The 72089-nt window shown below is 39.1% G+C and overlaps 2 protein-coding genes and 1 pseudogene across 6 annotated transcripts in view; 1 reads left to right on the top strand and 2 right to left on the bottom strand.

The window, feature by feature from the left end:
• Nucleotides 1-18335: 18335 nt before the first annotated feature.
• Nucleotides 18336-61965, top strand: NOC3L (NOC3 like DNA replication regulator). Of its 2 annotated transcripts, XM_069099273.1 has the most exons (21): nt 18336-20881; nt 22260-22467; nt 25503-25626; nt 26171-26328; nt 26408-26464; nt 30398-30528; nt 31659-31820; nt 34847-34940; nt 36110-36285; nt 37897-38025; nt 39825-39956; nt 40875-40955; nt 41216-41316; nt 49696-49768; nt 49849-49912; nt 49996-50067; nt 52742-52923; nt 53117-53245; nt 54730-54827; nt 61196-61280; nt 61598-61965. In XM_069099273.1, the coding sequence occupies exons 1-21, from the start codon at nt 20873-20875 to the stop codon at nt 61730-61732; spliced, it is 2400 nt and encodes a 799-aa protein (XP_068955374.1). In that variant the 5' UTR covers nt 18336-20872; the 3' UTR covers nt 61733-61965. The 2 variants fall into 2 exon arrangements, 1 of the variants encoding a protein (XP_068955374.1); XR_011170403.1 differs by lacking the exon at nt 54730-54827 and having other exon boundaries at nt 18337-20881; nt 61598-61735.
• LOC138169632 (small ribosomal subunit protein uS5 pseudogene) lies at nt 45775-46755 on the bottom strand (annotated as a pseudogene).
• A 3716-nt stretch (nt 61966-65681) lies between the features above and the next one.
• PLCE1 (phospholipase C epsilon 1) overlaps nt 65682-72089 on the bottom strand; it is a 372466-nt gene continuing 366058 nt past the window's right edge. For all 4 annotated transcript variants that reach the window (XM_069099269.1, XM_069099271.1, XM_069099270.1 and 1 more), the window contains exon 33: nt 65682-69602. The gene's annotated coding sequence lies outside the window, so the exon portion shown is untranslated. The remainder of the gene's footprint in view (nt 69603-72089) is intronic.

Genomic DNA, 72089 nt, shown 5'->3' with positions numbered 1-72089 from the left:
TCCTCTGGTATTGCCGCTACCCTGACGCAGACCTCCATCACCTCACACTTACAACTTTTTCAATAGCTTTATTCATTTGGATCCATGCCTCAAATTTCTCCCCACTCCAGTTCATTTTCCACTCAGTTGTCAAACTGATTTTCCTAAATTACAAGTCTCATATGTATCTTCCATGCAATTCTCCTATTTAATGAGATCCAGGAACTCCCTTTTTAACTTCAGGATCAAATAAAAAATCCTCTGTTTGGCATTCAAGGTTCTTCATAAACTGGCCTTTTTAGTCTTTTTACAATCTTTTTACTCGCCACATTCTTGTCAGGTCCTAATGCCTTCTTAAATGTTCTTATTGTCTTTTCAACTCCTCTCTTGTAGCATTCTGCACTACTTCCAATGACTAAAATAATAGGCTCTTTTTGGTCACTAATTCATCTTTCCCTTACGATATATAATTCCTGAAATCCAACTATCTGTAGTCATGCAACTAAGAGTTCATATTTAAACTTCTAGTCTCCTAATAGTTATTTGATTTTCCCCACTGTGAGTTTCCACTTCACAAACTCTAAGAACAGTCACATGCAAATGAGCTAAGGGACCACAAAATCCTCTGGCCTCAGTTACTTCTCTGCCCTCAAAGAGTTCATCTCTTTATCTGGCCATCGATTAGTCTGTCCTCAAACTAAAATGGGAAAATTGTTTCTTCTCACATGGATTTATATCTGTTTCTCATGTAAGAAAGTTCTTTTCCTGCCATTAGCAGTCAGACTGTTCATATAGGAAAGAAGCAATACTTTTCATTGATACCATCTTTTGGAGATTAAGTGAAAAAATTAGAGCAATTAGGTGGTGCAGTGAATAAAGAGCTAGGCCCAGAGTCAGGAAGATTCATCTTCATAAAATCAAATTTGGCCTCAGATAATTACTATGTGACTCTAGGCAAGTCATTTGACCCTGTTTGCCTCAGTTCCTCATCTGTAAAATGAGCTGGAGAGGGGAATGGCAAACTACTCCAGTATCTTTGCCAAGAAAACCCCAAATCATGAAGAATTGGACACTACTGAAATAACTGAAAAACAATGATGAAAAATAAAATTTTAAAGAGACAGAAATAAGCTTTACAATAGACACACCCTGGCCCTGGCAGGGAAAAAGAAGGAACGTGAAGAGGAGAATAAGAACACCATCATAGTAGTTCTTAGAAAAAAACAGACAGCTATAGACTCTCCTTAATTAGCCATGAGTGACTTATGTATGGGTGAGCATGCCTTCTCCACCGTGCTAGCAGCAGTGATAGCAAAGTAGCTGCCCCTCTAGAGCTTTGCTTGACTCTCTCTTCTCTCACCTCAATGCAGAAGAGCTTTATTTTCTCTCAAGCTTATCCCTCTATTCTTACCTCCCATGAGATTTTTAGCCCACCCTTTCTTCTGAAAGGAGAAATAAAAACCACATTTCTTCTTTTAACATGGTTACAGCCTTGTAATTCCCAGGGATGAAGTAAAGAAGCAGCCAGAATCCCCTGTCCTCCCAAAAATATTGTGTTCAATGACCTGCTATGTTCAGATTAGCATTTTTAGCTCCCATGTTATGATACTGACTCAGTCAACTTGTCCACTAAAACTCCCAGGTCTTTTTTCACAGGACTGTCACAAATCCATACCTTCATATGTTATATTTGTGAACTTGAATTGTTATTATTATTATTATTAACTATAACATTCATATAATTCTTTAAGGTTTGCAAAACTCTTTACCTATGTTATCTCATTTGATCTTCACAACAACCTGAGTTAGATACTATTATTCCCATTTTACAGATGAGGAAACTGAGGTCTAGCAGGGGAGATTTGCATTGAATCACATAACCAGAAAATGTTTGAGATACGATTTGAACTCAGGATTTCTTTACTTCAAGTTCAGCACTCTGCTCACTATACCACCAGCTGCCTCATAACTTGGGTTTTTTATTGTTGTAGGACTTATATTTATCTCTATTATTAATTTTTCATACTAGACTAAATTATTAAATTTCATTTTACTAGATTGATTATAGGATCAAAGCTCTGTGATGTGACACTGACCAATTCCTTGGATCATGAACAGTGTGCTCTGACTGATGCCAGCCCACATGGAAGAGGCTTCTGGGGGAGCTGGCTTCTGGAAAGATGAGATGCTGCTTAATGGAAGGGTCCTGCTTCCCAATTAAAAGCATGCCTCCTCTCACTCCAAAAGAGCCAGGCAGGAAAAATTAAAATGCCTTCTCAGTCCTTGCTCAGCAGCCAAATGAAAGGCTCAACTTCTTCAAGTGATAATGGGACCAGAAACAGCCAATATACCTGAATTGGGTATATTGAATTGGGGAGCAGGGTCCTCCCATTACATGTCATTAAGCCTCTCCAGAAGCTGCTTCTCCTCTTGCATGTGGGTTGGCAGGTGGTAGAGCTTAAATTGCATATGCATAGGCTCCCTTGGTCAGACCCCTGTTACACTTGGGAGGGTCATTTAGTTAAACCACCTCATTTTTAATATAGAGATGCTGAGTTCCTTTCAACTCTTTGTCATATTCAGAATGTAATATGCATGCTACCCATGCCCTCATCCAAATGACTGATAAAATGTTAAACAGAAAAGAGCTGAAATCAGAGCCCCTGCTAGATACCTCCTTTTAAGATTAGCTTCAAGTCATTACTCTATGTGTCCAATCAATTACCCTGTTTGAAATCTAACTACACTACAATCTTGGCCTCCTGCTGAAATCATGGTCTTCCTTCAAAGTCTAGCTCATGTGTCATCTACCTCATTAAACCCTTCCTGGTCCCTCCCCAATTTAGTTTTCCTCTTCTTCAATGTTTCTTTTGAACTTTATCTTGACAACTAATGTGCCTCATTCCATTCTTTCTTTATTATACTTACATGTTTATATGCTATTTTATCCCATTAAATTGCAAGCTCCCTAAACTCAAAAACGAAGCCATTTTTCATCTTTGTGTTTACAGCACCTAGCTTGCTGCCTAATATAGTATTGCCTTAAATAAATATTTATAGGGCTTAGAAATTAAGTTGATTTGATCACTCAGCAGTCATTTATTAAAGGTTTACTATGTACACTGAACTATTTTAGACTCTAGGAGAAATTAAAAATAATTAAAACATATTCATCAGACTTTTTTTTTTAACAATTGCCTTAAGTTTCACTTCCTAGTGCTGCCTCTTCTTTCTCCCTGGGGACAAACAAGAATTTGCCTGTTCTCTCTCCTTTTTTTTTAATTCCTCTTTCTAGATCATCCACATCACTGAGGAAGTAAGACTTGCTGCTTTGTTCAAAATTAAAATGCCTACTTTGTTCTCCATCAAAAATGCACGTTTTGAAGTCACTCAAAGCATTCTTCTCCTCTCTCATGAAATAGGAAAATGACACAGAGCTAGGAGGGATAGTTAACAAGTTGGGTGACAGAGTTAGGGTCCAAAGGATAGAATTTAATGAGGGTAAGTTCACAGTCCTACACTTAAATTCAAGACATAAACTATGGAAGTGAAGAGCATGTTCTGTGACAACCATCCCAACTCTTGTTCATGCTGGCCATCCAGGTTCCTAAAGTTAGGCTCTAGAGTGAACCCTGAGCAGTCAGGTTCTAGAGTTGGTTTTGAGGGGCTATGGAGTGTCTTCCCAATGCAGTAGCTCATGAACCTCAGAAGTGTTTCCTCACCATGACTGTCAGCTGAAATCAATTAGCTAGATTTAATTTGCTTTTATAGAGAGAGATTGACTAAGGTCATATACCTAAAATAGTTGGTATAGAATATCCCCCCAAAGTCTCTGACATGCTCCTCTAGAAGAATGTTCAGAGTCCAGGGAAAGTGGACTCAAGGTTAGAGAGTCCATGTGGCAAAGGAGTAACTCACAGCTCCTAGCAGTCTGTTTAATGGAATCCTTAAGGTGTTCTCTCCTTAGGTATGATGGAGCTTTTCTGCTGGGTCTTTTGTAGAACTTTGAATCTGAATTCATTCTGCCAGCAGCTAATGCAGACAGTGCTATCAACTTTCAAGTATAACAGGGGTCTGGCCAAAGGAGTCCTTGTTTCAGCATGTGTAGCTTTTGCTCTGCCTCCTGCCAGCCCATGTACAAGAGGGGAACCAGCTTCTGGAAAGGCTTAATGATGTGTAATGGAAGGTCCCTCCTCCCCATTTCAGTGCATGAACAGCTTTGTTGGCTGTTTCTGGTCCCTCTACCACATGAAGAAGAGGAATGTTTCAGCAAACAAACAGTGCATATCCTTTGATGCAGTAATACTACTACTAAGTATGTATACTAAAGAGATAACAAAAAAGGGGAAAAGGACCTACATGTACAAAAATATTTATTTATAGCAGCTCTTTTTCATGGTGGCAAAATATTGGAAATTGAGGAAATGCCCATCAATTGGGGAATGGCAGAACAAGTGGTATATGAATGTAATGGAATACTATTGTGCAATAAGAAATAATGAGCAGGCAGATTTCAGAAAAATCTGGAAAGACTTATATGAACTGATGGAAAGTGAAATGAACAGAACCAGAATCAGCAACATTGTGTGATGATCAACTATGAGTGATTTAGCTCTTCTCAGCAACACAATGGTCTGACAATTACAAAGGATTCATGATGGAAAATATTATCCATATCCAGATATAGAATGATGGATGTACTCTGATATAACATAGATTAAAAATACTTTTTTCACTTTATTTTTTCCTAGTGTCTTCTTTCACAACTGTGAATAAAATGGAAATATGTTTTACATGATTATACATATATAACCTATATCAAATTTTAGGAATTTTAGGAAAAGGGGAGGGGAGAGAGGGAAAAAAAATTAGAACTCAAAATCTGGTAAATACGAATGCTAAAAATTGTCTTTACATATAATTGGGGGGAAATTTTTTTTAAACTATTAAAAAAAAAAGAAGAGGAACCTTTCAATTGGCTGCTGAGCCAGGACTGAGAATCCATTCAAAAGGTATTGACTAATTAGGGATGCTGCAAGGATTTGGGTGGGTGTATAGGAAGTCCCAAGTCCTTTGGAATCTTAAATATTTGCAAGGTTCTCCTCTGATAAAGGGGGGTGGAGGAAGAGTCTGAGACCAAGGTCCAGGCCTCTGCTCCTCTTCCCTCTCCCCCCAACTGATTCCTTCTCATGAATTTAATTTTTTTGTTTGTTTTTGTTTTGGGGGGGGCAAGGCATCGGGATTAAGTGACTTGCCCAGTTAAGTGTCAAGTGTCTGGTCTGAGGTCCAATTTGAACTCAGATCCTCCTGACTCCAGGGCTGGTGCTCTATCCACTATAATCTCCTAGCTGCCCCTCTTCTCATGAATTTAGATGGAATGCTATGTCCTCTCTATTTGCTTGAATTCTCTCCCCTGAACTGGCTTGATATTTTATAAATGGTCTATATGGTATGACCAAGTACTTAAAATCTCAAGAAAGGTAAGGCATTATAAATATAAGAAAGAAAAATCATTTATTAAGTGATTACTATGTGCCCAGTAATGTGTTAGGCCCTGGGGATAGAAACAACAAAACAAGACAGCCTTTACCCTCAAAGAGTTGTCTTAAAGGAGGCATTATATACAGTTGTGGGAAACTTAGTGCTTTTCCTTCAGTTATAGCAACAAGGCAAATGGGGATGTATTTCTTTAGTGTCATTTCCATTTATGATATTGGACTATTTGACAGTGCCAAGGACTTTGGTGGTGAGAACTTTCTTTTGGGGGTCTTCAGTAGCTGTAGCTACTGTCATTGAACCTGAGGCAGTTACTGGGTTTGTACTCTACGTGGTTCATACTCCCAGAAGCAGGGGTCTTAACTTGGTGTTCACTGGTCCCTTAAGTGGATAGATTTCTGGCACTCCATGGACTTGACTGGGAAAAAATCCTATCTTTATTTTCATTAACCCTAGCTAAAATTCAGCATTTCCTTTAATTATCCATGTAGACAACACATTCTGAAAATGGGTCCATAGGTTTCAGCAGACTGCTAAAGGAGTCCATGACATACTGTAATGGAAATGCAAATTTAAAGATCTTCCCTGCCCCTAGGCTAAAGTGCACCTGAAGCCTGGGGTGGGAGGCTTGTTTTTCAGTAGATACTTTTTGATTGGCCAGTGGGTCCAAAAGGTTGTTACATTCTCTGAGCCAGGAGAAGGCTATATAAGCCCTGATGTGAGGCTTTGTTTGGGGGGCTCACTTTGAGAAGTGTTCTGTGATTTGATCTGTATTCTGGGAAGCCGTTGTCCAGGCCCCCCCCCCACTTTGAAAAACCCAGATGTGGAAACCCAGATGTTGACTGGGTATGGATGTAATGGTTGGACAGTTTGGAAATCTGTCTACTTGATCTGTTTCTGTCTTGATAATTCTGCCTGTATACTTTGAAGTTCGGGGTGCTGACCTTTTTTCCTGAACAAGGTAAACGATATATGTCTGACTGATTAAAGTAAGCTTGTTAACCCATTTTGAGTTGCTTTCCTTTATCAAAGCAGATCCAAGAACCTGTATGGGCAGCCACCCTGAGGACCCTGGGATGCTTGTTGCTACACATACAAAAGGGCAAAGAACTCATCTTAAAGGATGGCTGTTGGGAAGGTGAACTGGAAGCAGGGCTGGTACCTAGGGAGTCCTACTTTTCCCAGGGCTTGTGGATGCAGGGTCCTAGGTTGCCTCCACTGGGGTTTGAAGAGGGTGGTGGCACTGGTTTGACCTTCTTTGTACATACTGTCTCCTGTCTTTCTGCCTTATCATTTCAGTGCCAGGGAAAGATCCAAGGATGATGAGGGCTCAAAAAAAAAAAAGGCCATTGAATTTGGCAGTTTGGAGGTCAATGATGAATCTGGAGATGTTTTCAACAGAATAGTAGAGATGAAAACCAGCCTGCAGGAAGAAGTCAGCAGATGTTGAGGATGTAAAGGCAGGAAGTATTGATAACCCTTCCCACAAGTTTGGTACCGAAGGGAAAAAAGAGGAATTGTGTTTAATTTTAACACTTTGTTCATGTAAGCTTAGCCTGATTGTTCATCACAGCTTATTGTTCGAATAGCATGATTGTCCACTCATTTCTTCAATACTTTCCACATCTGTGATTTTATCAGTGAGTATAATCTCTCCTCCAAAGAAAACTATAATAACTTTATGACTTAGTAAATGATTTTCAACTTATTGAGAATGGAAACTTCTTCTCCCTACAGCTAGTCTGGTGGTAAACCTCTCTAAGCTTAGCTAGGCTGATCCTCTAATGACAGAAATAGTCTTGTCACCAGATCCGTCCTTGAAACCTGTCTATTTTGGTAGTTTGCTATTTGGTGCTTGCTCCACTGGCATAGTTATTGAGAATTCAGGGCCACCCATTGCACAATGAGATAACTGTATTGTTGAATACCACCACTCTAGGTCGTGGACAGATCCAGCAACCTCTTGCACTGGGACTATGTGTGTGAGGTGCTGGAAGGATTAGTTCTAACTTCTTGTCCTTTGGTGGACTGCTGGTGCTGGATACCCCAGAGGCTAGTCAGCAGGAAGCAGAATTGCAAGGGATAGCTGAACCAGATGTCTGTTGTCTTCACTGGCCTTCTTGACCTCTGCCAGTTTGTAATCTTACTCCTGATAGGGTATTCTCTGCCTGCTTTCTTTCTTTCTCCCCTGGTCTCCCTCACTGAACCTGTTCCTGGGCATTATACCTGTTCCTTTCTATAGTGTTAGGGGGTCCTAGGTTGATGTTGGATTGCCTTCCCTAAGTCAGTTTTTGGACCAGGCTTAGCTTGGTCCAACAGATATCTTGGGACTCTTAAAAACATGGTGGTGATAGTAATGGTAATAGGAGGTTGGTTTGGCTAGGTCACAGGATAATTTTAGCCAAGGCTGAGGTTTATTAATGGTACCAATGGAGAGCATACCTAAGAATATTAGGGAACCACTGGAGAGAGCCTGTAATCTGCTGCTCTAAGTTCCCATTTAAGTAAATATTTATTGAGAAATCTGTCTTTCCTCTACCTGTTATCCCTTCTCCCTGGAAGGATAAACGTTCTGCATGCAAATAAATTTATTGTTTTGTAATGTAGCACTGTGGGCCCTCTCACATGTAGGCACCCAGAAATCTACCCTTGGTTCAGGGTGCTTTAAAGATAAGCATACATTCTAAGCCATAGCTTAAAAGACCCTACCAATGTGTTTCTTTTACCAATCAATCAAAAGGCACATTAGTTCAAAGCAAGAGACTTAACAGCAAATCAAGACAAATGACTAGAAAAATTCTTCCCAATGCAGTAGGAACACTAGTGGCGAACAGGGTACAGGGAATATTCGTGGCCAGGAAACATACATGGAGCAGACAGGATGAAGAAGCATGGCTACGGAATGTGGATAGAAAGGCAAATGAATGGGGAATGTTTACCAGGGAACAGGCATAGAAGGGCATACAAATAAAAAATGTGCCATAAATATCTATTGGACACAACTCATGCCACTCAGGCTACAGAGCTGCCCATATCCTCTGGTGATACCATCATGCTATTGGCCATTTGCTGTATTATATGGCTTCTTCACTGAGCTGTTGCTATAACTACAAGAATTTTAACTCCGAAAATTCATAGCCTCATGTATTTCAGCTCCTTTAAGATACAGACTCCAGTAAACTACATGCATCCATTCTGATATCCAGAAAAATCCTTAGGCACTTAATTAAGTCTTATGAACTCCATTTTTTCCCTGAGTCTGATAGTCTAAGCTTTAACTTTGAGAAAATTCCTTTCAAATCCTTTCTATTCCCATGATGCCAATCATTGCCATAAAATCATAGATGTTGATGTAGAAGTCTGAAAAAGACTGGTGACATCCATCCTAATGGGGAACCCTACTCCCTAGCAACCAATTGATCTATTTCCTTTAGTATACAAAATGAGATAATGTATGTAAAACAATTTATAAACCTTAAAGCACAATGCAAATATCTGCTATTACAGTAAAATAAAAACTCAAAGGACATAAGTATCTGTCCATAACTTTCAAAAATTAGATTCTTGTATCCTAAGATTCTTTATTATAGTAAAATTTCTCAACTTGATCATGTGTTAGTCTCCAGTAATTACTGAGGAGTGCCAATGGAAAATAAGGGAGAATAGACAAAGCAGAGGGCCTAGGAGCACAATCTTTGACAGAAGGATCCCTCCCACTAATTATTTTTGCCCTTGGCTGGGTGGCAATGTAAAGTGAACCCATATTCCAGTGGTGGCTAGTAAAAGGAACTCTTCTATACTGGGGTAAACCTCTGTAACATCCCCATCTGCTCTCCTTGTCCTTCCTCCAATAGATGAACTTTTGTCTTATATTGCATCCTTCCAGGTTTGGATTATCTGTGAGCACTAGAAACATAAAGGCCATCCAAATAGGACTTGGCAGTATGTATGTGGGAGCTCATGAAAGGATAGATCCCCAAATTTGCACTCAGAGAAGGTACAGAATTTGAAAGGACCAGAATTTTTCTGTCAGGTAAGGTAGAAGAAAAGAAGGGGATCTGATCTAAGAAATCCAACAACCTAAACTTTGCAGTTTTAATCTCATATTCTCTTCCTCGGTTTAGTCTTGTCCCTCAAGTGTAATTCTCAATAGCTTTGGTGAAGAGAATTTTAGAACAGTAATCCCTTGTTTCTCAGCACATTCTTCTATTGAGAGCTCCTAGCAGAGTCTGGTACACAGGCATTTGGAACAACACTGAAGATTTGCTGCTATCAAAAGGACTATAAGAATGCCTTTCCTCTACCTATATATAGCTAAATGTGTAAACAAGAAACACTCTGCATGCATCTTTTGTTTCCCTTCCCTCAGGAGAATATTTAGTAGGTAGAAAGGGAAGGAGACAGGGTTGAGCAATCTTTAAAATATAAATACAGAAAGACAGGCAAGTAGGGAGGTAGATAGACAGATAAACTTGGTTTTTATTCAAGACCCTTTGCAACAAATAGCAAATCCTCTTATTGAAATACAACATCCTCACTTACCCACTTCCAGTTTATCTATTGCTAGCAAGAAATAGCTAAATCTTTCAGTCTGTTTCCTTTTCTGGACCAGATGGCCTCTTTACTCCTTGGGGGCCGGACTAGATGGTCTCTAAGGTTCCTGCTAGTGTGCACCCCACACTTACATTGAGTAAATTTAGAAAAACAAAATTTTTTTTAAAAGCTAAAAAAATTGCTACAGTCCAGCAAAACAAATTTCCATGTTTACCATGTCTGAAAACGTACGTTTCTGTATTTTAAGTTCATCTCTTCAGTAGGAAATGAGTGGACTGTTTCATCTTCCTTATTTTGGACTTGTGGTTTATCATTGCATTGATCATAACTCTAAAGGCTGAAGTTGTTTTACTCTATAGTGTTTTTTTTTATCATTGTTGTTCATTCAGAGAGCTTTTCCCAACTTCCTCTGAAATTATCCATTTCATCATTTCTTGTAGCACGATAATATTCAATTACATTTATGTACCATGATTTGTTTAGCCATCTATCAATAGAAGGATAATCCCTTACTTTCCAATTTTTGACTACTGTGAAAAGATCCACTCTAATGATTTTTGTACATGTGGATCTTTTTCTCTTTCTTTAGTTTCTTTGGGGGAAGAGGTATATAGATCTTGTAGCAGTACTCGAGCATGCCAAAGAATATGTACGTTTTAATAACTTTGGGTGCATGGTTCCAAATTGCTTTCCAGAATGGCCAAACCATTTCAGAAGTGCACTAACAGTTACTAGTGTACTTGTTTTTCCAGTCTCTCCAACATTTGTCATTTTCCTTTTTTGTCATTCTAGTACATATAGGAGAAGCCTCGAAATTGCATTTAATTTGCATTGAATCATTAGTGATTTAAAGCATTTTTTTCATGTGGTTATCTTCAACTTTTTTGTTTGAAATCTACCTGTTTGTACCCTTTGACTATTTGTCCATTGGGGAAAGCCTGTTTTGGTTATTTATTGTAAAGAACAATACTATACACATTTTTGTACATATCTATCTTTTCTTATTGTCAATAACTTCCTTGAGGGTATAGTCCAAGTAAACCTTTCCATATCATGGACCCCTTTAGTAGTTTGGTGAAGTCAATGGACCCTTTCTCAGAATAAAGTTCTAAAATGCCTATAACTCCATATATTTTATATAGGATTACAAAAGAGCCCAATTATATTGAAATATAGTTATCAAAAAAATTTTTTTTAACATACCCAAGGTTAAGAACACCTCTAGGAGAGAAATCTCTGAGTAACTTTTCTGGTAGAGTTCCAATATTTTTAAAAAATGAATTTCCTTTGCTATCTTTTTATATAGCTTACATTTTTTTTTTTTTGCTTTTTGGGGTTAAGTGACTTGCCCAAGGTCACACGACTAGTTTTTTTTGTGTGTGTTAAGCATCTGAGGCTGGATCCGAACCCAGGTCCTTCTAATTCAAGGGCCAATGCTCTATTCACTGTGCTACCTAGCTGCCCCCTATAGCCTTCATTTCCCACTGTATCCCTTCCCTCCTCTCTCCCAAGAAGCCTTATCTTATTTTCAAGAAAAGTGTAGAAAAAAGTTCAGAAAATGTAGTCAATATATTTTTAAAAATATGACCTTATATGCATTGTTCCAACCCCTTGGCCCTCTCATATGTCCTCTTTGGGGCCAATTACAACATGCTTGGTTGTTGTAATTTCACAGCATTCAGTTTAGATTGTTTTGTTACTCTTTCCATTTACACTCTGTAGCTATTTTGTGTGTTGTTTTCCTGATTCTGCTTGCTTTCCTTTGAATCAGTTATACTTTCCAATCTTTTCAGTACTTAAGGCCCAGTAGTATTCATATACCACAACTTCTTTGGCCTTTCTCCAGCTGATGGATATCTACTTTGTTTCCAAATCTTTTGCTACTACCACAAAGGGATGCTACAAATATTTTGGTGTATATAAGCCTTTCATTTGTCATTTGTCTTATTGGAGCATCTGTGGAATCTCTAGGTCAAAGTAGGGAAAGGGAGGGAAAAAAAGGGAAGGGAAGGGAAAGAATTTATTAAGCACCTGTTATGTGCCAGGTACTTTATAATTACTATCTCATTTGATCCTCACAACAACCCTGGGAGGTAGGTGCTATTAGGATCCTCATTTTACAATTGAAGAAACTGAGGCAGAAGTTAGGTGACTTAGCCAGGGTCACATAGCTAGTGTCTGAAGTAAGATTTGAACTTATATCTTCTTGACTCCAACCTCAGTGTTCTTCTTACTGCAGCTCTTAGCAGGTATGGACATTTTAGTTACTTTATTTACATATGTAATTCCAGGCTATCATTTAAAAAAAAGAGAGAGATGAAAAGCTGGTAGGAAAGGAGTGAACACTTTGGTCTCCCCAGCTCTAAAGACGTAGGCAGTCAATAGGGAGAATCCCTTTACTCATGTGGAAGGGCACACAGCAGGCTCCATGTTGGATAAACTGGTCATGTTCAAAGGCCAAATTACACATAATTCCATATTATTTTCCAGAACAGCTGGACCCTTTCACAGTTCCACCAACAGTGAATTAGCCTGTCTGTCCATAGCCCCTCCAACAAAGAATTTTCCTATCCTTACTGGCTCAATGGTTATATTCATTGTTTTTAAATTTTGTATGATGAGGCAACAAAAAAGCTAGTGTAAAGGGGCAGGGCCAAGATGGTGGAGTAAAAGCAGAAATTTGCTTAAGCTACCGCACCAATCACTTCCAATACCTGTAAAATATGCCTCTAAACAAATTTTAGAGCTACAGAACCCACAAAGTGACAGACAGAAACAAATCTTCCACTGAAGGCAGCCTGGCAGGTCGACAGAAAGGGTCTATCACACAGGGCTGGGGGCTGAGCAGTCCTGCTTGAGCCGGGCAGGCCCAAACCTGGGGCAGCCCCTACCAGTGGCACAGACTGGCCAGAGCAGACTTCAGGAGAGTGAATCACCAGCAACTGTGATGGTTTCCAGATTTCTCAACCCATAAAAGCCAAAGAGAAAGTAAGAGGTCAATAAGGAATTCTGTTGGAACTGGGTAAGAGAAGAGCAGAGTCTGGCCCCTGCCCCCTGGGGTGAGAGGTGGTGGAGACTAGGCGGCTGAAGCTGCTGCCATGTGGCTGCCTCCAGAGCTCCTGCCTGCAGATCATAGAGGGACCAAGCAACCATTTAGAGGGTAATCACTTTTGCTTTGATCTGCTTGGATCTGGATCACAGTCTTGGGTAGTGGTTCTGGGGTGAGGAATGCCAGTGCACCAGAGCTTGTGGTGGCTGTAGAGAAGGCACCCTCCTCATAGTTCTGACATTTGTGAAAACCCCAGCAATTTGGGACACAGCTCTCTCCACTATGGAAGCAGATTTCTACTATGGCAAAGAGCTCAAAAGTCAAGTAACTGGCTGACAAGATGAGCAAGCAGAGGAAGCACAATCAGACCACAGAATCCTTTTTTGGGGACAAAAAGGATCAAAACATGGAACCAGAAGAAGACAATGTAGTCAAAACTCCTGCATCAAAAGCTTCCAAGAAAAATATGAATTGATTACAGGCCATGGAGGAGCTCAAGAAGGATTTTGAAAATCAAGTAAAGAGAAGTGGAGGAAAAATTGGGAAGAGAAATGAGAATGATGCAAGAAAATCATGAAAAGCGAGTCAACAGCCTGCTAAAGGAGACCCAAAAATACACTGAAGAAAATAACACCTTAAAAAATAGACTAACTCGAGTGGGTCAGAGCCAAGATAGCAGCATAGAAGCAGGAAAACTCTGTGCACTCCCCCCATAAACACCTCAAATACCTATAAAATATGACTCTAAACAAACTTTAGAGCTACAGAACCCACAAAGTAACAGAGAGAAACAAATCTCCCACTGAAGGTGGCCTGGCAGGTGGACAGGAAGGGTCCATTTCAGCACACTGAGAGCAGAGCTCAGCCCCATGTAAGCCCATGGTTTTAGCCTCAGGGTAGCCCAAACATCTGGAGGGACTTTGGGAGAGTGGATCACCAGCAACTGTAGCTATTTCCAGAATTATCAACCTATAAATGCCAAAGACAAAGTGACAGGTCAGTGTAGACTTTGGGAACAAGGGGTCGGGGAGTGAGGTCTGGCCTCTGCCCCTGCAGGGAGAAGTGGCTGAGGGCGGTGGCCACCTCAGCATGGCTCCTTCAGAGCTCTTATCCTGAAGACTGTAGGGGGACCATGTGACCACTTTGAGTGGTAACTGCTCTTGCTTTAACCTGATTGGATCTGGATTGCTGTCTGGGGTAGAGGTCCTGGGGTATGTGACCAGGTGCCAGAGTCTGTGGAGGCTTCAGAGAGGGCACCCAACTAATAGCTCTGGCAGCTGCAAAAAACCCAGCTATTTGGGACAAAATTCTCCTCTCTGGAAGCAGAGTTCTACTGTAGCAAAAAGCTCAAAAGTCAAGTAATTGAGTGGCAAAATGAGCAAGCAAAGGCAGCAAAGCAAGCACAGAAATCCGACTTTAGATTCCTTTTTGGGGACAAAAAGGATCAAAGCATGGAATGGCAGGAAGACAATAATGTCAAAACTCCTGCACCAAAAGCTTCCAAGAAAAATATGAATTGGTTACAGGCCATAGAGGAGCTTAAGAAAGGTTTTGAAAACCAAATAAGAGAAGTAAAGGAAAAATTGGGAAGAGAAATGAGAATGATGCAAGAAAATCATGAAAAGAGAGTCAACAGCCTGACTGAAGAAAATTATACCTTAAAAAATAGACTAACTCAAATGGCAAAAGAGGCTCAAAAAAGCAATGAGAAGAATGCCTTAAAAAGCCAAATTTGTCAGATGGAAAAAGAATCTCAAAAGCTCATTGAAGAGAATCATTCCTTCAGAATTAGATTGGGGCAAATGGAAGCTAATGATATAAGAAACCAAGATACCATAAAACAAATCCAAACAAATGAAAAAATAGAAGGCAATGTGAAATATCTCATTGGAAAAATTACTGACCTGGAAAATAGATCTAGGAGAGAGAATTTAAAAATTATTGGACTACCCGAAAGTCATGATCACAAAAAGAACCTAGAAATCATCCCTCAAGAAATTCTCAAGGAAAACTGCCCTGTTTTAGAGCCAGCGGGCAAAATAGAGGTTGAAAGAATGCACTGATCATCTCTTGAAAAAGATCCCAAAAAGAAAACTCCTAGGAATATTATAGCCAGGTTCCGGAGTTCCCAGATGAAGGAGAAAATATTACAAGCAGCCAAGAAGAAACAATTTGAATATTGTGGAAACACAATCAGGATAACACAGGATCTGGCAGCCTCTACATTGAGGGATCAAATAGCTTGGAATATGATGTTCTGGAGGTCAAAGGAGCTTGGATTAAAACCAAGAATCACCTATCCAGCAAAACTGAGTATCATGTTTCGGGGGAAAATATGGTCATTCAGTGAAATAGAGAACTTTCAAGCATTCTTGATAAAAAAAAAACAGAGTTGAATAGAAAATCTGACATTCAAATACAAGAAGCAAGAGAAGCATGAGAAGGTAAACAGGAAAAAGAAATCATAAGGAACTTATTAAAGCTGAACTATCTACATTCCTACATGGAAAAACAATTGTAACTCCTGAGACTTTTCTCAGTATGAGGATAATTGAAGGGAAGATATATGTATATATGTATACATACATATATATGTATGTATAGGAGGGTTTATGTGTGTATAAATACATATGTGAGTGTGTGTATATATGTGTACATGTGTACTCAGACAGAGGGCACGGGATGAGTTGAATATAAAAGGACATCTAAAAAATAAAATTAAGAGATGAGAGAAGAGTATAATGGGAAAAGGATGTAAAGCCAAGTACAAGCAGCTTTCCAGAGGCCTCCTGCTGTGAACAGCTTTCAAGGTTCTGATTACATAGTAGAGTGAACACTCTATTTATTCAATAATAAATCAAAGTAAAACATTCACAGAAAATCAAAATACAGCATTCACAACAGCTTATCACTAAAATGACCACATAGTTTTCACCACAGTGGTCACAAAGTTTTCAACAAAGTACAGTCATTTAGTCAATCATTCAGTCAACTCAACTCAGGAGAGATAATTTAATCATCCTTAAGAATTTTCACTATTGTATGGGACACAAAGTACAATAGTCAAAATTCTCCACTTAAGAAGCACACTAAGTTAACTCAATCAGTCACTTATTCAGTCATCAGAAAATACACAAGCCCTTCACCCCTAGGTCACTAGTAAATTACAATTTCTCAAGTTAGCACACAGTATCCAAGTAAAATCTTCTTTTAGCTTGACCTGGGGTGGTCTCTCAGATTCCCTGGATTCCCTTTCATGGTCCCAGATCCTACCTGGATACACTAAACTGTCATCTGGCTTTAAAGGCAGACAGTTTCCAGGTCCTTGTCCAACTCTCCACATACTTCCTGTTCCGTGCTGAAGCTCACAGCATCCAGTCTACCTTAAATCCTTCACAGTCTCTGTTTCTGGGAAGTCAAGGCTTAACAAAGCCACAAACAGGTTCATGCAAAGTACCAGCATCACAGTCATGCTTTCTCAGTCTTCAGTAGCTCCAGCTGGCCCTTGGACATCTTCGTCAGCTCCTCAGCAGAAGCTCGAGCTGGTTCCCAGAATCAAAATCACTTCACCCAGGTTCCCAAAATCAAAATCATTCTATCCAGCCTTGATGGGGGAAAGGGGGGGGGGGGGTAGCTTTCCTCTTCAGCCTTCCTGGTGGCAGCAGTTTCTGCCTCCACAATGCTTGCTCCAGAAAGATCTGTCTGATCCAGCAGGGACTTCTTATACACACACAGACACAGGGCATTAGCTCCTTCTTGTTTCAGCCAACCCCTTCCTGTTACATCAGCAACAGGAGTTCATACCTTCTGTTTCTTTAACAGAGGTCTGATTAGCTACTAAGTACCTCTCAGTTTAGCAATACAAAAGGAACTTCAAATTTCATTACTATTACAAAGAAGAAAGGGGAGAGATGGAATAGGGTAAATTATCTCATATAAAAGAGGCAAGAGGAAACTTATAATGGAGAAGAAGAGCAGGAAGGTGAAAGGGAATGAATGGGTCAACCTTACTCTCATTGAATTTGGCTTAAGGAGGGAATAACATGCACACTCAATTGGGTATCTTACCCTATAGGAAAGTAGGGGGGGAAAGGGATAAGAAGGGAGGGAAGATTGAGGGAGAGGGTAGTTAGAAGCACACACTTTTGAAAAGGGACAGGGTCAAAGTAGAAAATACAATAAGTAGGTGGCAAAAGAGGATGGAGGTAAATATAGTTAGTCTTTCACAATATATCTACTATGGAAACATTTTCTGTAACTACACATGTACAACCTATATTGAATTGCTTGTCTTCCCAGTGCGGGTGGGTGAGGAGGGAAGAAAGGAAAGAATCTGGAAATCAAAGTTTTATTATTATTTATTTTTTTTTTTTGTGGTGGTAAATTTTTTAATTTTTTAAATTAAATTTTATGTTTATTTTTAGTTTACATCATTCATTTCCAAGGGTTTTTGAGTTACAAATTTTCTCCCAGTCTTTCTCCTACCCACCACCCCAAAACAGTGATCCCACTGTATACCCCCTCCCCTAATCTACTCTCTCCTATATCCTCTCCCATCTCCCCACCGACTTTCAAGTAGGGCAAGATGGATCTCTATACTCCAGTGCCTGTATATCTTATTTCCCAGTTGCATGTTAAAAAAAATAATAATATATTTTTTTAAACATTTGGAAATCAAAGTTTTTAAAAAAATGTTAAAAATTTTGTTTACATGCAACTGGGAAATAAGATTTATAGGCACTGGGGTATAGAAATCCATCTTGCCCTACTAGAAAGTTGGGGGGGATGGCTTTAACTCTTTCTTTAAATTCATGTCTGATTAATGGAGGCAGTATGTACAGATTTTAAAAATAGACCCCAGGTTAAAGAGGACCCACTAGTTTCCAAAGCAGCCCATTCCACTTTGGGATAGCTCTAATAGTTTGGAAGTCTTTCCTTATACCTAGTGTTCTCCCAAGACAAATATGTTTAACCTCTCATCCACAAGACGGTCGTTTTGTCGATCAGCTGCATTTATTAAGCAACTACTATTTGCCAAGTTCTGTGTTAAGTGCTAGGGATACAAAAACAAAAAGAGGGTTCCTTCTCTCAAGGAGCACACATTCTAATGGGGGTGACAATGTTCAAAGAGTTGCTATATAACTGGAGCCACAAACAATACTGTTTGTTGTGGGATGCTCTCCTCATTGGTAGAGATCACTGCCCCTAGTCTACACGAGGGCCAGGGACAAATATGGGGCAATGAAGAAAAGTTCTTCCTCTCTCCTTCTCCCCTTGGCAGGAATTAAAGTCTTTGGAGACAGGTGAAGGGAAAAGAAGCTAGAGAGGTTTACTCTGCCTCTCCTTAAGCCACAGACACCCTCATGCTACCTATAGGTGACATTGCTATGCAATATAGTTTGTGGAAGGTAACCATGAGGGTAGGCACTGGCCCTGGGAGGATTCAGAAAAACCTTCTAGCAGATTTATCTTTCTTCCATTAATATATAAGCTACTTGAGGGAAGTGCCCATCAGGCTTGCTTGTTTGTATTTCCAGACCAATACTTAATAAGACTTCACCTATTTAATAACTCTACCTAAAACTTCCCTTATCCTCCCAGCTTGTAACATCATTTCCCTGATACTTAACTAATATTTTGTTTTTCATCTAGGGTTAACTGGGTATTCCAAAAGTCTTAATGCAGTTTTTATGGAAGGAAGAATTCTTTGGCTATTTTATTTAAAGCTATTAAGGTTTAAAACTGCACTGAAGGGGCGGCCAGGTAGCACAGCAAGTAAGAGCACCGGCTCCAGTGTTGAGAAGACCTGGAGATCGAATCCTGGGCTCAGACACTTAGCATCCACCCAGAAACACCTGGCCGTGTAACCTTGAGCAAGTTACTTAACCCCGACTGCTTAAAAATATATATATATATAAAAAAAAAACTGCAATGAAGATGAGGTCTATGAGTGACATAAAAATGAAGAGGTTAAGGGTGCTCGAGACCCCAAAATACTAACATGCCGGGTCCTGCAGAATGAATTTGACTCAAATCTTCTCTTAGCCAAAGAAAAGCAAAGTTTATTAAAAGTTTGCTTGTACTGGACACAGAGCAAGTCTGTGCTAGAAAATTCTATGGTGCTCTCGCACCATGTGGAGACAAGATGGGGGTCTTATATATAGAAGGTTGTGGGAGGAATCTAGGGGTGGTCTAGAGGAGGAGTTAATGAAGTAAATGAGTGATTAAGGGTGGGAAGCTGCAGGATGCTACCTGGAGACTATAGACAATGGTGGGCTAGGCTAATACAGAGGTCTGGGCCCAACCACAATGTAAGGCTTAATAGGCCTCATGCAAATGCCTCATCACATGGGACAATTTAGTCAGAGCTCAAGGGGGTTCCCAGAGCCTGCACCTCATCACTAGGACTTCTGGGACACTGTATTTGTTATACCAGTGATCTGTGTTTTATTCCCCTAACTAAAATCTAAGCTCTATGAATGCAGGGATTCCCCCTTCCACTCTGAACCGTGTTTTCCACACAGTTCCTTAACTTTTTTTTGTGTTACAAAAACCCCTTTGGAAGTCTGGTGGAGCTTATACACCTTTTCTCAAAAAAAGTTTTTAAATGCACAACCTAAAATGTAGTTGTGGTTCAGTCTGTCAGACTCTTCATTGACCCCATTTGGGTTTTTCCTGGCAAAGACACTGGAGGGGTTTGCTATTCCCTTCTCCAGGTCATTTTACAGATGAGGAAACTGAGGCAGACAGGGTGAAGTGACATGCCCAGGGTCACACAGCTTGTCAGTGTCTGAGGCTAGACTGAACTCAAGAGGGTGAGCCTTCCTGACTTTGGGCCTGGGGCTCTAGCCATTGTGCCACCTACCTGCCTGTAACATAAAATACACAGATTAAAAAGAAAACTACATTGAAATCCCACCCCCCACTGAAACCCTGAAATTGAAGAGTCCGTTATGTTAACATACAGAAATGGATTACACGGAAGTGCCTGTGGACGGGACGTTTCCGCATTCCGGTTTAAGCACTTCCTGAAGTCCCCAGGCCCGGGTGACGCGCCACCCCCTCCGCCTTCGAGCCCTCCCAGGGTCTTACTACTGGGCCGGGGCTGCTCAAACCACTGATGCCGCAGCTGAAGCGCACGCTGGGAGGCGATGGAAGCGCTTCCCAAGCCCGGGCGAAGTCCCGAGGACGCGCTCCTCACGCACTGGGCTCGGGCACTCAGACGGCGACATCCCGGAGCCCCTCATGCTCTACCACCTTCCGTTGTTCAGCTGTGGGGAGAAGGGGTGAAGGCTCGCTCGCTTCTCCCACCTCACGGACAAAGTCACAATCATCAGATAGTGGAGGAGTGACTGTGGGGAGGCGGGCCCCTCCTCTGGGGCCGCCCCGCCCCCCCGGGACCTTAGCAATGGAAGTCACGGTATTTCCGGGATGTCCTGGCCGAGGAGGATTCCCTGTTGCCCAAGCGCATGCGCTGCACCTTCGCGTTTCCACCCTTCCCCCTCCGCCAATCCCACGGCCTCTATGCTAGCCGCCATCTGTAGGGTGCGCATGTCCCCCTCAGTTGCGGAAGTGGGCGCCTCATCCTTTACGCCATTTCTGGTTGTGGGCGTGGCCCCGGGAAGGAAGTACCGCGTTGTGACCTGAGGTCGCGCCGGCGAATCTTCCGGTTTTCAGATGGCATTCTCTCTTGCGATCCCACGTGTGTTTTCTGGGTACTAGAATCCTTCTCTACGGTACCCACAAAAGAGCCCAGAGAGGCTGCGGCGCGCGGCGCTGCGGAGAGGCCTAAGGATGAAGGCGGTAAGTACAAGAGCACGAGCTCGGGCCCTGGCGCGGCTTCCGGAGCTTACCAAGATGGGAGGAGGCCAGGCCAGGTCTGTCCGAGCGAACCTACGCGAGGAGGAGTACCGGCCTGGAGCCTTGGGGCTGGGGCGCAGGCAGGGTCTGGGAGTCATTGGTTTTCTCATCTGTAAAGTGGCGGTAAGGAGCGCAGCCCCTCTCGCGTCACAGACTTGTACCCCCAGTACGTGTTTATTAAGCTCCTACTTTGTGCCAGGCACTGTGAAACAAGCGTTTACTAGGCTCCTGCTACATGCCAGGTACTGACAGCGTGCTCAGCTCTGGAGATACAGGAAGCAAGCGTGCCAGGGGCTGAGAGAAGAGCTTTACAAATGTTGCCTTTCTGATTCAGACCGCAGCCCTGGGAGGGATGTTGCTGCGTCTGCAGGCCCAGTTCTCTATCCACTGGGACGCCCAGCTGCTTCTGGGCTTGGGGGGAGCAGCGGTATGACAGGGCAGGTTGCACTTCTAAGGACACTCATTTTTTCTGCTGAGTGGAGGATTGATAAGAGACTTGAGGGAGGAGGACACATCTAGCAGACCCGAGGTGATGTGTAAGTTGGAAAATGAATTTAAATGGCATTTGTTAGGATAGTAATCAGTAATTGGTTCCTAAGTATTAGAACATGGCCGCCATTAGGTGGCTTATTGATTAGAGCACCTGTACTCAGGGGGATCTGAGTTCAAATCCAGTCTCAAACACTTAACACTGACTAGCCTGTGACTGGTAAAGTCAACCCCAGTTGCCCTGCCTTCCCCCTCCAAAAAGAAAAAAAGAAAGGTAAGTATTAGAACATGAAAAGCTAAACAGTGTTTTGCCATGTGCATCATGTTTAAGACAAGGGAGAAAGATAAAAGAGGGGAAAGGGCTGTAGATTTACTGAGTGATCTCTAAGTATTTTTGGTGCTATTCCAAGGCACTTAATCCCTTCCCAAATTGTATTTGCATAGTCCTATAAGGTTTGCAAAAATTCCTGTTATCCATTCCCTCATTTGATCCTTCCAACAACTCTGAAAGGAAGCTGCTATTATTATCTCTTATTTTATAAATGAGGAAGCTCAGGCCCATTGAAGTTATGTGATTTGCTTAGGATCACACAACTAGTAAATGCTTGAAGATGACTCCCTGTTCTTCCCAATACACCATACTATTCCATAGCTATACTGTTTTCCTCTACCTCTTTTGTATGAAAACCATAGATATTGGGTGTTTAAAAGAGAACCACTCTGATGAAAACCATTACTTAATTAAAAAAACCCCCCAGAAAATTCCAGCTTTAAAAATGAAATCTTCTTTAAGTAAACTTGAGCATGTAGTAATCATTCTTTTGTTTTCTAGCGAAAAAGCAAAAAACGGGCCCCGAGCTTTAGGAAACTTCTGAAAACTAGTAAAGTCAAACTTGACAACAAGTTAAAAAATAAACAATATAAACAGCAAAGTACTGCCAAGAAATACCGAAAAGAACAAAGGAAACTTAGACAAGCTGTGAAAGATGTTGTATCCAAGAAACCTGTTCCATTGGAGGATGGAAAGCAAATACTTAGAGGTAAGTATAGTAATAATAAAATCACGTGCTAATTTATTGTAAGGTGTTCCAAATGGGTTGGTGGTATGAACAGTTCTTAGAGTACATAGTCCAATATATGCATGTGTATATGTATGTTACACATATTTGTATAGTTATATCTACTGCAGATGTATTCTTTATTGTGTTCTCAGACTACTATATTCACTTAAATTTGTTTTGCTGTCAGTTTTTCTGCCTGACAATAAGGATGTGACTACTACTTCCCATCTCCTTTCAATTTTGGTCACCAGTGTTCTTTTCCAAGGATTGGAAAAGATTGGAAGCAAGGGAGATAGCAGTAGCAGGGCCTGAAAACAATGGATATGAATAGAAGTGTGGGATTAAAAGGTTAACAAAAGGGGTAGTTAGGGGGCATAGTGAATAGAGCACCAGCCCTGGAGTCAGGAGAACCTCAGTTCTAATCCAGACTCCCAATACTTAAACACTTACTAGTTGTGTGACCTTGGGCAAGTCACTTAACTCCAAATGCCCTCCTTTCCCCCTCCAAAAAGCAAAAAAAAAACCCAAAACAACTTAACAAAAAACAATCACAATGGCAACATGTCCTATTTAAGTTTTTTTATGTTCCACCATTCCCCCCTCTTCCCAGATACTCTCAGGGCTCCTAAACACAAATGCACAATCCTTGTGTAAATTTTTACTTTTCAAATACTGTAATTACACAACGAAAATATTCTTTCAGGCTTCCAGGGTCTAGGTGAAATAGCACTAGGAAACACAAAGAAATAAACTTAAAGCTAATTTATACCTAAGAAGTTATTTCTGAGTGAATTGTCCTGTATACTTTTATGTTCTTCAGTAATTCTGTGAGTCTCATCATCATCAGTCTGGATAATTCCTTCAGAGATGTAAATTGTAACTCATCTCTCCTTTCTCATTCATCCTATGACATTCTTTTTCATGTTTTACTGTAAGCCCTCCATAGGGCTCTACCCAGTCTGCCTGGGCCTTCTTTTAGGTTTCCTGACACTGTGGGTGCTACTAGAGCACACAGTTATCTTTTGTTCTTGCCATATGATAGACCTCTTTCCTTTTCTTCTAATCTCTCAGATATCTTTTTGTGCCACTTCTGCGCAGTTTTTTTATTGGTAATATGCTGCGGTTGGCTCATGACCACAACATGCCTCTTTATTGCTCTTGGGATGACCTGCACCTTCAATTCTCTGATGATTGTGGTGTTCCATGACTTCCAGACCTATGTTATTAGTATAATATTGACAAAGAGGTGGTTTAGGGAGACATTTGGGGTCATTAAAAGCACTCTGCAGTTTACCAAATATAGTCCAACCTCCTATTCATTTTTGGGCTCAGCTTTTGTCTGCCTGCAGTCTGTCCTCATTAAGTGTGTTGATGAGACAACTCTATAAGCTGTCTATCCAGCTGCACATAATATTCTGAATAATAGTGTGACTGAACTCTTGAGTTAATTTAGGAAGGTTTGCAATGTTCTAAAGCAAGGATGGGGAGCCTCCTTGAGGCCTCACGTGGCCCTCTAGGTCCTCAGGTGCAGTCCTTTGACTGAATCCAGACTTCACAGTTAAGTTTGGGTTTAGTCAAAGGGCTGCACTTGAGGACCAAGAGGGCCATGGGTAGCCTCGAGGCTGCAGGGAACCTGCAATCCCCCACCAGTGTTCTAAAGTTTTTAGCAGTCATCTCAAAGTAATCTGAAAATACGAACATCTGAAAACCTTGCCATCTATATAAAGTATTCCTTGTTGGCCTGTGTGTTGGACTTCTTCCATTACTGTATCAGATCTCTGAGGAATTGTCTGCTTGTTTTGTGCCTCCTTGTTTTTAGCAATTGTGTAGTTGTCAAAGTTGTATTTGATGTATGTTGCAAGTATACTCACATGATTTTAATAATCAGTGGAATATAGCTTCTTCCAGGAGAGTTTTTAAGGTGGTGTTTTGCTTTATGGAATCAAATGCTTTTTATTGTTAAACAATAAACAGTGGTACCTTGTATTCTCTGTACTTTTAAGTCAGTTGTGTATATTTAACGATGTTTTCTGTGGAATATCAATTGTTAAACCTACCTGTTGCTTGTATTTTCAAGAATGTTCTGAATACATGTGTATATTAGTCTTATAAGGGAGCTTATAGACATGGGAAAGTCAGCATATGGTTAAGTAGTTATGGATACTTTTTGATCATTTTGTTTATGTTGGAAAGAAGTTCCATGATTTTTCTAAGCATTTGTTAACTTTTAAATCCCTTGAAAATCAATTTCCCAGAATCCTCAGAATGGTTACCTCCAGGATGACATCGCTTCCTATATATTTGGGATCCTTTTCTCATTTGTTTTCTCTATTTGTGTTTATGCTTCCTTGAGCATCATGTTGGGGTCACAATGGGAGAGTCATCATTTCCAGTTCCTTTGTCCTTCCTTGATGGTGAAAAGAATTGGTTCTAAAAGTTCCTGTGTCATTAGTCAAGGCTTGGCATATGAATACAATTGGTGGTGGTTCTGCTGCTACTCATACAGATAACATTGTTTTAGTGGTTTTGGCAGTCTCTTCCATTTTTCATCTGTCTTCCTAGTCTGATCCTTAAATACCCTTGGGGCCTCCACTGTCTTCAGGTCATCAGTGATCATTAAGTGCCTGCTCTATGCTGGGTGCTGGGCTAAGTGAGGGAGCTCCCAGGCTAAGTTCCTGTCTGAAGGCTAAACTGTCATTTTCATTGTATTTCTTGCCAAACTTTTAAAGCTTGTTTTCCTTCCCACTACCTGTAACTTTTTTTATACATTTTCCATTGTCATCCTGTGCAGAATTCTTCTAATGGTGTTGTCATCCTACTTTACATTCTTTATATGATAGAGAATTAAATAAGAGGAAAGTAGAGAAATGAAAATTTTGATCAAATATCTATATATTTTCCCACCCATAGGGCAGACTGTGGATTTAGTCAGAAAATTTTTATTCTAGTCGCAAAATTGCAAAGAGCTTTATCTCCACAGTAACTAATTTCTGCTTCTGATACCTTTGAGGTAGCTCAAAGAACAGAGGAGGAAGAAGAAGAAGCCCTTCCTTTGGACATGATGGATGAAGACGACTTGCAGTTACTGAAAGATTTAGGTCAAATGCCATCGTTTTTAACTAGAGATCTTTCTTCTAGGTAAGTATTTCTTTTGGAATGTTCAGAGCATTGTAATACAGAAAAAAAATGGGATTATTTATGAGCCTAGAAGGACAAAATATATAGCGTTGTGTATAGTAGTTGTGAAAATAGCCGCATCTAAATTTAATTGCTAAAGGTAACTAAAGCACAATAAACTGAATTTTGCTTAGTGCACACTTATGTTCAATTGGAATGGGCAGATTCGAGAGTGGAAATGGGGTAAGGGAGGGGTAGAATGCCCTTTTTAGGTCGGGTCAAGGAAGTGATGGAGCAGGACAGGCAGAAGGAGAACAAGTGGAGGCATGGAAAAGAGCTGGACATAATGCCAGGGAATTTGGGGTGCTGTCCCACACTTTGATTGAGGTCTCAGTATTTAGTACATGATTGCCTAGGACTGAAAATTTGATTCAAAACAGGAAAAGTCAAGGGCAGACTTTGTGCTTAGGAATATTTAATAATTAACATCAGTGGTATCTTATTTTTCCCTTACTAAAAGAAAAGAACTATTTCCTTTTAACATGTGATATTTGCCAAAATGCAGTGAGCCTGTTCATGTCAAGAAACGGAAGCAGGAGAGCATAATAGACAAATACGAGAAAGTACCAAGACGACTACAAACTGAGCCAGAAAAAGAAGTGATTCACCTACTTCCCATCAAAGATAAGTGTGGTATTATTCCACAGACCAGAGAGAAGCCAGGTAAACTAACAATTGAACAATTGAGTATCAATTGCTTTTGATAAGATGGAGTTACTAACAATCTATTTTTAATATGCAGTTGTCAATATTAACACAAATGAAGAGGAAGAGCAAGAAGAAATGGCATTTGAGGAAGGTAATGGAATGACTTTTTGTATTTAGTTGATTGAAACACATTTCAAGTGCCAGCAGGAAGTATCACAGTGAGTTTTAAAATTTGTTACAATCTGGAACGAGTCACTATTTCAGGAGTGTTAGTCATTGCAAGGCTTGAAACAGTTTTCATCAATTTAAAATGTCTAATTATTTAAACATCTTGAACTTTTTCACTTTTTGCTCTTGGTCTTCCAGGGCTAGATAAAACTCATTTTTGAGTCTGCATCTGTCAGACTTTCTGGAAATGTCATTTTTGTTTGTTTTTTAACCTGGAGGGAGAACTACAAATGAAGTTTAGGAATTGCATAGTTTGTGTATTCCTTTTTGACCTTAAAATGATTGTTGTGGATACTACAAAGTTTAAGAATTTCAGTTCCTCTTAAAGGAATAATTTTTTGTATGTGCCCATTTCAGAAAATAGAATATTGGGTTTTAGCTCTCTCCAAACTCTGTGCCCACTTTTGGATCATGATCTGTGTCACGTCCCCTAACTGAGGGTATGCCCTAAAGCTCTGTCTTGGGCCCTTTTTTCTCTTTTTCTCTGCATTCTCCGTTATTTTCATAATACCATCATTTGTTCAGCCATTCTACAATTGATGGGCACAACCCCTTTAGTTTCCAGTTCTTTGCCACTACAAAAATTTGTGCCATATGGGCACAAGAAACTATATGGGTCTTTTTCCTCTTTCTTTGATCTCTTTGGAGAATAGGCTTCCTCAGACTATGCCTAGCTCTGTTACTGGGTCATGCATTTAACCTCGCTTAATCTCCTTTTTTTCCATCTGTGAAATGTGAATAATGGCACTTTCTATATGGTGTTGTGAAGATCAAATGAGATTTGTAAAATTCCTTGCAAAACCTTTAAGTGCTATGTAAATGCTAGCTATTGTTATTGTAAATATAAACTGGCTTTTAAAGCCCTTCACAAGCTGGCCTCCTCCTTATTTTCCAGCCTTATTAGATATTATTTTCATACATGCTGTAGTTCAGACAAAATATCTTTCTGTTCCTCACAGAGAGAAAGGCAGCTTGATGGTGCAGTGGATAGAGTGCTGGACCTGGATTCAGGAACACATCGTTCTGAGTTCAAATCTGGCCTTAGACACTTATTGTGTGACCCTGGACAAGTCACTTCACCCTGTATACCTCAGTTTCCTCATCTGTAAAATGAGCTGGAGAAGGAAATGGCAAACCACTCCAGTATCTTTGCCAAGAAACCTCAAATTGGGTCACAGAGTCAGACACAAGTAAAATAACTGAACAACAACAATCCTCACACACAGCACTGCCATGTCTTGTCCACATGCTTTTGTACTGGCTATTTCCCATATCTGGAATGGATTCCCTTTGTACCCTCTTGCTTCTTAGAGTTCTCTAGTTTCTTTCAAGGCTCGGCTCAAGCACTGGCACCTTCATGAAGTTTTTCCTGATTTACCCTATCCCCAGCAGCTAGTGGCTTCCCCCTCCCAGTGCTTTTGTATCTGTTTTGTATATGTTATATATGTGCCTGTTTTCTCCCCTGTGCAGAGAGGCTGTAAAGTTCTTCGAGGCCAGGAGTTGTTCCAGGTTTTTTTGTCTTTATATACCTTGCTCTTAGCTCACAGCCTGGCATGTAGATGCATTGCTGAGCTGGTGAAGGTTTAACAGCCAACTCTGGAAAAAACAAAACCAAAAATTTATGTATACAAGTATGTGTCTATATAACTTTATTTTAACTCTTTCCATAAAGGATGTATAGCATTCAGTTTACAAATAATAGTAATATACAGTATGCTTTATTATACATTCTTTAGAGCCATTTCTTGCCAAATACTGTAATTTATTTTATTATTATTATTTTTGGAGACATTCAGGGTTAAGTGACTTGCCCAGGGTCTCACAGCTAGTAAGTGTCTAAGGCCGCATTTGATCTCAGGTCCTCTTGACTTCAGGTCCAATGCTTTATCCACTGCACCACTTAGCTGCCCCTTGTTATTTATTTTTGCCGAATTTTTGTATATATAACTAGCCTGTGTTTACATTTCAGTCATTATTTGACTAATAGAGTTGCATCCCAGTCATTATTTGACTAATAGAGTTGCATTCCAGTCTGCTCTTTCCAAATAAATTTTTTTGTCTTTACATATAAATAGGTGATGTACTGTTAAAACTTTCTCACTCTCCTATGAATTATATTCATTAAATTCAAACCTCTTTCAGCTTTAACACAATTGCAATAGTGCAATCTTTTTACCTTTTTGTATAGTTGCAAGGATTGAAACATTTTTGATTCTATATTATTTACAAAATTCTGAAAAACATTCAAATCATTTGTTTTGAATTTCTACTTATATGCTACAATTTTTTTAAACCAGTTATCAATGGAGAAGTTAGTTCTTCACAAGTTCAAGTACGTAGTTCTAATAAATCATACTTCAATCATTATTTCTGTTTGGTAAAAGATGTAAGTTCATATCGAATTATATTTTCTAGTAACCTTCTTTGGAAGAGCATTACATTTTTAATTTTTACTGAATGGAATTTCTTCATCTGACTTAATTAAATCTTCATCTTAAGATTCGTGCTTTCCAGTAGCAAACTTTGTTTTCCAAAGCTCTTATGATGCATTTATTTTTGAGTTTTCTGAATATTATCCTGACTTCACTGTAGTTTAAAATAATGAAGATTCTTTAAGAATGTCAATCAGTAAAGCAGAGTCTTGAAAGAAGTTGTTCATTAATTTCTTTGACAAACCAGAATAAGAAGAATGAAAAAAATGCATTTCTGATGCAGTGCCATACATACATCAATAGCAATTCATAAGCTATATGCTGCCTATCTCAGACTGAGTACACTTGACCAGTTTTAATAATTTCAATTTCATATTCTTGACAGTTTCTATCTTGGCCTAATTTTCATCATATTTATGGAAAATAGCATACATTTTATCCAAAAATATTTTAAAATGATTCACTTGTTTCATTTCAGGTATAAAATTATCAAATGATAATTGCAGATAATGATTTGTCAAATGAGTTTAGGAGATTTTTCTAGCAACTTCATAGCTATTTCAGTTTTTTTCCCCCAGCATTCAGTTAGCCCTATGAGAACAAAATGCAATTAAATTTGCTTTCAAATATTTATTATTGTAGCTATATTCATTTAAAATAGAGAGTGTAATGCATTGAAAATACACTGCTGTGATTGACAACAAATACCATTTCTGGTGTAACTGCTCATTGAATTCTGCAAATTTAATAGTAGCTTGTATGTGTTGGCTCTAGCATACCATTAGTAGTATTGGGTGCTTGATAAATGCTGGTTGATTGAATTCAAACTGATTTTATTTTGTAAAAATTGTGCTCAAACCATTCAGGAATATGTGAATATTTATTTTGGAACTTTAGTTGACATTTTTAGAGGATTGAACCAGGGGTAGGGAACCTGCAGCCTCGAGGCCACATGTGGCTCTCAAGGTCTTCAGGTGCAACCCTTTGACTTTACATGTTAGATATTCAGACAGATTTGTTCTGTAAAGTTTGGGTTCGGTCAGAGGGCCACACTTGAGTACCTAAGAGGGCCACATGTGGCCTCGAGGCTTGCAAGTTCTCCATTTCTGGATTGGACCTTAAAATAACTAGTGTGCTGGTAGAGTGATTAAAATGCTTAAGAGAACAGACTCATTTGTTTTCAAATGTTTTAAAAGTTGTTTGGAAGTATGCCTTTACATATGAACAGAAGATAGAGTAATTACAAATCATGTTTTCCTCTTCATTCTCTTGGCTGGGAGTTTTGTTAGATAGTAATGTCTTAGCTTAGCTTGGGTACCATGTATACTTGTAAGTATTAACACTGTATTTCTTTAATACTATTCTGTAATTCTTTTTCACTAGATCAAGCCAGTTTCCTTCTAATGAATATTATTTTGTTTCAGTGATTACTGAGGATCCCATGCCAAAGCTAACTACAGAAGAATATATAATTGAAAGGCGGAGGAAACTACAGGAAAAAAAAATACACATTGCTGCCTTGGCATCTGCCATCTTATCTGATCCAGAGTCCAATGTAGGTAGTGTTAAACTCTTTGAGACTGTTTGTTAAAGAGCTGCTGGCAAACCCTGAATGTTTTCAGTCTGTCTTGTCCTACAAATAAAATGTAAAATAATATTAACTTGTCCTTATTAGGGGTGATGTATGGTGTGAGAGAAAGAACTGTGGACACAGATGTCAAGAAACCAGAGTTTGGCTCTAAGCTCTGCCAGATTGAATGGCTCTGGGCATATAGTATATAGTAAAGGCTTAATAGATACTTACCTGATTTTTTTTTTTTTTTTTTTTTTTTTTTTGCTTTTTGGAGGGGGGAAGGTAGGGCAGTTGGGGTTAAGTGACTTGCCCAAGGTCACACAGCTAATTTTGTGTTAAGTGTCTGAGGATGGATTTGAACTCAGGTCCTCCTGATTCCAGGGCCTGTACTCTATTCACTGGGCCACCTAGCCACCCCTTAACTGATTATTTAAAGGCCATTTTTTGTTTGTTTGTTTATTTGATTCTCCGATTGGGTATACTGGATAGTTGATGAACACCTGAATTTAATGTATTGTACAGGAGGACCAGGGTTAGGTCATACTTTAAGATAACCCAACATATAGCCCCCAAACTTCCAAAGTAGGTACATTAATAAAAATATCATAGCTGAATACTTTTGTTTACAAAACACTATTCTTCATAATAAGCACATGAAGTAGGTTGTGTAAATATTATCACTGTCATTTTATCATTAGGGAACATGAACCTCAGGTTATGGGACACAGATAAAAAGTGTGGCACCACCACTTGAAGCTTCTAGTTTCCAGGCAGTGGTCTACCAAACCTTGTGTTTTTTATAATACATAATTGTTTGCTTTATGATGTTCTTTTAATAGCAAACCTTAAATGCCTTACCTTTAAAGTATGATTCAGTTTACAAAAAGGTAGTTTACAAAGAACCTTTCAGGATCACATCTGTCACCTAAGTGATGTTCTCTTGTAAATCTTTGACATTTAGGCTTTCAGACTTCCATTGTCAGTATGATTCTTTGTGTAGCACTGTGATAAATTCCATTTTAGTCCTTGATTTTAGGCTTTGTCTCCTAGTGCTTGCTGCTCTGACTTTGTTGTGATCTATTTTATCATTCCACAAGTTATTCTTTTAACAGATTAAGAAGTTGAAAGAATTGCGTGCCATGCTTATGGAACAGGATCCTGGTGTAGCTGTTATTGTACGAAAATTGGTGATGGTTTCCCTGATGGAGTTATTTAAAGACATTACTCCTTCCTACAAAATTCGACCTCTGACAGAAACAGAAAAGGCATCCAAGGTATTGGTACAAACTTTCCAAACTAATCTGTCACATGTGTGGTTTATAAAGAATCTGTGGTGAGGAAATTGCAACAAAGGCAGGCTAAGACTGACTTTACTCTAGGGCAGGATAACAGTTTATTAACAGTGCTGTATAAACAGTTAGTAAAGTGGGTCATGCTGGCTATGTCACTCAAAAAGCCAGAAGCCTTGAAAGTATGAGAAAACTCCCTTTTATTGAGATGCAGGAAAGCAGGAGTTCTGGATGTTTGGGAATGTCACAATTGGCAAAGCTAGGAAGATGGGTGGACCTTCAGGTGTGGATGATCATACCCTTCTGGCAATTAAAGAAAGTTAATTGCTATAAAGGACCCAGCTGCCAGAAAAACAAAACCACCTCAGTTAGGATTCCTCCACTTTGGTTTCCCCTTGGAAACCACATCACCCCTAACTTTAACAAGGTAGAGGATAGGAGAGTCATCCCTGAGGAGGAGCCCAGTCCAAGCTCAAGCTTTGTGGATTTTTCTAAAACTCAGAGCCCAATTTCCCTTTAGTGATATTTTCATTTACATTTTTGTGGTCTTTGTGTATGTTATTATCTTGGATCTATTTATTTAACTGTACCACTTCATAAAAATTTTCATGTTTCTCTGAATTCTTTATATCCATTCTTTCTTACTGCACAGTAGTATTCTATTACATTCACATGCCATAACTTTTTTTTTAAGTATTTCCATAACCAATTGACTTACCTAAAGAAGGTTGCTGTGTCTTTTTCTTGGCAATATATGCTGAATAATGAAATCACTGAATGTAGGATGTAGACAGTTCAGTCACTTTTCTTGCATAAGTACAAGAACAACTGGACCATTTCACAATTATGTTATCTGGAAATTATTGTCCCTGGATTCTTCATAACCCTTTCATTGTCAGTTGATATCTTTTGTCATCTTTGCCAGTTTGTGAGGAGGAAACCTCAAAATTGTTTGAAGTCGGGGCAGCTAGGTGGCACATTGAATAGAGCACCAGCCTTGGAGTCAGGAGGACCTGAGTTCACATCGAGCCTCAGACACTTAACACACAAAAAAACTAGCCATGTGACCTTGGGCAAATCACTCAACCCCAGTTGCCCTCCAAAAAGCAAAAAAAAATTGTCTAAAGTTTTATTTCTTTTACCATTAGTGATTGTTTTAATGTAGCATTTCTTTTGAAAATTGCTAGGGGTGGCTAGGTGGCGTAGTGAGTACAGTGCCGGCCCTGGAGTTGGGAGGACCTGGGATCGGTTCCAGCCTCAGACACTTAACACCCACACGCACACAAAAAAAAAACTGGCCATGTAACCTTGAGCAAGTTACTTAACCCCAATTTCTTTTAAAAAAAAAAAAAGAAAGAAAATTGCTTACATACTCTGCTTATCTGTTGGGGATGGATCCCTTCTACATTTTAGATGCCAGCTTTTTACTATTCATAATTACTGTAAATATTTTCCCTTACTGCTGTTCTTTTTCTTTTAATTGAATTTCTTTTTTCCTATGCAAAAAGTGTATTTTTTTTTAAAGCAATTGGGGTTAAGTAACTTGCTCAAAGTTACATAGCCAGTTATTTTGTGTGGGTGCCAAGTATCTGAGGCCGGAACCAATCCCGGGTATCCTGATGATGGGGGCCGGCGCTCTTACTGTGCCACCTGGCTGCCCTGAAAAAGTGTATTTTAATGTAATATAATCAAGTATACCTCTCTTGTTCCCAACAATTCTTTTTATTTGTTGAATTAAAAAAAAATTGCCAAATCTCATAACTGATAAATTTTCATTCATTATTTCTAGCAGGCTTTGTTTTTTGTTTTGGTTGGTCTCTGATCTAGCTGGGATTTACTGGATTATTTGGTATAAGATCTGGGTCCATGTATAACTTTGCCAGTTACTAACCAATATTCCCAAATGCAATTTTTTTCCAGTTTTTATTTACTAAAGTCCCTGTTGTCTTTCATTTTACTATATTAATCCAACCCATCCATGAACATTGAATATCCTTCAACTTTTTTTAGGTACTTTAGTCTGTCTTAGATTTATAGTTCTTATACAGGGTCTCTGTGGCTAATTTACAATTTATTTCTTATTAGTGGGGTTTGTTACTTCTTATCTTTATTACTCGTAAATAAAAATGAACATGTTTTGGGGTTGATGTTGTGTCCTGTGACTTAATATTTACATTAAGTTTTTGGTCAAAGTGGCAAGATTTCTCTTTACCACATTTATGTTATCTAAAAATAATATTTCACCCTTTTATTTCTAAAGCCAGTGTTTCAAATATTTTTCCTTTCTTATTGCAGTACCTTACTCTTGAAAGTAAAAGCAAATGTCATAAAATATATCTTATATCCAAACTTGTAGCCATTTGAGAGAGTGAAGACATATTAGAGGTTGAAATTGAGAGGAGAGTTGGTAAAGGGGGACACTCATTATGCTCTTCATTTTGCCCTATAGCTTGCAAGTTTTGGATGTTTCTGTAAAAGAATTTTAAAGGTCATTAATACAGTATTAGATCTTTGTCATTATCAGCATAAAGGGGCTTTAAACCAAGCATATGTTAAAAAGCATTTATGGTTCTTACAGTTTGTGAATAATGGAATATTATGGTCTATTATAGGGGTTGCCATGTTTGCTGGCTGTTTAAACCATATGTTTATGATCTCCAGATGTGTACCAACTGTAAAAGACAGTTTTTATTATAATGTAGTATGGAGGGAAGGCTCTGAACTAAAAAACATGATTGTAGTTCTGGCTCTATCACTTATTAGCTGAATAATGCTACCCTTTTTTAGGATGATAATAATACATGCAATGCATGTTTCCATGCTGTCATGAAGAAAACACTCCATAAGTGTATAGAGAAGTGCCATACAATGTAAAATAATGCTTCTTAATTTGGAAAAAGATTATTTATGTATTTTTACAAAAGCCTCAATTTTGACATTTGTGTTTTAGTTGTGGTTTTTTCAGTTTGCAATACTTTGACTTTGTAAAGTGAATTTTTGTCTTCTTACAGGTCCGAAAAGAAACCCAGAAACTTAGAGAATTTGAAGAAGGCCTAGTAAGCCAATATAAATTTTATTTGGAAAATCTGGAACAAATAATTAAAGGTAAAATGATTTAACTGTTTTTGGTTGGAATTTGCTCAGTTATTTTGTTTCAGGAAGAAAGAAGAATTACTTTAACCATAAATGTTTATAATAAATTCTTGAGAATTTCACTACAAATTAGTGCCCTTGAGGGGGGCATTGATGAGGAAAGGAAGCAGACATGACCATCTTTGTCTGTTAGTTTAACTTTGCACATTTGAATTCTGTACTGGATTCATCTCTTGGCCAGCAAGCCTTGTTTATTTGGGAGTAGGGAATGTGAGTCTTGTTGACTTGCACTATGAAATGACCTCTTGTACTGCAAGGTTTCAAAGGAAAAGGGGCAGACTAGTGTAAATGTAGTGTTGAGCACAGTGTTCTTCAAAAAGTAGGTCCTTACTGAGGTTCTGTGGGAGGTATAAGTAGGGGAGGACCTGAAAGGGACTTCATAAAAGTGGATGTAAGCATTGAATTAGACTGAACTCCAGCCACATTCTGAATGTGACATTTTAAGTGGAAGGTAACTAGGGGTACTTTACTGCTGCTAATATTGTCTTTTAAAGTAGTTGACATTTATATATCAGCTTGATATCTAGGGTTTCTAAAGATTTGGCATTCTTATTTAATTTGATTGTGTAGATAGAAGACTATGATGCAAGTTATTTCCATTTATTAAAATTTATCTCTCAGAAAAGAGGAAATATATCTTTCTCTTGAAGAGGTGAGTGATACATTATGTGTGCAGAGTTGTATATATTGTAGCTTTATCAGGTTTTATCTACATTTTACTCTGTTATGTGGGTGGGAGGGCTTGGAATGTGTATGTGTATTGGGAAGTGATTATGAATGAAGGAAAAGGACAGAAATAAAAAGTTACTAATTAAGAAAAAACAAGTACTATCAAAAAAATAAAATTTGCCTCTTAGAATTGACATAAAAGCTAAGAATACTCTCATGAGAAATATCGTAGAACGTATTGAGATTGAATGACATTTCTAAATCTTTAAACACTCCCATATGTGTACTGAAAGAGGAACTTGAAGAGATGCCGAACGATCTAATTTGCCACATAGTGTATTTGAATACAAATTCTGATTGGGGGTACTTCCCCACTTTGTAGGGAAACATTATGACTTTTCTGGGTTTTGAGTAACAGGTAAATTCAATAACCAAAGTTGTCTTTTGATTAGACTGGAAGCAAAGAAAACTGAAGAAAAGTAATGTTGTCTCCTTAAAGGCATATAAAGGTCTGGCAGAGGTTGCTGTGAAGAGCTTGTGTGAGCTTTTGGTAGCACTCCCTCATTTCAACTTCCACAATAACATCATTGTGTTGGTTGTCCCTCTTATGAATGACAAGTCAAAACTGGTATGTATTTCTAATGTTCATTTTGTTATAAAATGTTTAAAAACAAAATTATTCTAGAATCACCAAGATGATTATTATCTTATCTCTGTTCCTATTCCTAGTAATGTTTCTTTCCAGGTTAGATTAAAAAAAATTAGCAAAACTATCAAGAAAATTTCATGTATCATTTCTTTACAAAGCTTCTTTTTTTTGCATGAGAGTTCAGTTTTTCTTTTTGTTTTAAATTCTTTTTATTGTGATGCTAACACTAAAATGAGTACTTCCACATATATAGATAGAAGATTATACGTGAAATTGCGAACCTTTGTTATCTACAGTTTAAATTTTTAAAAAACAAAATAAATTCAACACATACCTTTCAAAGATACCCTGCTTCCCCATGACTCTTTCTTTCCTTTTCTTCTCTTCTCTGAATTAAAAATCATGCTTCATTGGCACTTTTTTCTTTCTTTTTTTGGGGGGTGGGCTGGGTAATGGTGTCAGCCTTATCTCCATCCCTTTCAATGCCTCCCCTAGTGAGGGAGGGGGAAACTTGAAATAAATATCGGTGGTCAAGCTAAATAACCTTATTTTGGCGACATCCAAAAATGTGTGTTTCATTCTATGTCCTAAGTCTATCCCAATTCTGTCAAAAGATTGGCATGCTCATCTTTGGAATCATGATTGTAGCTTTTGATCAATGTTCTTAAGTTCTTCATAGATATTTGTCTTTACATTGATGTTATAAATTGGTTCCTTTGTTCTTTTCACTTTATTTTATACCAGTTCATAGAAGTCCTCCCATGTTTCATTCTGAAAGCTTCCCTTTTTTCATTTCATATATCTCAGTAATATTGCATTACTTTCATATACACAAATTTAACCATTCCCCACTAGATGATAACCCTTTTAGCTTGCAGTCTTTTGTCACCAAAAAACAAAAAAGTTACCAAAAGTATTTTGGTATACACAGATTCCTTTCTTTTTCTTTTGCTCTCTTTGGATTATAGATTTAATAGTAGCTACTGAATCAAAGGTCACAGTTTGGATATAGTTGCAAATTGCTCTCCAGAATAGCTGGACCATATCACAGCTTCACCAACAGTGTATATTAATATATCTGTTTCTGCAGCTCCTCCAGCCTTTGTTTTCTTTTTTTTGTTCTTTTTGTTAATCTTTCGCTTTTTTGGAGGGGAGAGGGCAGGGCAATTGAAGTTAAGTGACTTGCCTAAGGTCACATGGCTAGTAAGTGTGTGTCAAGTGTCTGAGGCCATATTTGAACTCAGGTCCTCCTGACTCCAGGGCTGGTGCTCCTTTTTATTAATCTTATTGGTCTGAAGTGGAACCCTAGAGTTGTTTTGATTTGCATTTTTAAAATTCGTAATTTATAGCATTTTTTCACATGATTGTTGATAACTTGAATTTCTTCCTTTGAAAACTACCTGTCCATATCCACTTACTGTTTATCTTTTGGGGAATGGATCTTGTTTTATGAATTAGAATCAGTTCTTATCTATCTTGGACATGAGATCTTTAGCAGAGAAATTTTCTGCAAAGATTTCTTTTCCAAGCTAACTGATTCCCTTCAAATTTAATTGCATGTAATTTGTTGTACTGTGCTTTGTGTTTCAGATTTCTGAAATGTGTTGTGAGGCAGTACAGAAGCTCTTTAAACAAGATAAACTGGGCCATGCCTCTCTTGGTGTTGTTAAAGTGATATCTGGTTTTGTGAAGAGTCAAAATTATGTTGTTAGACCAGAGGTAGAGATTTATTTTCTTTCTTGCTCCGATTCATGTTCTGGATGCAGAAGTGTATTTTGTCATTACAATAACCCTTCTACCCTATTCTCCCTGATAAATTACAGGCCATTGCAGTTGTACTTAAACTTTTTGGAGGTGAGGTTTCTGGATTTGTAATTTCATGGTTATAGGAAACTCTTGTCACCAATGCAGTTCTACCTTTTGGCTGCTTGCAGCACTGAGAAGCTAAATGACAAGGTAGATGGGATGATGTGACTTGACTCTATCTTCCTGATACCGAGAGCAGCCTTCTCTTCACTGCACTGTACTGCCTTCTACACGTCTAGTGAGAGAGAATTCTGAGTCTTGATTCTGGATAGAAAATGAGAGGTTTTTTTTTTAACTAGGAATGAACATAAATTTAGACCTTTTTAATAAGGGAATTATAGTAGTGGTCAACAGTCAGGAGAAGGCATTGTAATACATTCTTTTTTTTTTTATTTTTAAGCAATCGGGGTTAAGTAACTTGTTCAAGGTTACACGGCCAGTTATTTCTGGGTGTGGTGCTGAGTGTCTGAGCCCGGGATTCGATCTGCAGGTCGTCCCAACACTGGAGCCGGTACTCTTACTTGCTGAGCCACCTGGCCGCCCCTAAGCAATTGGGGTTAAGTAACTTGCTCAAGGTTACACGGCCAGGTGTTTCTGGGTGGGTGCTAAGTGTCTGAGCCCGGGATTCGATCTCCAGGTCTTCTCAACACTGGAGCCGGTGCTCTTACCTGCTGTGCTACCTGGCCACCCCTGTAATACATTCTTAAGAGCACTGAATTTAAAAAGAACTAGCTTTGAATTCCAGCACTTCTGGTGTGTCATTACAGTACCTGCCAGAACATCAGTTTCCTTATCTCCAGAATATGAGGGGGTTGGGTAAATGACCTTGAAGGTCCTTTCTGGCTCTAAATCCTATAAACTGATACTTCCTTGGTTTAATATTATTTCACTTACGGTTTTTTCCTCTGAACTTAAAATTTAAAATAATTTATAGATAATGAATCTCTGACTTGCTGATAAGTGACATGTATATAACACTTTAAAGTTTTCAGGGTTCTTTTTATCTCATATTTCACAGTGAGTTCAAGGGCAGAGTTTATGCTTTTAGATCTTCTCATTGAGAAGTCTAATTAGATATTCCTCTGATCAAAAATGCTCTTTATATATTTAGAAGTTTGTATTTTAGAATAGCTACTGAGGTTCATGATTGTTTGTTCCTGGCATTGTTGCCTTTTGCTTTGTATGGTTTTTCCAGAAGAAAGAGTAGGGCTTTAAACCACTTGGCTTTTTAGATTTTGGATTCCAAATTACTTTTGCAGTACTTAGATATGAAGTATCAGTGTAGTTCTTACTTCTGGTGACTCATTAATAAAACAAACATTACCCTTAACTTGACAATGCTGCCTAAGTTTCCAAGAACATTTTTATTGAGAATGTATAGGAATAAACGTGAGGTAGGGAATTGTTGATCAGCAGTGTTTGGCATCTTGTAAATGGGTTTATTAAAAAAAAACTAAGCTTCCCACAGATAACTTTTTCCAGTCTGCTACCGTTCAAATCATCTAATCACTCTCATCTTCTCATTCCCCTTCCCCACACCCTTTTACCTGATGTTTCACAAAAAAGACTGTCATGGGAAGTGAGAAAAAGTTTCAAATTGAAGATAAAAGTGACAATGTTATAGGGGAAGAATGTTTAAAATGATTCTTGGTACAGTGTTTCTTTTGCTGTCAGATTTTCTGCAACATATTTTGTTTTTTTTTAATCATTAGTTGTTAAAATCATTCCTGTATCTAAGAATCAAAGAAATAGAAGTGAAGAAGGATACAGAAGACATTAATGCACCAAAAAAGTTCATGTCTTACAAGGAGAAGAGAAAATCTCTTTCAAGAATGCAAAGGAAGGTCTGATTTCTTTTCTTTTCCTTTATTGGTTACATTTGACTTGTGTAATTACAGAAAAATCTAAGATTTGAAGAATTTCAAATTTCAGTTTAACTTAATTAAGTTCTTATAGGCAGGTACTTTGTCAGATCAGCTCATAGGCATTGTTAGGCAGTCAGTCAGTCAGGAAGCTTTTGTTAAAAGCCTCCTTTGGGCTGGAAACTGCTGGGGGGCCAGAAATGGGAAGACTAGTTTACATGGCCCTTGCTTCCAAGGAGCTAACAGTTTAGCTGGGGAGATACCATGGATGCATATGGGTATGGGTGTGTGTAAATAGACAGACATGTGTATGTGCATATATGATTTATGCATGCACATATACATGTGTATATGTGTATGTGTGTGTATACATACATACACATATTTCCCCTTCTCTCCACTTACACAACCACCATTCTAAACTCAGAGTCTTAATTTTCTCTTAACTGGACTATTCTAATTTTGTTTCTCTGTCTCAAGTTTCTTCCCACTCCAGTCTGTCTTTCCCATAGTCCCCTTTCCTGGTTCCGCCAGCTGCCTATGCCTTCTCTTATGAGGTAACTTTGTATCCTGTCTGTGTCAAGATATGAGCCTCTTCTTTCCCATGTTAGAAGTTATGCTTTCAGAGGGCAAGAGCCACAGAATGAATGGTCTCTGGTACTTAGCACTGTTCTGGCCCATAATATTTAACTGGCCCCTGTATTTAACTGTGACGCTTGTCAACTTTCAATAAGGATATACAATGTCGATTAAAAAGATAATAATAATAAATGTTTGTTGATTGATCTTTAGATCCAGAAATTGTGGTAAGCCAGTGGAGGTTCCTCGACTTTTAAGAGACAACTTTTAATTAGAAATTATTTTGTTGATGTGTTATATTTTATTTCCCTCCATTTTCAGTGGAAAAAAGCAGAGGAGAAACTAGAACGAGAACTTCGGGAAGCAGAGGCTTCAGAGAGTACCGAAAAAAAGATGAAACTGGTGAGCAGTGGGACCATCTGTTTTAAAGTGTGATGGTAGTTAAAAGTCCATTACAATGGCAGAGTTTTTTATATGAAACTTCCAAGTTTAACTTGTTCCTGACATGAGCTTTGTGTGGATTAATGGTGTCTAGTTTCATTCTACTTTGTCAAAGATCAGAAGATTATTTTAAAGAAAGAAAAAATAAGTTTTCAATGTATAGTCTCAGTAACGGGGAAGGAAATGAAGTTTTGCTGACTTTTTTTGGGTTCTTCTCATAGCACACCGAGACGCTGAACATGGTGTTTGTAACCTACTTTAGAATACTGAAGAAAGCCCAGAGGTCACCTCTTCTGCCAGCGGTCCTAGAAGGTCTTGCCAAGTAAGGTCTTTGTAGTCTGAATAGTTTTATACAAAAATTTGTATAATGTGGTGAGCTTTAGGTTCTGAAAGATTTATTAAAAACCTAACAGATCAAGCTTTTATGAGGCATTGTGGTAAGCACTGGAGACCTTAACCTTCTAATGAGGAAAGACATAGTTTGTCCATAGTTGTTTGCATGTTGTCTCCCCCTTAGACTTGAGAGGAGGGGCTGTCTTTTTCTTTTCTTCATATCCCAATGCTTAGCATAGTGCCTGGCACATAGTAGACTCTTACTAAGTTCTTATTGACCGACAAGTACATGAGTAAATTTTTATAGATTTAAATACTAAGTAAATACAAGGTGACTTGGGAGGGAGGGGCACACTGGCATTTGGGAGATCCAGAAGGGTTTCCTATAGAAGGTGATGCTTAAGCTGTGTTTTGAAGGAAGAGCTGGAGATAAAGAAGGAATATGGTGTGGGATATGGCAGTGCAAAGGTATGCTGGAAGATGGCAATCCAAAATGTTCTGTGTGAGGAAGGAGAGGTTAGGAGCAAGAGTAATGTCCAGTAAGACTGAAAAGATAGGTTGGGGTCAGATCTGTAGGGCAGAGGTTTCAAACATGCTCCCCACAGGACCAGATGCATTGTAACCAGATTAAAACACAGTGGGGAAATACTTAACAAAGTAAATAAAAATACAACATGTAGATATCACATTTTTAAACTAGATCTGTATGTGTCCACAGGGATCCTTAGCCTAGAGATTAGTGGCCACTATTTCTATTTGTGTTTGACATCACTGGTTTAAGGCTTTAAAAGCCACAAAAAGGGTTTTATGTTATCCTGTAGGTAATTGGGAACTCTTGTAGTTGTTTGAGTTTTAACAGTGACATGGTTATTAGATCTATACTTTGGCAATAGTGTATAGGATGGACTGGAGTGGGAGAGACCTCAGGAAGGGAGACCGTTTAGATCAGGGGTCAGCAGACTGCGTTCTTTGGTTTGTTCAGGAGCCAAGAATTGTTTTTACATTTTAAAATAGGCTTTTATTGTATTTAAAAATGTAAACCATTATTAGCTTTGTGGGCCTTACAAAAAGCAGGCCCCACCTGAGATTTAGAAGACTGTTAAAATGATCCAGGACTTGAACTAAGGCAGTAGCTTTCTAAGTAAACAGAAGGGATCAGTGTGAGAGAGATGGAGAGAGAAGGAACAAGATTTTTGCAACCCATTGGATCTGTGAAACAAAGGGGAATGAGGGGGTGAGGTTATAATGCTGAGTTTATGAGAAATAGGAGAAATTTGGAAGAGGGGAGAGTTTGGGAGTGAAAGGTAAATCAGTTCAGTTTTGGCCAGATTGAGTTGGAAACGTCCGGTAGGTAATTGGTGATGTAGGATTGAGGCTTGGGGGAAAGGGGATATTCAGATTTATCTGTGACATCATTAGCCTGCCTACCCCCTCAATTGAAAACTTCGAACTTTTTATAGTTCCTAGTTCCTCATAAAGCCTCTTGACTGCTTTCTTTTGTCTTTATTGAATTCTTTACCTTACTCTATTTTTAAAATCAATTTTTATTTAAAATTTTTGTTTTTGTATCACCTACATTTCTCAATATAAGCCTCCTTCCTTTCTTTACCAGACATCAGTTTTCCCATAACAAAGAATTAAAAAAAGAGGGAAAAAAGTCAGTTGAGCAAAACTAATCAACAGATTGAAAAAGTGTGACATTTTATGGAGTGTTCCACATCCATAGTTTTCTTAATTCCTCTTCTTTGGGACCAAACTTGGTTAGTATAATTTCATAAGCATTGTTTTGATTATTGGTCTTTCTATTTATAATATAGTCATTGTATAAATAAGGTTTTAATTGATGTTTTTTTAACTATCAGCATAATTTCCCTCACTATCTCCCCAACCTTGTTACAAAGAACCATCCTATATAACAAGTACTTTATTTAAAAGACATAAGAAAAAAACTCAGCCTGATCAGTACATCAAAAAAGTCTGAAAATATGTGCAGTGAACCACACTTGTGGAACTCCCATCTATTCCAAGAGATAAAGTGTGGATGTCTTCTCAGATCTCTTCTTTTTGAGCCATGCTTGCTATTTCAAATTTTGAAACATTGACTTAGGTTTTTGTGTGTGTGTAGTTTTTCTTTCCATTTACATTGTTTTAGTCATTGCATATACTTATTCTTGGCTCCACTTATTTCTTTCTATGCTGCTCTGGATTCCTGATATTTGTAATTTCTTTTTGGAGCAGGGAAGGTAGGGCAGTTGGGGTAAGTGACTTGCCCAAGGTCACGCGGCTAGTAAGTGTTAAGTGTCTGAGGCAGGATTTGAACTCAGGTCTTCCTGACTCCCGGACCAGTGCTCTATTCACTGCGCCACCTAGCCGCCCCTATATTTGTTATTTCTTACAGTGCATACTTTAAGCTTTCCCAAATGTCTCTACATTCTTTATCTTTGCAGTTTCTTATAACACAGTAATAATAATCCATTAAATTGATGTTAATGTTTAATTCCTCATTTGATGGACATCTACTTTTTTTCCCCCAATTTTTTTGCTACTAAAAATAATTGCAATTTAAATATTTTGGCATATGTAGTAGGGCTTTGCTTTTGTTTTTGACTTTCTTAGGAAATATTCCTAATATTCTGAATATTAGGAATATTCTGGGTCAAAGAGTATAGATATTTTAGTTACTGTATTTGTATAATTTCCATTTGTTTTTTGGAATGGTTGAACCAATTCACAGCTCCAGCAGCAGCACCTTAATATGCATGTATCTCTCTAATCTCCAGAACTGACTACTCCCTTTCCAACTATATCATCTCTGCCAATATGAAACCTCAGTTATTTTGATTTGTATTTGTTTTATTAGTGATTTGGAGCTTTTTTTCATTCGATGTTTAATGTTTTAACTGTTATTTTGAAAATTATTTGTTCATTCCTTTGACCACTAATAGCTTTTGGTCTTATGTATTTGTATTGCCAATATAGTTTTAGTTGCCAGTCACCTATCAGAGATATGTGATTCAAAGATGTTTTTTTCTCCAGTTACCTGTTTCCCTTCTTTACCTAGTTGCATTAGTTTTGTTTGTATGAGTGCTTTTCAACTTTGTGTCATGGAAATTGTGAGTGATCTGTGCCAATCTGATGGTCTTTTCTCAGTCCTCATCCTTTTTGACCACTCTGTAACATGACCCCTCCTCTTGTATTCTCTGTGTTTTTGGAGCACAACGAGGTCCTGCCTCTTCTACTTTACCGACTTTCTTGTCTTTCTCCCTTGTTGACTCTTCATTCGTATATATGCCTTTCTTCTCTCTGTAGAATGTCTTACTTGTTGATCTCATTAACTTCTTTGGTTTTAAATAACATTTTTCTAAAATTGACTCCAAGATCTGTATATCCAGCCCTAAATCCTCTCCTGAGCTATCAGACATTTCAGATTGGGTGTTCCATTGACATCTTAAACTGTGTGTATTTAAAACACTTCATTACCTTTCCTCTAAACCTTCCCCTATGCTGAAGTTCCCTATTTTTGTGGCCCTATCCTTCTTTCTAGTCTCCTAGGTTCATAATGTTGGCATTATTCTCTGCTCTTCCACATCCCTTACCCTATATACCCAGTTGGCTTGCCAAATTTTGATACTTGTGTCTCCACAGTATCTCTTGCATCCATTCCCTGTTTATTATTCATACAACCACTGCCCTAGTTTAGACCCAAGATGAGCACTTGTAACCAGCTTCAACATCCCTTGCGAAGGTAGTGCGCCTCTTGTTACTTTGTGGCACCAGTAATTTGAACCTGAGTTTTGTAATCCTAGTAACCTTAGCATCAATGGGAGATTTAAAACTGGCTTAATTGGTGGCTATAAGGGGAGATTTGGTAACATTCAAGGGTTGATAGATGGTGGTGATATTAGTAATTGTAGTGGTGGTGGTGGTAGTGGTAGAAGTAAGTAGTAGCAATATCTTTATTGGAGGAGAATTCTAATCTATGCAATATAAGATATTTCTTGCATTTTAGAGTAGCTTATAGATTATAGGGATAGGAATTTTTTGACTTGTGATTTCATGTGTTGATTTAGTTTGTTCTTTGGCCATATCTCACTATAAAATATGATGTATATTCTGAGGATGATGTGCTTAATGACACTTGTTAAGGTGTGCTAGAACTGTTCCATAAATGTATTCTACATGCCTCTGATAACTCCTTTGGCTTTGATTTCTTGTCTTTCTCCTTCTTAAATATATGTGAAGTATTTGGTAATGTTATACTCAGGTATGTCCTGGAGCCAGTTTAAACTGTCTCTGAGCCTATTGTTAAATTTTCAGTGTTATCATTTATACCTCAGAAATTGGAAAAGGCTCCAAATCAGGGCTTGATTTATCATTTTGTTGATTATTTAGATTTAACAAAGTAATGGAGAAAATGTTAATGATATAGATTAAGCCTAAAGTATCCTGTATACATTTTCCCTCTGATGAGCTGGTTGTTAAATATCTACCAGCACATACTCCCTTGGTCATATATATATATATATATATATATATATATTTTTTTTTTTTTTTTTTTGTCTTAGCAGGCATAGTTCAATTTATTTGTTTATAAAAAAAGTCTGTGTGGTTGCCACAGCAGCTGCCTGGGTCCTCTGGACAGATACTCGAGTGTGAGTCTTCACAAGATGGTCAATGAATTCCTGATAAGGAGACTTAGTGAACACAGTCTCCTTCCACAGGTCTGGGGTTAAATAGTATGTTTTGGAGATGGCATCAAAGGTAGCTTTAGCAAAGTTGCCCAGAGTGGCAGTATAGCCTCTCGCAGAAGTGTAGCAGTCATCAATTCCAGCCATCATCAGCAGCTTCTTAGGCACAGGAGCTGAGACAATGCCAGTACCTCTAGGGGCGGGGATCAGGCGAACCAGAACCAACCCACATTGCCCAGTGACCTTGCAGGGTACTGTGTGAGGCTTGCCAATCTTGTCCCCCCAGTAGCCACATCTCACAGGAATGATGGACAGCTTGACCAGAATGATAGCACCTCGAATAGCTGTGGCCACTTCCTTGGAGCACTTGACACTCAGACCAACATGGCCATTGTAGTCACCAGCGGCCACAAAAGCCTTGAACCTGGTATGTTGTCCAGCTCTAGTTTGCTTCTGAACAGGCATGATCTTCAGAACCTCATCTTTCAAGGAAGATCCCAGGAAGAAATCTATGATTTCACACTCCTTGATAGGAAGGGAGAAAAGATAGATCTCTTCCAAAGACTTGATCTTCATGTCCTTGACCAGCCAGCCCACCTTAGTGACAGGAACCCACTCCTTGTCTTCTGCCTTTCCTCCCCGGGCCCCACTGCTGAAGCCACTGAGAAAGCCACCCTGGCCTCCGACGCCGGGGCCCTGGGGCCTCCCGCACCTCCTGCAGCACCGGCATAGTCCGCCATTTGGTGTCACTAGAAGTAGAAGCCTCCCTTGGTTATATTACATCACTTGAGAATACTTTGTAAACATGTTCAAGAATTGAAGGAACCTAGGCATATTTAGCCTGATAAGAAAGAAATGGTTTTGAGGATAAAGAGTTGTCCTCTGGATTAAATGTTGAGGAATATAGCTTTAGAGCCAAAGGAGCCTTAGCAATGATAGAGTCCAATCTCTATCATTTTACAAATAAGGAAATTGGGTTGCAGGGATTTTAAGTGACTTGCCTTAGGTCACAGCTGGCATTAAATGTAGAAAGGAGGGATTTGGATCTAAGGTCTTTGATTTAAGAGTGAGTGTATACCAGGCTGCCTCTCTTGAAGCAAAACCAGCAAATACAGTGATAGGCTGATAGGTATCCAGAATGCTGTGCTGCTAAGGAGGAGTATGTCTCATCACCTGTTTCCTCAGGTTATTCTTACCTTTTTTTCCTCACACCTCTAGATGGTCCTCCTACTGTATTTTCCCCCCCAAGATTGACCTCAGTACTGGTTGAGTTCTGACTGCTTCAGCTTTCTTGTGAGGCTTAATATATTTGAATTGTGTCTGGTGTTTTTGAACCTTATTAGATGCAATATCATAAAAATTCATAATTCAGACTAGTTGGGATAGTCATTCTGATTCACTGTAGAGCATAAATTAGTGTAGTTATGTTAAATACATGTAATGGATAATAAAGTATTTTCAGGTAGAAATTTTGCTATTACAAGTAGTTGTCATTTATTTATAATTAACACATTCTAAACATTTGAAAATAAACATTTGTTCTGTCAAGATTTTTTCTTTGTAGGTTTTTGTTTTTTGTTTTTCATTTTTTTGTGCCTGGGTCTATAATTCCACCCATGTAGGGAGCTTTCAGTGAGAATGTCTTCTTCCAGTGCACCTTCTCTTGAGTTACTAGGGACACAGAAGTGAAGATACCTTGACCTGACTCCCACAGCTAGGATATGTCAGAGACAGCACTTGAACCCAGCTCTTCCTGACTCCAATGCCAAGGCCATCTCTCCCTTGTGTGTCTTGCTTCCTGTCTCCCTGTAGTCTTTTAAACTCAAGAATTCAGCATGAGAATAGAAAGGTATTTGCCTTTGGAAATTGTAGTGTCATGTCAGTGGTTATTGATGTATTAATAAAAATAGGGAGAAACAAAAACAACTGATGAGTATTTTCTTAGTAAAAATTTTTTTTGATGAAAAGGTTAAACTTAAACCTAGTCCATTTATGATGCTTCATCTTTTATGAATTGATGTGGTTTTGTTATAAAGACCAACTCTATTTCACTATGGTACCTTTTCTTGTTACCTCATAGTATTCACTTTTACCAGCTGGGTGTGGGGTGTGACAGAGCAAGACTGACTGGTGTTATGATGTGAGGCGTTAATGAGGTGGGGGCTTGGGTCATGACTAGGAAGTTAAGGCTGAGGCACAGTGGTAGGTTAAGGAATCAGTGGATCCAGCGATGTGAACCTGCCTCTAGTGATGGTTCAGATCCCGTAAGGAAGTGGGTGAAGGAGTTCTGATTCTTCTATAGATGAGAACTCAGTACAGGACAAAAGGTGCCAGGAAGCCACTGGTCCCCAATCCGGCTTTTTCTGTCTTGTCACAAAGAAATGATTTGTCCTCAACACCAATTAATATACCTTCATGTACTACCTTCATTTAGGCACTACATTTGTAAAGTCATACAGAATCGTCGAGGCTTGGGAGGCAAGGATGTTGGTATTATCCAGTGGATTCATAATCCCTGGATAGTCTTCCCCAGATCACAGTTGTTGGATATAGTGAATCCTGTTGGTGTTGTTGAGTCCAAAGCTCTGCTGGCCATGCATGACTGGGCACAGATGATTGCTAGAGAGTTTCCCAGCTGGAGAGGAAGTGCTCCTGGCCACCTTGCTGCTCTCCAAGGATCCATAAGCCTTCCTCCTTCTGCTCTTGCCTCTTTTGGCTTATCTCATCTCCATTGCTCCGAAGGGTCATTTGGTATACTTCCTACTCATCCTTGGGGGTTCCAATTCCTTTTTTTTCCATTCAAGACATATTTCTGTATTAACCACATTGCACACATACACATGGTGGGCATCCCATGGTGTTCAGGTTCAGTGACCTGGGATCCGACTCATTTTCCTCCTTTCTTCCCAGCTCATTAAGTACAGTTTCTCTGGTTGCATGGTGACCATCCTAGTCCAAATGCTGTTTGCTTAGGTTATGTTCCCTGTCCAGCTGCTGAGCCTCCAGCCACATCCATAGGCCCCACAGGAGAAGAAAAGGCCAGGAGTGATTTTCAGTTTGTTTCCTTGGGGCTTGTCAACATTGAGGTTAGGATGAACCTTGGCCATACAGTAACATCACAGACTGAATAGAAGGAGCAGCAGCACTGAGAGTGTAGATGATCAGGGCAGCAAGCCAACACCTCCCCCCTACCCTCACCCTCCCGTTATTAACATTAAAGCCATGCTTCTTATGGTATGAATCAGCTCATCATTGTTAACTTAGGGTTGTCCCAGTATCTGATGTTACTCTTTCATCGACTCACTTAACAACATTAGGTCAGGTTTGCCTGTGTTATATCAGTACAAAAGGTAAGTTCAGAAGCTATTTACTTTTCTGTTTGACTTGACACCTAACAAGTTTTGGACTTCACATATTAACATTTTTAAGAGTAGTAGCTATGTGATCCTGGACGTTTCATGCTCAGTTTCCTAGACAGCTTGCTCAAATTAGAAATTACAGACAAGTTACTGATGTGCACTGGTGGATGGACTTGTTACATCAGGATTTCCTTAAACTGATGACATTAGAAGTCTGGACTAAGAAGGATGTTTTCATGATGCTTTTAAGCTTTATTCCTATCTATTTGTCATGCTTTTAGTATAATCTGTCTTTGAGTGTAATCTCTTGTTTCATTCAAGGTTTGCACACCTTATAAATGTGGAGTTTTTTGATGACTTATTAGTTGTTCTGCATACTCTCATTGGATCTGGTGTAAGTAAATTTTGTTGATGAATTATTTGTCAAATGTGAGATTTTCAAGCATGCTTCCTAATCTCGATCTTTACTTATAGGAACTAAGCTACCGAGAGTGCCTTCATTGTGTTCATACTGCTTTCCACATTCTTTCTGGCCAAGGTAAGGTGTCTGCTAAGTAAAGTGTTAGTGACCTGCAGTGTAGATGGGCCCATACTTCATTTGTGGTTTTTTGTTTCAAACAGGTGATGTTCTAAATATTGATCCTATGAAGTTCTATACACATCTTTACAAAACCTTGTTTAAATTACATGCAGGTATGTTAATGATAATTCATATTTTTGATCATATTTTTTTATTGATACTGAACTTTGATTTTGAAATCAGTTTTGTATGCCACAACATTTCAGTTTTTAATAAGCTGAGATGAAGTGACCATAGTAAAACAGGAATATATTCTTAGTTTCCCCTTTTGGCCACCTAGCCTCATATTGAGTAGACTAAAATACAATGATGGGAACACTTTTGTCACTAGGATCTATCGAGATAGATCAGAGCCACATTTTTTCTTTTCTACTCTTTCGCTATAGATGTTTGTCTTGTTTGGTCAGAAGGGTCATTACAGGAGAGCACAGTCATACTGCTTACCTACCACTTAGCACTGTCTTGGGAGAGTCAGATAACTCTCAGTTGCTCTGAAGCTAAGGATTCAGTGCTAATAAATTGTTTGGGTTTACCAAAATTTAGTGCCTTCCAAAAATAACGTTTTTTATATTAACTAATTGTGAGCAGCACAAAAGACAGTAATTTTGGAATTTAGCAAAAGCTAAACAGTACATGGATGTTGTAAGATTAAGTTTGAGAACTATTGCCTTAAATCAGAAGCCAGTTCTATGATTACCTTTAAGAAAGATCTAAGAAGAAAGTCCTGATATATACCAAAATATTTATAACAGCACTTTGGAAAGAAAGTAGATGCCAATCTATGAGGGAATGGTTATGTGGTACATGAATGTAATGGAATATTTCTGTGCTGTAATAAACAGGAAATGTGATGAATGCTGAGAAGCTGATGTATAGTAGAGTAAGTGGAGCCAAGAAAACAACATACATAACAACTACGGCATTGTAAATGGAGAAAACAGCCACACCTACCCACACCTAAATCAAAAGTGAATGTTGCAAATAAAGAACAGGCATGGTGAGATAGAAGAGATTTGAGAAGGTAGCCCCAAACCATTGCTTGGCCAAGGTGGAAAGAGGCCCAAAAATGTGGATCAACATTGTGCACATTTTCAGATTTGTTCTGATGTGTTCATCACTTACATGGATTTTTCTTTTTTTGGTCAGAATAGTATTTGTTATCTGAGGTGACTCTTTGGGGGAGGAAGGAGGATACTGGAGAGATAATGTAATATAAACAAAAGACATTAATAAAACAGTTTAAAAAAAAGAGAGGGCTGCTGTAAAATGCTCTGGAAGTTGCAAATTTTCCAAGTATTTTTTCTTGGTTGTCTTTTCTTTTGAGAATGTTACTCCTTATATAAAGACTTTTTATTCTTCAGAGGGAGTCAGTTGCAACGAGTGTGTCAGGGTGTATGTGTGTCACGGTGGTATTCCATCCCGTTCAGGTGTCACAGTTTGTTTAGCCTTTCCTTAATCAGTGGGCATCTATGTTGCTTCCAATTCTTTGCTATCACAAAAAGCACTGTTATAAATATAACGGTATGTTTGGGGACTTTTTTCTTAGCAGTGACCCCTGTGGGATATAAGCCTAGTAGTGGAATCACTAGATCAAAGGATATGGACATTTTGGTTACTGTATTTCCATAATTCTAAAATACCTCCCAAAATGTTTATACTAGTCCATAGCTCCAGCAGTGCCTTTGTGTGTCTGTCTTCTCAGAACTCCTCTGACATTGTCTATTCATTTGCTGATTTGGGGCATGGAAGGTGAACTCAGTATTATTTTGATTTGTATTTCTCTTATTAGTGATTTGGAATATTCTTTCATATTTTTGTTAATAGTTAGCAATTCTTCTTTTGAAAACTGGTTGATCATATGCACTGACCACTCATCTCTTTCAGCTACTTCCCTTCTTCCTAGATGAATTAGTTTTATATAGGAGCTTTTCAGTTTCATGTAATCAAGCCCATTTTATCTTTTATAATTGCCTCTTTTCTATCTTTTTCGAAGGATAAGTCTCTCATCCATAACAGTGAACGATGTCTGAGCCGCTTCTCTTCTCCTTTTTTATGGCATGTTTAGCTTTGTATGGTATTTCACACCTGATAAATATGCTACATTCAATTTAAACCTTCACAGATATGCCAGAGAGTGAAAAATTCTTCTCTGACTGGTGCTGGAGGTGGAGATGGTGATGGAGGGGAGGGAAGGGGACCGTTGAGGGAATTCTGAGGAAGCTGTGGAGAGCACGCATGTGTGGGTCAGGCTTGAGTTTTCATAGCTGTGTCACATGCTTAGCTTGTATGTAATGTTGTTGTTCAGTTATCTTTCAAGAATGTCTGACTCTTCATGACCCCATTGGGGGTTTTCATGGCAAAGATACTGGAACAGTTTGCTGTTTCCTTCTCCAGCTTGTTTTACAGATGAGGAAACTTGAGGCTAATGGGGTTAAGTGACTTACCCAGGGTCACATAACTCCTAAGTGTCTGAGGCTGAATTTGAACTCAGGATGAAGAATCTTCCTGACTCCAGGCACAGTGTTCTGTCTGTACTGTACCACTTAGCTACCCTATTTTTGTAACAGACCTCCAATAGATTGCAACCCTTATAATTAGTCAGAGAGATACTGCTTACTCTTCTTTCTTCATTTCATGCCATTGGGGATGAAAATATGTTTCTGTGTCACTGGTATAAGAGTAATATGGGTACATTGAACTTTCAGATTGAGGGGAGGCCTCCCTGCGGTTTTGGGATGATAGCACACAAGTAACACATCCTGAAATATTTTTTCCTCTCTGTGCTAGGTGCTACCAATGAGGATGTTGAAATTGTCCTTCAGTGCCTTGACGTTATGCTAACCAAACGTAGAAAGCAGGTTTCTCAGCAGCGAGCCCTTGCTTTTATAAAACGCCTTTGTACCCTGGCTCTTCACGTCTTACCAAATTCAAGTATTGGCATTCTTGCAACTAACAGAGTTTTGATGCATGTAAGTGTTGGTAATGCCCTTTTAAAAAAGCTGTTGGTTCTTTTGTGTGTGGAGGGGTAGGGGGAACATAATTTTTTGGTTTCATGCTGTATTATCTTGAAGACAGGTCAGAGGAATCTTAAAGGACAGGCAAAGATTGAATGCTGTTTTGTTCTCTTGTGGTACAAACCTTTTCTTTGTGGCTTTATTTTAGACCTTTCCAAAGACAGATCTGCTGCTTGACAATGAATCTCAGGGGAGTGGAATTTTCCTTCCTGAACTGGATGAACCAGAGTACTGCAATGCTCAGAACACTGCACTTTGGGAATTGCATGCACTTCGGGTGAGATTTTGTATCTCCTTCAGGGGGACAGTGATTTTTATTCTTAGGGTCTCCAAATAACTTTGTGCTGTGGTAGTTAATAAGTTGATCTTCTAGGGACTCCTTTTCTTGCCATTTGCTGTCCAATTTCTCTTAATGCTACATTTGGTTTTGATCCTTGACTGTTTCTTAGGATGTTAGGAAAAAGCAGAAGGAATGGTAGAGACCTTCTAGTCAAACACTCCTCTTTTTTTATTGATGAGGAACTTTGGTCCAAGGTCACTCAGATGGTAAGAGGCAGACTCAGGATTGGAACCTAGCTTCTATACCAAATTCAGCAGTTTTCCCAAAATAAATGCCATACTTTTATCAATAAAGAGAAATATAGGTTAAGTGGGAGGAGAAAAAGTGAAGTGGTAGGGGTTCTAGAACCTTTTTGTAATACTTCCTAATGGAGTCGAATGTAATACAGGAAGATCTGACTTGGAATATAAACAGGAGAATTAATTCCTGAAATACTAAGGGAATCTAACTCTAAGATACTTTTATTTATAAAGTATTTTTACAGTTCCTGAAGTTTTGAGGGTAGTGTTACAGTGAATCTTCAAGGCCTGAAAAACATACACACAAGGAAACATTTTTGACTTGGAAACTTTGGCAAGGAAACATTTGGCAAGTTTGGATTCTGAAAGAGAAGTCACCCAACCAGCTATAATATCACTCACTATTAGATCTTTTTCCAAAGATGACTAGAGAAAAAGGAAAAGAACCTGTACATTCTAAAATATTTATAACAGTTTTCTTTGTGGGGGCAAAGAACAGGATATTGAGGGGTGCCCATCAAATTGGGGAATGGCTAAACAAGTTGTGGTGTATGATTGTGATGGAATATTATTGTGCTATAAGAAATGGTGACCACGTTGATTTTAGAAAAACATGGAAAGACTTGCATGAAATAATGAAAAGTGAAATGAGCAGAACCAAGAGAATGTTGTATACAATGATAGAATATTGTTTGAAGAATAACTGAATGTTTAAGCTGTTCTGAGTATTATGAATATTCAAATCAGCCATAAAGGACCTATGAAGGAAGGTGCTATCCGACCCCAGAGAAAGAACTGATAAGTAGAAGTATGCATAGTATTGTTTTTACCTAATCTGTCTGTATGTCTGTCTGGCTATCTTGTCTGTCTGTCTGTCTATCTATCTATCTATCTATCCTTTAGTTCAGGGTAGGGAGGTTGGGAGAACAGTTCAAAACTTAAAATATAACAAAAAATAAATTTTAAAAAAGAGTTAAAATGCCCAGGAAAAAAAAAAAGAGAAATCACCATTTTACTATAGTAAGAGACTGGACTGATAGTTGTGAGCCCAGGGACAAGACTCTGGATTTAGGTTTCTTGATGTACGTCTGTGTGAATCCTATGTATAATCTTAGTTTTCTCAAAGTGGTATGCTTAAAGTACCATGCAAATTCCTGTAGTTATTCTCTACTTTTCTTTCAGAGACATTACCATCCTGTGGTTCAGAGATTTGCTTCTCACCTGATTGCTGGAGCGCCCTCTGAAGGTTCTGAAGCTCTCAGACCAGATTTAAGTCGGAGGTGAAGTTCACAGTACAGCACCTTATAACAAAACTAAGAGTCTGTTGATTGTGGATTATTTATTACTGTAGACTTACATCAGTCTTGGCACTTCTTGCATTAACCTGTGCAGAGCTGTTTGGTGACCTCAGTTTTATTCTGAATGCTCATTTTTCCATCTGAGATGTTGAAAGTTCTGAACACACTCTTGCTTCTTTGTAAGAGAGAATTTTTAAAGGGCATTCCTTTGTAAAAGGGAGCAAAGATAGTTTAGGTGAGAAGGAGGTGACAGCTAAGATGGTGGTTGACTTGGGTTCAGGATGTAGCTAGAATACAGAAGGGAGATTTCTGTTACCACATGACTGATCCCAGCACCGCTGTAAATTGTTGAGAAAACTTGATTTCTGAAAGTGCAGCAGTTTTGGGGTGGTGGATGGTGGCTCTTTTTTTAAGGTGCACACCCTAAGAACGTGTCCTCTCCCTTTCCTGCTTGACACTGCACACAGCTTATTTGCCTCAAGGGCCCAAGAGCTGCTTACACTGATGTGAGGCTTCATTAGGGTAGAAGCAGTGTATAGTTAGCACGTTACAGATGCAAGTCCTACTCATAGAGATTTTAATTTCATTTCTTCTCTCCATTCCTTTTGAGTCTAATGCCTTTTTAGCCCCTTTCTCTCTCTTTGGCTCTGGAATCTTTTTCTTTTTACCCTCATTGAACTTTGATCCCTCTTTGTGCCCTAAATTGGATACTCAGGAAATGAGGTCATCTTGTTAATTCTCTGCCCCTAGTCCTGGTTTAATTAAAATCTGGTCAGCTTCTTTACATTCTTTGATTTTCAAACTTGTATAGGAATTCTTATATCTGTCCTTGAGGGGACTCATTCTTCTTACTGTTTCTTTTCCTTCTCGATAGATTGGGATATGTGCATTCACCCTTCTCTTATATCTCCACTTTTTAGTTTTCCACTAGTCTCCTGGGAGGTGAAATTTCCATGGTCATCAGAATATTACTTGGTCTATGATGGTCTCATCTGCAGGATGTGGGATTGCAGAGCACCCAGGCTGACTAGAGAGGCTCTGAGGCCAGCCTTCTTTCCTTAGGAATTTCCCTGGAGTTCCTTTTCCTGCTGTTCTTCTGTTGTCCTCTTATTGTTGAACCATCTAGAAAAGTTTCTTGTCCAAAATATTACGTTTTGATCTGCACTCTGATGACTCCAGAATTTTAGAAGTTGGAAGGGACCTGGCTCTAGTCCTACCTCTCTCTGCCCAAGATTCCCCTTTCTGGCATGCATGATAGGTGGTCATTTATAGCTTTTGGAAGATCTATAGTGAAGGGAAGTTTGCCACCTCCTCCTGATGCAGCTCATGCTACTTTTGGATAGCTTTAATTGTTGGTGAGTTTTTCTTATTTCAGCCTAAATTGCCATTTTTGAACATCAAGATTGTGGGATCTTAGGTTTAGAACTGGTCACTTTCATTTGATAGATGAGGAGGTTAAGGCTCTTTTTTACTGCCATTTCTTCTCTGGGGCCAGATTCTTCACAGACTTGAAGACAGCTGCTGTGCACCAGCCTGCACCTCCTCCCCAAGCTCTCTTACCTTTAGCTGAAGTCCCTTCACCCAGTCTTCACATAGCCTGGTCTGGAGGCTTTCCAGCCTTTGATTCTTTCGGCCTTCCCTCCTAGCTTATAAGTATTTCTCTTTTTTTGTTGTTGTTTTTCGAAAGGGGGAACGCAAGGCAATTGGGGTTAAGCAACTTGCCCAAGGTCACATAGCTAGTTAGTGTATCAAGTGTCTGAAGTGGGATTTGAACTCAGGTCCTCCTGACTCCAGGGCCAGTACTCTATTCACTGCCCTACCTTGCTGCCCCATCAGTGTCTCTCTTGAAGGTGAGATACCCAGAATTGGAACATCATAATCCAGATTGGCAGGACTAACTCTCTCAGAATTGCCTCTTCCTGGTGCTAAGATCCCATTCCATTGTTGGGCCTCCACGTTACACTGTGGACTCATGTTGAGCTTTCAGTCCACAAGAAAAATACCATCTTTTTCAGGTGAAATGTTTTCTCCCCAAAGTTGTGTGTGAGTGAAACTTAAGTTTTGAACTTGGGTGTAAAACTATGTTTATTCCATTTAAATCCTGTTCCATTAGATTTGAGCCACTGTTCCAATCTGCATCTTGATGCCCGAGTTTCATGCAGATCAGCTCTCTTCCCTTTACTTTGTGTCATACGCAGATTTGATAAGCCTTTCTTCTCTGCTTGTTGTCTAAGTCACTGATGTGAATATCACATAGCCAAAGCACATATTCCAAGGACACCAGTCAGTCGCCTTCTGCCGTTAGTGATGTTTCACTAATACAGCTCTGAGGTTGGTTACCTGAGGATCCCAGAAACAAACACGGCAAGGTTTGAGTGAATTGTCCAGGGTCACACAGCTAGCAGGTGTTCAAGGCAGGATTTGAACTCATTTCTTTCTGACTCCAGGCCCAGCCTTATTTGTGTGACCAGCTTTTTACCTTAGGCTGTTTTTCATCTTCTTATGATCATGATGGCTACATGATAGTACAGTTTGGATTCAGTCTGCCTGGATAGCTAGAATCTGGGGTCACCAGTGAATCAAGATTATCTTCCATTCTTTCGACATGTGTTTTGAGAATCTAGATTGCTTGATCATCTTCCATTGTGTCCAGGTCAGTTTCTTTTAGACAACTCCTTTTCTTCCTTTTTGGAAATTTTTTCTTTGTATTTTTAGAATTTAGCTGACTTTCATTATATAATTTTAGACCATGGGAACCTGTTAAAAAATATATATATATCTTTATTGTTATCTTTTGTTTTTACATTGCCTAGATTTTCTTCTTTCCCCTTCCTAGAGAATGCTTCTATATCAGAAAGAAATTTGGGGCAGCTAGGTGGCACAGTGGATAGAGTACTAGCCCTTAAGTCAGAAGGACCAGAGTTCCAGACACTTATTATCTGTGTGACCCTGGGCAAGTCACTTAACCCTGATTGCTTCTTCCTCCAAAAGAAAAAAAAATTCTATAAAACTGATGAACCCATCCAGAAGATCTGAAGTCCTATGTGATGCACTATATTGGTGCATACCAGTCAGCAGAACCAATTGAGCAAAAAGAGGCTGACTTGGTAGACAGTGCTGCTGGCTGTGGACCTTTTCCCTGCCTACAAAGGAGAGGGAGACGTCTTGTCTTCTCTGTGGCCTACCTTGCCCTTTAAAATTTTGCAGCATTCAGGTTTGATTTTTCACTGTGTATGATGTTTTCCTCTTCTTGCTTCTTTCATTTTGCATAAGTTCACATGAATGTTTCCATGCTTCTCTGTATTCCTCCTGGCCATTTCTTAGGATGTACTTGTGTGTTACATTTATGCTCAGCAGTTTCTTTACCCAGTCACCTATTGATGGGCATCTCCTTTGTTTCTAATTCTTTGCTATTACACAAAGTACTGCTCTAAATATTTTGGTGTCTGTAGGACCTTTTTGTTAGTGACCTCCTTGGGGTATATGCCTAGCAGTGGGATCTCTGGGTAGCTGTCAAAAGATATGTTCATTTTAGTCCCTTTATTTGCTTACTGCTTTCCAGAATGGCTGTACTAATTCATAGCTCCATCCACAAAGTGTTAACATGACACTCTTCACAATCCGTTCCATCCTTTGTCATCTTTGCCAGTTTTCTGTGTGAGAGGAGAAACCTCAAGAGTTTTAATCCATATTTTCCTTAATAACAGCAATGGGAACATTCGTGTGATTGTTAATAGTTTGAAATTCTTTTGAGAATTGTTGTCTACATATTTTGGGTATGGGTATTAAATCCTTATTAGAGGTAATCGATTAAAACTTTTTTTCCCTGTGGTATCTTCTTTGCTTTCCTCTGAACCATTTGAAATCTTTCACAATGCCTCGTTTTCTGTCCTCTGTCACAAATTCTAAGATTTAGAAGCCAGTCATTGTCTCTCCATTCCCCCCTTGCTATTTGGTGAGAATTAGAGCCAATATAGCAGTTTCCTACATGTTTTTGGAAGGATGAAATTATCAATAAAGCAGGTCAGACAAATTGCTAGCTCAGTCAATGTTATAGTGTGCCATGACACTGGGCCAGGTTGATGATGGATTTTATGAACTCGTCTGTTTCCTTTTTCCATTTAGCTGGTTTGTACCATATACCAGCAACAGGATCACTTCTGTTTTTGCTTTCATTGATCATCACTGATTGCTCTCCAGTATTCTCCCTCCTGCCTCCTGGACTCCTTTATATTATATTTCTTCTTAATCTAAAGGGTGGCCCAAAAATCTTTGAGCCTTTGAGACTCTTGACCCACATTGTAGAATGCTGAGCTGGCACTCTTTTCACTGTCTTCTAATCTTTGAATCAAGTATACTCTTACAAATCCACATTCCAAATTTGAGATCTATTCTACCAAGCCTCTGGCATTTATAGTTTTGTGACCAGGGCAAATCCCTTCCTCATGTGTGAAAAGGGGTTGATGAGAGAATCAAATGATAATTTGATAATTTACCAAACCTTCAAGGGTTATATATATTGATTAAAATTATTCTCATGTAATCAAATTTGTCTCCTTGTGTCAGCATCTCTATTTCCTCCTACTTTGTGCATTCAAGTAGAAACACATAGAACTTTGGTATCCCTCTTTTTTTTATTTTGTCAATTTTTGGATATTTCTATTGCTGTTTCTGCATTTTGTTTACATTTTGTACTTTCTGGCTTGGTGGATATACATGTAAACAGCCTTCTTCCTTCCTTCTCCCTTTCATCCCTTTTTGGTTAGATTTGCAGGATTCTAGACAAATAGGTTTTTTTCCCCAATAATCCATCCCTGGTCAAGAGTTTGTTCTTCCTAATTTTAAGCCACAATCTAGAAATAGACATTTGCTTCTCACCTATTATCTTAACCACCTCTTCACTTTTCAGATCTTATCTTTTCTCTTCTGAAGACCTTGTAATGATGAAAAAATACCACTTGTGTTCTTGAAGTTTTGAGTTTCTTACCCCAAACTTCATAACCTTGAACAATATTCCTACCACTCAATTACTTTGTAGTGTTTTTTGGGTTTTTTTTTTTTGTTTTGGTAAAATATCCTGCACATACGTACTTACTGTCTCTCTTGATAGAAAGTAATCTTCTGAAGGGAGGGCATATTTAATTTTGTTTTTGTGTCTCCAGTGCCTCACATAGTGCTTGGCACATAGTAGGTGCATAAACTGCCCATAAGATGCCACAGAAGTGAGTAGTGGTCATCAGATTGGATAAGCGTTACGGAGTCTGTGTCATGTCCTCGATATGCTCCTGAGGAAGACAGGTGACTTGAAGTTAGTGCAGGGAGTCAATAAACATTCCAACTCATCTCTTGCATATGTTCCTTAATGGAGGACATATCACCTGATAGTCCTTGTGGCGCTAAATCATCCGTTTTTGGGAAGATAACCCACCATAGCAGGTTTAACTCCTTCCTACGAGGAGTGAAAAGTTTGAGACATGATGTCATGGTTCTGTTTATTGCTGCTCTGTGTCAGTTCATAGAAGTTTTTCCAAGTTTCTCTGAATCTTATCATATGTTGTCATTTCTTATGGATCAGAAATTCATTACATTCACAGGCCAGAATGTTAAGCCATTCCACAGGCAGAGCATCTACTTTGCCTCTAGTTTTTGTTGTGACAAAAAGTGCTGTTACAAATATTTTTGTACATAGGATTCTTTTCCCCATCTTTACTGTCTTGGGGATATGTACTTAGTGATGATAACTGCATTTTTCATATGATTGTTGATTTAGATGATCTTTTTTTTTTTATTAAAATTTTTATTGATCATTTTGTTACCTACATATTCCAGTGTACACTCCCTTCCCCCTACCCCATTTCCTTATAACAAAGGATAGAAAGGGGAAATACACTTTAGCAAAACTAATCCAACAAATAGAAAACACTTATTACAAATGTAGTATTCCACACCCATAGCTTCCCATCCCATACAAAGAATGTTGGGGGAAGTAGGACCTTATCACATCTTTTTTAGGGACTAAGCTTGATGAATATAATTTCATAGCATTCAGTTTCATTTGTTTCTTACATTTCCATTTTTATAGTAATTGTGGATTGTTTTTCTGGTTCTGATTATTTCTTTTGTATTAGTTCAGATGAATCTGTCAATGCTTCTCATTTGTTATAACACAGTAATATACCAGTGAATTTGTGTACCACAACTGTTTAGCAATTCTGTTAATTACTATTTATTTGTAATTCTTTGAACAAATTCTCTTGAAATGACCACATTCTGTCATTTTTACATTATAGATACATAATATAGTGTCAACTTCGGAACTTAACAAGATAATCACTATTTTGCAATTACAGATCAGCTACAGAACTTTTTGAAACTTATAGTATGAAGACAATGACATTTAATCCTCCTGTTATGTCAACTAATCCCCCAAAGAAGGTATGTTTTTCTTTGTTTCTTAAAGTGAGATTTTTTTTTCCCACTTCAGAGCTTGACTTTTGAATTTATCATATAGGTAGAATAAAGTTAGGACATGTTGAAGGGACGTGAGGTGGAATGAAAGCAAGTCTTTACAGAGGGAATGCTGGCCATTTCATTTCGTTACAAGAGATGGTCAGTGGCCAGATAAGATACAATGTAAGAGAACAATGTTCTGTTCAGATTTTATCCAGAAGGCTGAGTTGTTGGTTGATAGCTAACCCTTTCCCGTCTCTGCCCTTAATTCTGAGTTTGTACATACCGATTTTTTTTTTCAGGATAAAATTTTCCATGTGGATTCATATCTAAATGAAGATTTAAACCAGCTAATAAGAACTCATTGCAATGAAACTAATATTCAGCTGCCTCTGGATTTCACCAGATACTTAAAAACATCAGTACAGCAGATATAAAAGGAAGATAACTGGAAGAAAATGACTACATACATGTACCCATTGGCATCATTTATTTCAGCCTACCTTTTTTGTGAAGGTAATGCTGAGAACTGACGACCTAGTGTTGACTACTTTACCAGCTAGAATGAGAATATGCAAGAAAGGAGAAAGGGAGGTATTTTTTCAAATATTTTGTGACTCATCTGTTGGTAATTTTTGTACAGTACATATTAAATTGTAGTAGATTTTAAGATTCCTGAATGCTTCTATTTAGTGGCCTAGTACCTGTCTGGATAATGTTTTTTATGGGTAGAGAAAAAAATGCCCTTTGGTAGAATGCTTTTCTGCAGCCAACACTTATTTATAACCAAACAAAACGTTTTTGTTTAATTTCACATTGATATTTTTTATGAAAGATGTGTCCTTGAGTCTTAATATATTCTGCCAATTATTTTTTAAAGCCTTAATTCTAGCAGTTCCTAATGGAGTAATGAAGATGTCAGTCAGATTTGTCTCTGACTTGAAGCATGAGGTATAGCTTGATCTCTGATTGACAGTCAGAGTGATCCTGGCAAGGTCAAGTTGTGGGCAGAATCTAGAGGAAACTTCATAGCGCTCGATGATCCTAGTGCCGTGGAAAGAGCTCTAGACCAAGATGGGGAGAGGCTGGGCTCAGAGACCATTTCTAGCACTTCTCTGAACGAGTACTGAGGGGCCCTTCCAGTTCTGAGTTTTGGATTCTATTAAAAAGTTGGCTTCTAAAACAGGTCATAAAGTTAATTCCCAAGTCATAGAGGATCTGAATTTTTAAAAGAAGCAGCACACATTTTAAAATATTACTTGGAAAAATGCTCAGTGTCACCACATTAGCAAAAAGTGGTTAAAGCAGTGACATTTAGGAGTGGCAGGGGTGTGCAGGAGGAGGCACAGAATCCTTTATTGCTGGAAAAATTTTGAACTCTTAAAATTTATTTGGAGGGCAGTCTGGGAATGCCAAATAAAAGTTACTTAAGTAATCATACTCTTTAATTTACTAATCCAATTCCATTATTGGGAATATAACTTGAAAACATTACAAATTTTTTGTAGTGTTACTTGTAAGTGCAAACAGACACATCTGGAAGCAAAATTCATGTTCTATAATAGGGAAATAGCTAAATAAATTGTGGCACATTAATAAAGTGCACTTAAGACACACAAAAAGTATGAGAAATAAAAAGAAATCTGGGTTTTCCGATTCAAACTAGAAAAAGTAGATGCAGAAGAATGAAGCGTACCCTAAACAAGACAGTCTCTAAGAGTGAATTGAATGATTTGAGACTGAATGGGCAAAGACTTCTGCAGGGATTGGAGGGTATGGTTGAAAAATTAAAATACTTTGTATTGAAATTAAATCTAAACAGTAAAGCAAGGAAGTTGATTAAATTCAGATATTTAGTGTGTTTTAGTCAACATTTAATGGTTTAATGTCTCACAATCTGGGTTCAGATGGACCTTGGCAGAGAGACAAATGAAGAGGGGTTGATGTGTATTAGATAAAGGAAGTGTGAGGAGTGGAAGACTGTGAGTTCCATGTGAGTTAGCCGTAGGCCATGACTGGCAGAAGAAACCTGATGCCATCATGGCAGGATATGAGATCAGTGGTGATTAGTGCCGCTCTGCTCTGTACTGGTCAGACCACATAAGATGTTATGTTCACTTCCCTTGTGGTTGTTGAGTTGTGCAGTCATGTCTGTGTGACCCTGTGGACCACAGTACACCAGTATGGTACCTGGGATTTTCTTGACAAAGATACTGAAGTGGTTTGCCATTTTCTTCTTCACTGGACTAAGGCAGAGGTTAAGTGATTTGGCCAGGGTCACGCAGTTAGTAAGCTAGTGTCTTGAGGCCGGATTTATTCAGTTCAAATTCTACATTTTAGGAAGAGGGACAGAACCACCATATAATGCTGTAAGAGGATCAGGTGAAAGAAGTAGGGCTTTTTAACATGGAGATATTTTGCAGGCATGTGATATTTGCCTCCAAATATCTGAAGGTCTGTCGACAACAGGGTAGACCATATGAGTGTAGGGATTCAGATGTTAGCTTGATAAGGAGCTGTCCAAAAGGGATGGAGTAAGGGGTGGACTACTCAGAAATTATTAGTTTGCTCTCACTGGAAACCTTAAAGTGGTTTCTGGATGACCACTTGTTGGGGTAATTATAATAATTCCTTTTTAGGTATATGTTGTATTATTTGGGATCCCTTCCCAAATGAGATTACGGAGATACGATTAATTTCTTTATTCATTTTGGATAAATCAAAAGAACTTATTTAGAAGAAATTTCAGTAAGACTTTGGGGTCACCTGAGCAACAAGATGGAGGACTGAACATTTTCTCTGGATCCTTATAACCTCTCAGACCTCTCCCAGACAGAAATTATGCAGCAAAGATAAAGCAACTTTAGCTGTTAACGTGGTCTAGTACACCCAGAATCCAAAGGAAGTTAAAAAGAAACCCCCAAATCCAGGAGCCTGACAGCCTATGACCCTGAGCTCACTCAGCAATTCTTTCCCACCCCCCATGCCATACCAGTAGGCTCCATGACACAACACAGGCTTATATCAAAGCCTGCTCCCATACTTGGTCCCTCCCTCACTCTTTCTAGAGACAGAGCCCCAGCTCCAGGAGTTGAAGTTTCCTTGGGCTTCAATAGCCAGCTTGGCCATAGCCTTTCAGGAGCAAAAGCCTCTTGGGGGTGGAAACATGGGTGCACAGGCAAAGCACTGAACTGCTGGTGCTGGGCCCGAGAGCTAAGGAGCAGAGGAAGTGGGTGGGGACATGCAGCTCTCCACCAAGCCTGAGAGGACAGTGCTAGGCCGGGCTAGTTCAGACCACCTGGAAGTCAGCTGGAATAGAGACCTATGCTGATGCACTGTGAACTGCTCTGTGGGAGGAGGCTGAGAAGCTTCCAGCCCCCAAGGAAACTACAGGCAGGCGAGGGAGTCAGAAATGAGTGAGAAAGACCGAAAGTAACAGATTTAAGGAAGAAGAAATCTCAAAAACCTTGAATCCATAAAGAGATCAGTAATATAGGTAAGTATCAACAGCATGAAGTGCAGGGAGACAAGCACTAGAGCTGGTGTCAAAGGGTCAGCCTTTATTTTCCCCCAATTGAAAACTAGTTGTCTGTTACCCTCAGTTAAGAAAACATGCAGACTTGTTCCCTCCCCTGTGAAATCAGGATAAAGATATCCCTTTAGGGCCGAGTGGATCCCTGTAGTGATTGGTGAGATTGCCTTTGCTGTCACCATATTAGCTCTCCATAGCCTCAGTATCCAGCTCTCTGCTTTTTGCACAGTGATGTGGACTGGTGTATCACTGACCCAGCCTCTAGCAAATGATCTGTGTTGTGGAACAGGAGGAGCTTTGTAGTTGTTAGAGAGGTGAAGCTGTGTTGTCAGCAGTTTTCGTTTTCTTTTAATCCTGGGGATGGTTCATTCCAAGTGCTTTGATGATTTGATTACAGCAAATTTCCTCAGATACAGCAGATTCTTTGACTTTGTGACATGAAAGTTAAAAAAGCAAACAGTTCTGCAAAAGATCCCTAGTTGCTCCAGAGCCATAGGAAGGACCCCAGTCCACTTCCATCTTCTTTGAAGTTTCAGCTCTCATACTTCTTGGAATAATAAACGTGAGAAATAAGAAGTCAGAAGCTCCCGTATTCACTTCCCCCTGTTTGGAGAATCCATTTCTGGGTTTGTTTCAGTATTTTTATGATTTATTAATATGTTTTTATTTAATAAAGTTTTTCAATGAGAGTATTCTAACTATTGGAAATTAATTGAAAAAGAATATATTAAAAATGTTTCATTAATGTAAAGCTTTGCATAACAGCTCATTTACAAAAGTCAAGCTAAGCCCATAAGCATTTCCTTAGGGGAACAGAACATTTGGCTGCATCAAATAGAGAGGAGAGGCCAACAGACATCACAAACAAACCATTTATTTTTCAAACATATACATATACAATTGTACTTCAAATTGGCAGAAAGCAGTTAAGGTGAAGAATTAGTTTTAAAATTTAATGAAAATCCAACATATGAAAATTTCCCAATTCTATGAAGCCTAGTGGGTGCTCTTGGTGTGTGACATGTTTTGAGATGTACACTGGGAACACAGTGTTGTCTAACTGGTGTCACTGAATACTCTGAGTTGTCATGATAAGGAATACAGCAAAATTAATAGGTGATAAGTATTAACATTTATGTGTAGAGAAGCTGTGTTCTGAGACCACCTTAATTGTTCAGTAAGAGTTGAGCACCTGTTATGAGCACAGACCAGTGCCTGGTACAAGAAGAAAGAGACAATTGTACAATCTGGCCCCTTAAGCTTTAAATACTGTTGGGATGAAAATAACTTAATGTGAACCAGATAATGATGTTAAAGCATTTCTCTTAAGTGCAAGTGAGAATATGAACAAGACCTAGTGATATATTTATCTTCTAGTTAACTGTGTAAGCCCTCTGAGGCCAGAGACTGTCCTCAGGTATCTAAGCCCAGTACATTTAACATATATAGGGGGTACTTGTTTGTGAATTTGAATTAACTTCAGATGAGTGAGAAATTATTATAGTCTTAAGTAATTGGGAGAGGTTTCATATAGGAGGTGAGCCTTGAAGGATGGTTATAGGATTTGGATGGGGTGAGAGGGTGGAAGATTGTGGGCCAAAGTGGAAGACCGATAATATAGATCCTACTGTTTTCCAAAATGGAAATTAAAAGCTGACCCAGCATTGCATTTGAACTGCCTAAGAATTATTTTGAAATAAAGGTATGCCAGAACTATTAGTAATTCTAAAAAGAGAAGGGTTGAAGTGGAATTCTATATCCCATTTTCAATTCTGATGAGTAATTTGAGGGGAACTGGAAAGTTCCTTCATTCTATGGTGCTTATCAGTAGTGTTAATGTTCTTGGACCAGTGATTTACTTGATGAATGCATTAAACTTTGGATTTTTGTAAGAAAAGATACCCTCTAGCCTTTTTTTTTTGGGGGGGGGGGCACACGGTGTTTGTTTATCAAGGACCATTTCATTGTTGTTGAACATAAAACACTGAAAGGGGAAGGGAGTGCTAGCCAGCCATAGGCATTGAGGCAGATAAAGGAAAAGTTCCTGTCGAATTACTGTCAGTGATTTCTGTTTGATTAAATTAGCACAAAAAGTTTTAAGAATTTTGTTAAATATTTAGGTTTTTTAAAAGTATGATTAAATCATTTGGGGAAAACTTTCTTTTAAGCATGAATCATGGAAAATCAGAGTCGTCAGATAGTGTCCCCAGTGCTACAGATGTGCTTGCTACTTGTGGCCTGGGATTTCATGAGAAGCCTCCAGAGAGACTCTGATTCCATAAAAGGCTCTCGTGCTTACTGACCATTTGTCATTTGACAAGCAGAACTACCCTCAAGAGAGGACTCTTATACTAGTGTTTTTCTTTAGACTTTTGTACACAATCCTTGGAGCTAATGCCTTACTCAGATTTGGCTTTCATTGTTTTGCACATAGTTATGTTTTTGCTGATCTTCCTAAGAGTCTTTGATGCACTTGGCTTTATGTTCACTTTCTTCTCATTTGCTCACACCACACATAGGCCTATGACCCAAATTCCTATGAAGATGAAAAACAGACCCACTTTCAAGTTCTGGCATCATTCACAGGAAGAAAAAAGCATCCTGATTTACAGTGTGACATTTTGTGTAATTTACAACAAGCATTAGAGGTGTTATTTTTCAGCTAGTACACAGAATAGGTGTCTAGAGAAAGTTGACTCTTAAGTACAACATCATTAAATGGAAAAGAGATAGCAGCTGACTTTACTTTTCAGATACTTAGTACAATTTTGCTTTTACGTTTAGTCAATTTAAGAATCTAGATAATTAGATCTTCACATTTCCTATGTCCCCCCCCACTCCCTTAAAATAAACAAAGACCCCAAACTTCACTCCACAAAACCAAACTATAGGGGTAACTGGGTATAGTAAACACCACATGTCAGACAGACAGTAAGCCCCCTACAAACATTGATAAGCAATGACTGAAGTTGAACCACGTTACTATTTAGTGAAGTCTAATAAGAGTTCTCTGATGGGGGATATATTTTAAGGAATAGGTAGCATCCCTTTTTATGTTATGAATTTAGCATCTGATGTGACTAGCATATGTGAATGTGTGTGTGTGTGTATACAAACACATCTTGTACCACTGAACTGCTATAGTCTGTTCTGTCCCTAGATGGAGCCAAAATTAAGCATAGGTAATAACTATTATTAAATAACTACAGGGTCACCATGTATTTTGGGTGAATAAATAATTTTACTTCTAAAACAGAAACTTGGAAAAACTACATTTTTGTTTGTTTTTTTCACTGGGGCTGAAGAGGGAAGGAGCTGGTCCTGGTGGGACTGCAGACTCACTCACTCCTTGCCTTGGGTCATGGTTTCCGCTGCCTAAAAATGAAGATAACAGACCTGTCACTTCTGACAGGATTGGAAGAAGGGCGTTGTGTAAACAGGAGGCACTGGTGTCTGCTCCCCGTGGAGGGAGCTGTTCTGGCTGCTTCAGCCCTCCCAGTTCATAAAGCGTGCGTGTGTGTGTGCGTGCGTGCGTGTGTGTGTGTGTGTGCGTGTGTGTGTGTGATGCACAAGGGGGAATTCAGCTGTGACTGAGACACTTTGATAACTTACTCTTTGAATGAGTGTGTAGAGGAGGCAGGCACCGACAGTAAGGATTACACAGGAGAGTTCTGAGACTCTACCGAGGACTAACAAATGCAGAACACTGATGAGAAAGTGGGGCTTCTCAAGGGTCATTTTAATGATATGTGGTGTTGCCCTTTTTCCCTGTGGGGACACTTCCTTTAATTTAGAATGGAGTAAATAGGAGAAGCATAATTATCCAAAGGTCAAGCTATGCCTTGATTTTCTCTTCCTGGATTCAGAAAAAAAAAAATCTATTGCTGATGTTCTGTAACAAAAGTTTCAAAATTTATATTTTAACTTTAAATTCTGTCATGGATAAATGTTTGCTATGTTGCCAGAAGTGGTATCAAAATATTTTTTGCATTATGTTTTGGCCAATTTCAGATGTTCAGAATAGGGTTTTTCTTATCAGGAAATTTTCTAATAATCCCTAAATAATACTCTTCTAATATAAAGGAGATATAAAAGCCCATGGATAATAAATACATCACTACAGTGTCAGTACATAACCTTGGGTCAATAAAATAAATAATTTTACTTTAAACACAGAGTTGAAAAACTAGTTTTGCTAAAAATTAAGTTCCTTTTGTCAAGAGATCAGTAGATATGTTAAATTAATTAGTGTTATACACCATCTAAGATTTTGTGAGAGTAAACTAGAGAGAGGGAATGGAGCATGATATGTTCAGTGAAATGTACTCACGTGCATTTGTCGCTCCCTCTGATCAAGACCAAAAGTACAAGGCTGCTGGGAAGCCAGACTCACTGCAGCAGCCTCGAACTGCTGCATCTGGCCTCTCACAAAGGCTACTCTTTATAACAGGCTCTTATTCTAAAAGCTGTATTCACATTTGCAACGCCTAGCTATGCCAGAAAGTCAAACAATGTACAATGACGGACACCGGTGTTCTCTAAATCCACTCTTCTGCATCTGTGTAAGGAGAATGGTCTCCTCTCTGATGATTATAGCCTGTGGCATAGGTGCACACGTCCTGCTGACCTGCACATGCAATTCTCAGAAGACCAGGGGAGACCATGCAGCAAGAGCCTAATGCTGTCTCTAGAAGAAAGTCTCCATTCAGAAACTCTGTACTTCCAGCTGTCTGCTTCTTGAGTTTGTTTTTTTCCATGTAGGAAGGGCACTGCACCTGCAATTCAATGTGATGAAAGATGAAGGCCCAGAAACACTGGGAAATGTTAAAATGCCTTTGATTTTTTAAGTACAGTGCTTCAAAGTAATGCTCACACATGTTTTCATCTGACCGCCGTGAGGCAGGCAGCACACGGAGAAGAGATGCTGAAATCATAGTTCAAAGAGGTCATTGTGGACCGAAGGATCAGGGGCTTCAAAAGATGACTATAGCACTTCCAAGACTACCCTTTGTGATCCGCCTCCTGCCCCTTAATTGTGGGTGGTGGATCTCAGCACTGTTTTGGGCCTTCTACCTCCACTCTTTGTTGGTGACCTCAGTCCCCAGTGGGTTCACTTCTCTCCATGAAGCTTGCATGTCTAACACGTGCCTGCCTTTTATTCCCCTAAACTCACCCCTCCTATACTTACCTCTTTTTGCTTGAGGGCACCACCCTCCTTCCAGTCACCCAACTTTGAAACCTCCAAAGCATCTTCAACTCTTCACTCCCCTTTATCTGCCATTTAAAGCTTGTTGATTTTGCCTCCAGAACATCTCCTGAATTCATGTTTTTCTCTACTCTCACACAACCACCATCCTAGGTCAGGCCCTCATCACTTCAGAGCCATCAAACTGTCTTCCCCCTACCCATTTATCTACCCCCACATGACTGCCAAAGTAATTTTATTAAAACACCGGGGACTGTGTCACTCCCATTCAATAAACATCTGTGGTTCCTTAAGATCTAAATGCAAACTCTTCTGTCTGGCATGTCAAGCCCTTCCCAAACTGGTTCCAACCTGCCTTTCGAGGCACATCTCAGAGTCCAGGTGAATTGGCTGTTTTGTTCCTTACACATGGCATCTCTCATCTCTAGGCCTTTGCCCAGGCCGTGTTCCCCTCTGTCCTTCTAAGCTCTAAGTTTTCTTCCTCTTCTTGCCTTCTGGAACCTTTGCCCCATATTTATTTGGCATATACTTTATATCTACTTAAATGGCAATTAGGTGGCACAGTGGACAGTATAGTTAATAGGCCTGGAGGTGAAAAGTTCAAATCCAGCCTAACACTAGCTGTGTGACCCTGGGCCCGTCAGTACAGTGGGACAGTGACAGCGGCCCCTCCCAAGGGTGTGGTGAGGCTCAGCTGAGATAATCATAATGTGGGGAGCGCCATGCCTGGTGTGCAGTAGGTGCCTACTATGTGCTTGTTCTCATCTCTGTGACAGAATGTCGTGAGGGCCAATCTGCTTTGCCTTAAGTCTTTCATACAGAGCCTGTCATGTACCAGATGTTAATCGAGTCTAGGGAGTGGGTATGTTGGGCAAAGGGAAAGGTCCTGGGACAGCTGGGGATGCAGCTATAGGGGAATGGTGGGGGGGAGGGGTAAGGGTCAGGGTCCTGTGCAGTGGGCAGTGCACGTGCCACAGGAAGGTGGCTCTTGTCCTCCCTCCACAAGAAGGAGGTCGGGGGGCAGTTCTCTGTGCACGTGGTGGTAAGGAGACACTGAGAGGCAGGCTTTCTAACTGACTGGACATGGGAGGCCAGAAGCGTCATCATGAGACCCTCAATTCTGTCAGAAGGTCACAGGGACACAGTGCTGAGTCATTTTTGGTGTTTTGGCCTTGTTCAATCTCTTTGCAACTGTGTGTTATTTCTTTTATATGGGTTGTGGCCAAATGTCAGCAACAGTCTCCCTTGCCTTCCATGTGTCCCAGCAGCATCTCTTCAACATCCCCTCAACTAGCAATATGAGAGCTAGTATGGACAGAGCTGGCCTAGAGTCAATAAATTCTGTGTTTTAAGTTCCCCCATGGGCAGCTGCCTGCTGTGTAAGCAGCTGTCAACCTCCCTGATAGGAGGGATCTCCTCACACAGAATCTCTCTGTACCTATGACATCACAGGTGTGCTAGGTGCTGGGGACACAGAAACAGAGGGGGCACCACAGTGCACAGAGCTTGGGTCCAGGGTCAGCAAGACCTGAGTTCAAATCCTGTTTCAGTACTTAATAGCATTCTGACCATGGGCCTTTCACTTGGCCTTGGCTCACTCCTGTAAAGGGAGGGAGTTGGACCAAGGGGTCTTTGAGATCTCTCCTAGCCTTCTGACCTACAGAGATAAGTAAAGCCAAGGCAATTGAAAAAAGGACCGAGCACTAACAGGAAATAAGGGAAGACCCCTTGGAAGAGGTGGCTCCTAAACTGAAATCAGGAGGAAGAGAAGAGCTGTGAGGCTGGATCTGCATGAATAGAGAGAGCTTCCTCAAAGGGAACTCTAGCACTGTGAGGACCTAGCATTTCCATAACGGCTTAAGGTGTGCAAAGCATTAGATCCTCACAAGGCTAGGTGCTAACAGTATCCCCATTTTACAGATGAGGAAACAGACTGACAGAGATTAAGTGATTTGCTTAGGGTTACATAGATAGCAGTATCTGAGGCCATGTTTGGACTCAGGGCTTCCTGACTCCTTGTCCTGGGCTCTTACCACAGGGAGTGGCCATGTGAGTA

The sequence above is a fragment of the Petaurus breviceps genome, unplaced genomic scaffold (genome assembly GCF_028583685.1).
Source record: "Petaurus breviceps papuanus isolate PSGF00001 unplaced genomic scaffold, PetGlider_PUasm1.0 37, whole genome shotgun sequence".
Taxonomy (NCBI): domain Eukaryota; kingdom Metazoa; phylum Chordata; class Mammalia; order Diprotodontia; family Petauridae; genus Petaurus; species Petaurus breviceps.
The sequence above is the reverse complement of the archived record's forward strand: the minus strand, read 5'-3'. Positions and strand labels throughout refer to the sequence as shown.

Bases quoted from the DNA above. Each gene is read 5' to 3' on its own strand.
- NOC3L (XM_069099273.1), top strand. The intron at 30,529-31,658 runs GTAGGTAGTGTT...TTCTTTTAACAG, and splicing joins TATCTGATCCAGAGTCCAAT to ATTAAGAAGTTGAAAGAATT. The intron at 50,068-52,741 runs GTATGTTAATGA...TCTCTGTGCTAG, and splicing joins CTTGTTTAAATTACATGCAG to GTGCTACCAATGAGGATGTT.